The following is a 70,638-nucleotide window of genomic DNA, read 5'->3' as shown; positions in this document are numbered from 1 at the left end:
TCAGTGTCACTGAGGGAGCCTGTTGCCATGACTACTCAGTCTGGAACAGCTACCTCTGTTGATCAGGCTGAGGAAAATGGTCCTCTTATAGAAGTAAAGCGCTGCTTGCTGGTGAAAACAGATTCTCAGTTGTTTGAGACAGCAGGGGTGGACGTAGGAATACTTGACCGTCAGTATAGGGGGCTGCGGGACACGTGTTCCCAGGTAACCCTGTGCCATCCAGATATCATCCCTAGGGAGTTTATAATCCCAAATGAGAGCATGAAGGTGGCAGGAATTGAGGGGCAGGTAATCTCTCTGCCAGTAGCAGAGGTACCTGTCAACTTTCAAGGCTGGAGGGGAGCTTGGCGGCTAGCGATTTCATCGACACTGCCAGCAGCCGTGCTCGTGGGAAATGACCTGGCTGAACATGTGAAACGGGTGCTAGTGATTACACGCTCACAAGCCACCACGGGGACAGTTCAGGGGGGTAATGATGAGCCAGAGACGGAAGCAGAGGGGAGTTCAGAAGCTGTGGTGGAAACCTTAACCACAGACAGCAGATTTGGACAGGAGCAAAAGGCAGACGCCACTCTCCAAAAGTGTTTTGAACAGGTGACTGACGCCCAGCTAACACCTGAAACCCCAGTGAGATTTCTGGAGAAAAAGGGGATTTTATATAGAGAAACCCTGAGGAATATCTCAAAAGGGGGAGATGGGATCAGAAGTCAGCTGGTGGTGCCTGAAAAGTATCGCCCCATGATCTTACAAAGGGGTCACTCTGACATGTTTGCTGCACACTTAGGAGTGAACAAAACACAGCAGAGAATCACACAGAATTTCTACTGGCCTGACATAGGGAAGCAGATCAGGGAGTTCTGTAAGCAATGTGATGTGTGTCAAAGGCAGGGGAATAACCGCGACAGGACCAAAGCAAAGTTGTGCCCTTTGCCTGTGATTGACACTCCGTTCAAATGCATAGGGGTGGATATTGTGGGACCTTTGCCCAAGGCCACAAAGAGGGGGAACAGGTTCATTCTAACAATTGTGGACCATGCCACAAGGTATCCTGAAGCCATACCCTTGACTAACATTGAAACTAACACAGTGGCCGATGCTTTGGTGGGGTATATGTCCAGGATGGGATTTGCCTCAGAGATAATCACAGATTTGGGAGCATCGTTCACATCAAAGCTCATGAAACGCTTATGGCAGATCTGTGGAATTAAGCACAAGGAAACCACTGCTTATCATCCTGAAAGCAATGGGTTAACTGAGAAGTTCAATGGGACTCTAATGCGCATGATTAGGGCTTACTTGGCAGAGAATCCAAACAATTGGGACCAGAAGCTGCAATCCCTTTTGTTTGCTTATCGATCAGTGCCACAAGCCAGTACCGGGTTCAGTCCATTTGAACTTTTATTTGGGAGAAGGGTGAAAGGGCCTCTTGATTTGATCAAACAAAATTGGGAGCAGATCACCCAGGATGACCCACAAGACGTTGTGACTTACATAGACACCTTGATGAATGACCTAAGGAGAAATCTAGAGCTGGCAGCAGAAAACCTGCAAGCGCAGAAGGTCAGACAGAAAACATGGTATGACCACAAAGCTAGAGAGAGGCACTTTGACCCAGGGGAGGAAGTGCTTTGGCTTAGGCCCTGCAGAGAGAACAAACTGCAGCTCAAATGGGCAGGACCATATAGGGTCATTTCCAAGATGTCAGACCTGAACTACCTAATAGAGCAGGAGGAGAACCAAGCAAGGAGGGTGGTTCATGTGAATGCCCTAAAACCCTACTACAGAGGGGAACAGAGGGTTTTATTCGCGATAAAAGCAGCTGAGAGTGAGGAAGCTGAATTACCCTTCTGGGAGGGTAGAGGGGAAGTAAAATACAACCCAGAGGAGGTAAAGATCAGTCCTGCACTCACCCAAGACCAGCAGCAAGAACTAAAAATGCTGCTTAATAAATATCAACAGGTGTTTTCCAACAAGCCGGGGATAGTGAAGGGAGTGATGCATCGGATCCACACAGGGGATGCACCCCCGCAGGCAGTATCCCCATACCGAGTAACGGGACCCTATAGGGACAAGGTGCGGAAGGAGCTGGACGAGATGCTTAGGGAGAACATAATCGTCCCCTCTTCTAGTCCTTGGTCCTCTCCGATAGTCCTTGTGGACAAGCCTGATGGGAGCATTAGGTTTTGTGTTGATTACAGGAAATTAAACCGTGTAACCACTCCTGATGCCTACCCAATGCCCAGGCTAGACAACCTGATTGAAACCATAGGGGGTTGTCGGTTCATCTCATCATTGGACCTGGTAAAGGGATATTGGCAATTAAGAATTGATCCCAGGGATCAAGAAAAGACTGCCTTTTGCAGCCCTTTTGGTCTTTATGAGTTTCGAGTCCTGAGCTTTGGTCTCAGAAATGCACCAGCCACATTCCAAAGGCTGATGGACCAAACCTTGGCAGGGCTCAGTGACTTTACAGTGGCCTACATTGACGACATAGGGATCTTCAGTAATACCTGGGAAGATCACCTGTTACACCTGGAGTTAGTGCTGCAGAGGTTAAGTGCAGCAGGGCTAACAGTAAAGGCCAGCAAGTGTCAGCTGGGTAGCCCAGAAATAAAATACTTAGGTCACATGGTAGGGGGAGGAATGATAAAACCCCTGGAGGCCAAAATAGAAGCTGTTCGTGATTGGCCCAGACCCAACACCAAGAAAAAAGTCAAATCATTTCTTGGGTTGGTGGGCTACTACAGAAAGTTCATCCCGAGGTTTAGCGAGATTGCGGCTCCGCTGACCGATCTGACGAGGAAGACGGCTGATGACCGCATCCCGTGGACCAGCGACTGTGAGGCGGCGTTCCAGAGGTTGAAGGAGGCGTTAATCAACTATCCTGTCCTGCGTGCTCCAGACTTCGACCGGGAGTTCATCATCTACACCGATGCGTCTAACAGCGGGGTAGGAGCAGTTCTGTGCCAGGAGGATGAGAATGGTGACCAGCATCCAGTGTCCTACCTGAGTAGGAAACTTCAAAAAGGTGAGAGACATTTGGCAACCGTGGAGAAGGAGTGTTTGGCCATAGTCTACGCGATCCAGAAGGCCAAGCCTTACATCTGGGGAAGACATTTTATTCTGTGTACTGACCATTCACCATTGCAATGGTTAAGGACAATGAAAACCCACAATAGCAAACTTATGAGGTGGGCTTTAAACCTACAGGACTATGACTTTGAAGTGAAGGTGGTCAGAGGGTCAGTGAACTGTGTTGCTGACGCCTTATCAAGAAGACCTGAAGAATGAAGACGGCGAAAGAACATGGACTATGTGTATATAATGATGACAAAAAGTAAAATGTACCTGTTTTTTTTTGAATATGGTTTGTATGAATAAAGGTAAATTGATGTAATGTATATGGTAAATGTTTAAATGCCTAATTGCTATGGTTAACTTAGAGTGTAAGGATAAGTAAGTATTATATGGTATGTATAACTGTTTTTGTGTTTTATCAAGGTTGTTTTTTGGTGAAAAGCACCTTAGCTTTCCCCCTACAAAACAACTTATAAAGAGGGGAGGTGTTACATAACAGCACTGATGTTACCTGTCTGTCATGGGTTTGGAGGGAAAGTTCCATCCTATGGGGAGTGGAAGGCGGGACATCAGGAGGAGGGGCTGTACTGTATAAATATGTGATGCCTGTGTGGTGACAGGGAGATGCTGAGACAGACACTGTGAGACACTGGGTTGTGACGAAGCAGCAGCTGGGAAGAAGAAGCTGTTGTGGGAGTCTGTGTGTCAGACAGGGTACTTCTGTGTGTCAGAGTACCAACCTGATAGGTTCAGGTGTCTGTGGGTTAGCCAGAACTGATAGGTTCAGGGTCTGTGCTTTAAGTTAAGGGTTCTGGGTGAACCAAACTGTATGCTTGTATGAGTGAGAATAAGCCACGTTACTTTATCTTATTCACCTGATTGTTTATTTTTCCCTGTGTGTATTTAAATAAACCTTATTCTTTTTATTGTTTAAAAATCCATCCCTGGTCTGTGTGACTTCTTAAAGGGAATGGTTGGTGGCAGCTTAGTGTAACTGTGTGACATATCCCAGTAGGTCTGGGTTTGTCACAAGTGTCGGCTTCAGAAAAGGTCACTTCTGAGCGGAATTTGGAAGAGCAAACAGGCCAGCAGTGGCGAGATGAAGGGAGGCTCTGTGTAAGCAGGTGGGCACAAAGTAGGTTAACAGGCTGGCTTGGGTGAGGAGTTAACAAATCAGCCGATTTCGGGACTGTGCCGGTTTCACACGGACTGAATCTTGAGTCTGTCACACCCAATTGCTGCATGACTGCATTTTTTTAAAAGCATGAAAATTCACTTTGCTTGGAAATGGGCTTCCATAATTTGCATTTATTCTTCACGATTTATTGGAATGCATAGTCGTATTTCTGTGTACACGCTTAGTGGTATACATACATGTGTTTTGTTTTTGCATTTTTTTTGTATCCAACCTCCTCTAATATATGCACTTTGTACCCACCTTTCATCAATATATGAGTTTATTATGCCAATTCTGAGCTAAGAGCTGCAGCACACAAACCAGAAGGTGCACATCCCAGAGGTTACTGTATTAATCCACAATTTATTTCAGTGCCTGTGAACTGGGTTGCTTCATTTAAGAAAGTGAACCCAATGTTTAGTGTTTGTTTTTTTAAATCCTTAAGCCTCAGCTGCCCAGTTCTCTGTCCACCTCTACAGTGCTCTCCTTCGACCTTTCTAATGGCTGAAAGGACGGTTTCCCCTCAGTGTTTACAAAGGGCCACAGACTTACATTAAGCAGCTCTTTTATGGCGATTTTCAAACAGAGGAAACCTCTAGCAGAAAATATATGCCGTCCACTCAAGACCATAGGACCGTTTGCAGGAAGCCATCAGAGTTAAACCGGCATGAAGATTCTGAGACGGTGGTTTTGGAACCACATCCTTGTAACCTTGCCTACACAAGTCACACAAGGAATAAAGGCTGAAGTTTCACAAGTATCTTTAAAAAAACAAGAAAAAAATACCAACACACCATGACAAACCCAAATTTCATTTGACTGTGTCTACACTGCACAGTCATACCAGTTCAATTGCATTTCAGTTGTTGTGACACCACCCTATGGCAGTCTTTGAATCTGCAATTTGGTAGAGGGCTGAGAATTCTCTGCTAGGGGTCTCCAGAAGCCCACCAGCTCTGGATCTTCCTTGGGGTTTTGGGCATGAGGACCACCCACAGTAAATAGCCTAGCTGCACTTCAATTTTTTTTTTTACTGTATACTGCTGGACTGCCAGAAGCAGGCTTTGATTGATCAAGGGATGATATGCTCGCTGGTGATCAAATACATTCCAAAGAGTTCTGCTTGGTTGGACTCCCAAACCAAGGCAGAGCTTTTCAGTTTACTCACCTGTTCGTTTTCCTCTCCTCTTTTATGCCAGGGACCTCGCTCTTGGAAGGCTGACCTCTCTCTGGCTTGGGGGCTTTTTATGCCTGTGTGGAAGTGAAAGAGCAGGAACCTTGCTTTCCACGACCAGTCAAGATTTAGAGTCAAAACGCTACATGCAGCTGAGGAGGAAGGGGAAAGAGAAATCGTGAGGATGGGCAAAGGAGGAAACCAGAGATGGGCAGCGAGGAGAGAGCAAGACCGAACACTGAATTACACCCTGAAAAGTCCTGCTCTTCAGCATAGACAGGTATTCTGGGATGAAGCCAAGCCCTCTCCTTGCTAACGATGCAAATCCCTGTTGGTCTCAGCCTCACAGCTAAGGTCTACAACAACGGCACATGAGATGTTCTTCTTTGCCAGCAAAGATCATAAGGAATTTCCTGACACGCTCAGACGAGTCCATTCGGCATCAGCCAGAATGGAGTTTTGTATAAAATTCTCTCATTCTCTGGGTTCCAAGTTGATCTTTTTCTGCAAAACTTCACAGTTCACAGAGTGGCACGAATTTCCCCAAATTAGGAGGACTGCTGCTTTGCCAAAGAAGCTGATGCCCTGGATGGGTTGTTTCTATCTTTAAAACCACCTTCTGCTTGGAGTGTGCACACACTTTGCCTCTTGAAAGTAAAAGGTGCTGGAGACAAGTTGGCAAATTACAGCACAGCCATTAGGTTCCTGGTAACAAAATGGCACAGGGCCAAGGCCAATTAGGAAGCATTTTTTGCCTGCCCCTGGAGAATATCCATTGTGTACCTAATCAGCAAATGCCCAACTGTGTGTAGGAGTGTCTGTGGGGAAAGGTGAATGTGTGTGACTCAACTGAACAAGAAAGAACAGGAATCAAAAAGAAAGAAGCAACACTTTGTGAAAAGTCCTTTTTGCAAACAAAAAGCTGAGAATTAGAAATCTGTCATTTGAAATTTTTGGACTTCAAAAAATCCCAGAATTCTCCATCTGGGGTATTCTGCCTGAGTGACCCACACCTACATGCACCTCAATGTGTTTCACTCTCCCCTGGAGGAATGACGTATGAGAAGATTTACACCTTCTGCCCAAAAGCTGCATGGCCCAAAGTGCAGCAGATCCATCAAATGTTTGGAGGACGCTGGACGAATGGCCCTCCAGAACAGCAAGCGGAGGTGGACGTCCCTGTAGCTGTTTAGTTGTATTCTCTCTATTGAAGTCCTGGATGTCAAATGGGTGATTGGGAAGAGGCCATGCACAGCTGAGGAGTGCCCGCCTGGTGGGCTGCCAAGAAGAAGGAATGACAATGGAACTCGTTGGGGGAGGCGCTGGCCTCTTCTTTCTTAAGATGCTGGTTGACAGCAGGTTTTAAAAGCCTGACTCTCTCACCAACCCATGCTTGGTATCCCTCCTCCCATTTTGACAATCATGGCAGGAGGAAAGAGGAGGGATGGGAAAAGCTTTTGAAACTTCTCAGCAGCTGGCCAGTTTTAAGTGGGTCCCCTAAAGGGCAGGAGTAATTTTAGCTCCCCTGATTACAACTGGCAGAAAGCTGGGAAGTGCTCTTTCAAAAACGAGGTTCAATGGCCCAAGCCTATTTTGACTGATGTTTAATGAGATGTCCACTGGATCTTACAATAAGGGGCTAATTGTTAATTATAGACTTGCCGAGGCGATCTTTACTGTGCAAAGGTGAGGGTCTAAGAGGCTGGCTTAGCCGGCTGCAGGAATACCATGGAGGCTGAAAAGGCAATGGCAAGGGAGGAAAGAGACAGGGCCCTTCTGAATGGGCAACAGAGAAGGAAAGAGGGCCAGCCCTGCCCTGAGGGGGAGTGGGGCAGCTACCCTCGGTACCAGATTTGGGCTATCAGGAGAGGAGAATGTATGAAAATTGTTGCTGAGAGAAGGGCTTGAGAGGTTTTCTTCCCCAGGTATTTTGAGTTGTGCACCTGGATGTATGGTTCAGATGGGTAGCATCCTGCTCCCTGAGATATGAGGGCCAAGGAGTGCACCTGGAGAATGGACCTCCCAAAAGGGAGCCAGAGCTTCTGTCCCTGTTTGAACCTTCTGAACACGTCTTGGTGGTTATTGGGATGGCTGATGATGGAGGCCCCAATGGGCTTCCCCTTGGCAGGCAACGAAAGTCAAGCTGCTTAATTCACGATGGTCCTGTCCAACAAGGATGGCACTTTTTAAATACTTGAAAGGTAGTCCTATAGAGGAGGGGCAGGATCTGTTCTCAATCATTGCAGAGCGTAGGAGGCATAATAATGGGCTCAAGCTACAGGAAACCAGATTCAGGCTGAACAGCAGGAAAAACTTCTTAACTTGGTATAACAAGGGAACCCATTACCTTGGGAGATGGTGAGCATTCCAACTCTGGAGGCATTCAAGAGAAAATTGGACCACCGTCTGTCAGATATACTTTGATTAGGATTCCTGCATTGAGTAGGTGGGTTGGAGCCGATGGCCTTAGAGGCTCACTCCATCTAAGTTTATTCTATGATACTAAGGAGATGAATGATGAATCTACATTTATAGATGTCCCAGAGAAGAACTGGTCTTGCAGCCAAGTGGGACTAAGTCTTTTCCAAATCTTCTGGGAAAGAGAAAGAGCTTTTATCCTTGCATGGAGGGCTTTAATAGACAATCATCCTTCTCTTCTCCAACCTTCTTCCTACATTTATCTTTTCTTTTGTCTTCTGGCACTTCCACTGAATGGTTATTTTTTATGTCCAAATTTCCTGACTCTGCTTATCATAGTCATCCGGGTTTTCTCTACTCCCCCGGTCCTTCTCATGCTCATCTCCAAAGAAAACCACAAAATCTTTGAAAGTTTCCTGAAAAGGGCAAGAGAGGAAAAAAGAGTCCATGGTTTCCCCATCTGGAGGAGGACAGAGCGAGGCGAGTGAACTTGACTTCTGAGGTCTCTGTCATTGCCGGCTTGTGTGTATTTAGAATTTAATTTCTCATTATGGAAGTAAATGTTCAGTTAATTATTCATAGGATCACCTGGCCCTTTCTGCCTTACACAGAGCATTTCAACATCCTATCGGAGGCTCAAGGAGGCACCGAATCTCTTCAGCATCTTAATGCCATTACATTCACGATTCAGCAATAATTCCTTCTCAGGGTATTGTCCCCATGACTACTGGCAAGAGTGTGAGGAATTCTCTGGATTGCTTGAGAGGAGGAGAGGAGTCTCTGGTGCACAGTTATTTTTGAGCTTGGTGCCAGAATAAAGAACACACTGGTGCCAATAAGTTTCCCAAGGGGAGAGCGTTCAACAGATGAGATGGTACAGCTGAAAACACCCTTTTCTGTCTTCAGTGGTGGGACCCAGAGGATGCCCCCATCAACAGATGTTAATGAATGAGCAGGTTGAAATCTAGGGTGAGAATCAACCCACCCCCATTCCCCAATGTCCAGATCCTAAGCCTTTTAGGGCTATGTAAGTCGTCTTTTTATAGGCAGTGTTTTTTCTTTCAGACTTAAGGTGTTAAGTGGCAACCTTGCAAAAGGCGTAGGTTGTTTTTCATCCATGTTTACACCCAAATAAGATTATGATATAATGTACACAGATGTGCAAGAGGTTTCCTAATGATATGGTCAATATTTTCCAGTTCTGATCATCATCTTCAAGTTAGTTTATTCAACACAGATCTGCGGGTGACTGGAAGAATGCTCAAACCAACCACCGAACCCATCCAGAAACTGTTTAATCCATGACACCCTGTCCAAGGGTCTTCCGTGGATTCATTCCAGAGCTCTAGTGCAGCTCGTGAAGCCTCACTGGTGACCTCATTTCCTGTATTAACAGGAAGTGATGCAGAGCCCTTGGCGACGGTCTCTCTAGGTGGGCAGGTCTTCTGGGATGCATTTCAAAATCACGACAGCACCCAAATTTCTTAGCTGCATGTCTGAAACAAAGAACATTCTCTTAAAACTAAGGGACATCTGGCAATTTCTACTTGGCAGTAAAAATTGCCACACTGTGACAGCAAAGCATCAATCAGTGCTGACTGACTAATGATGTGATTATTCACATACAGTTATTGATAGGCATCCTTGGCGCACAGAAGGAACAAGGGCTGAGGAGAATGATAAACAGCCATGGAGGTGCCGGGAAGGCTCCCAAGCAGCCACGAGGAAGATGGGAGCTGAAGAGGCATGAAAATGGCCAACGGTAGTTTCCATAAAGGGTGGGGGACAGAACATCACTGGTCGGACGTACCTTTTGGAAATGAGACCAGGAGTTCTTATAGGCGCACAGTAGATGGACGGGTCGCCTCCTTCACCAAGTGAACTCTTCCTGATCCCCTGGTGGACTACAAATCCCACGATGGCCAGCCTGTTTGGGGAGGATGGGAGTCATAATCGACGCCCTTTGGAAAATGGCAAGTTGTGAAAACCAGCCCAAGGCTCCTAGATTGCCAACACTCTCCCTGCCGTACTATTTTGTGACTCTTGCTAGTGCTTAGAGGTTTCATTTTTCAGCGACAACTACCCAGATATCTCCAATACAAACCACCATTTCAAGTGTCAAAAGTGTGAACTGACAAAAACAAAAATGGTCCTTACCTTCAGTGCAATCTATTTTAATGCCACTACCCCTCCTGGAAGGCAGAACAAAGAGCTAATCCGCATCTCAAGGATTGCATGCCGTAGCCGTGTGCCAAAAAGATATGGGTCAGCTCTTAAAAGGGGATGGGTTGTTTTTAAGTAGAAACACAAGCGAGAGTGTTCTTTTGCCCCCCGCCAAACAGTGCTTTCAGGAAGCCATATATCAAAATGATATGCCAGTGTGGTCAGGCTCTGAGACACACTTTGTTCAGTTGTATCAGATATGCTAATTCAGTAGCAATAATAAAAGAATCAGTAAATATTCCATGCAGCCCTCAGGAAAGAAGCTTTGCTTTGACCAGCCTCAAAGACAAAAATAATTTATTTGTTCAAATCTGAAGATTCGTGATCTTTCTGCTTGAAAGTCCTTTGGGCCAGGCTTTGTAAGGCAGAACCTGGGAAAGCCATTCCCCGCCCCCACCCCCATGTGCCTGCCATGTTTAAGGCTGCAAAGAGAACGTTTTGTGTGACTCCAGAGCATCCTCCTTGAGATATGCAGAAAACAAGCAAACAAACAAACACATTAATTCTTTGAAGTGTTTCACATATCTCTCCAAACAAATTGGGTAGACAATGTAAGCACCTCCTTCCTTTCCCCTCCCCGTTAAGATTTACAAGCAATTAATTTAATTGGTTATGGCTGGTCTCATAGCTTCCATTATGCTTAAGCACCAGCCATCTCCAAAGGTCAAGAGTGGTTCAGCTGGATATTAGCTACAATCCTCTGATGTATAATTTAGTTATTTACATTGTGAGTTGATGCACTTTGAGATGCCTTCCCTACTGTTCTTTGCTCTCAACATTCAGAATTATGGGTGTATGTTGGAAAACATGATTCTCTACAATGATCCTTACTCCACAAAAATATTCTCAGAGTGGACCTGTTCGAATCAATTCACTTTTACATAGCTATGTGGCTAATCAATGTCGTTAATTTCAGTGGATCTGCTCCAAGGGTAGTGTAGGAGTGGACCCAACACAACCAAAGCAACTCTGAGGAAGACTAGAAAATGTGGCTCCAGGTTATGAATAGAGCAAACACCCAGGGTGCTCACGGAAATGGCCACGTGGCCCAGGGGCATTTCTGCTTTGCAATCTTTTGCATGGATCCATCAGTTTGTGTAATGTGTATTGTGGCATAGCTTTTCTTTTTAACATGATTTAGACAATGTGACAAAGAATAAACAATATAACAGTTGTCAAACGAGAGAATTCCCAGAGTAGAGGGCCATGCCACCACATCTGAATATATGTACCAGTTTCACTACATGACATTCAATAGCTAGTATGAAAATAGAATATAACTCCATCCCAGGTGTGTCAGAAACTACCGATGGGGCAACTCAGAACAACCTTAAGTGATTCTGTCTGGGACTGACCTCCTGGAGGCCTCCAGCTGTCTTTCCTCTCCCCCCCCCCATTGCATTGAATCTGTTTTAATATCCAAAGCTCATTCCGAAAGTGTTTTAATGCCCCAGTCTACTGTACCTTATACGTGTGAGAATGTTCTACATTTTAAGAGCTAAGCACCAAATGTCACTTCCTGATTCAAGTGCCAATAAGACATCACTGAGAGAGAGAGAGAGAGAGAGAGAGAGAGAGAGAGAGAGAGAGAGAGAGAGAGAGGAAAACGAAGCCCAGGGGCCGATATAGGGCCCAGCTGCTCTTGGGCCCCAAATCCATGCTTTAGGGGGAAGTGTTGTTGTATAGACTTTCTGGTGTTCAGAGGAATTGAATGGCTTATACACACTTTTCTGACGGCAGAGATGATAAAGGTAGTTTATCATCTCCAAATATCTGAAGACATGCGGAAGATGGAGCAAGCTTGCTTTCCGCTGTTCCGGAGAGTCGGGCTGAACTGATGGACATAAACAGCAAGAAAAGAGAATCTGGCTCAGCTTTAGGAGGGACTTCCAGTGGGGAAGCATCCTTTGGCTGTGGAATCGACAGCTCCAGAGGGTGGTGTGCTCTCCTTCATGGGAGGTTTTTAAAACAGGTACATAGTTGGCTGGCCATCTGTAACGGTTACTTTCCCTGCTGATTTCCTGCACTGGCAGGAGTTGGCTGCCTAGACCTTGGGGTTTCCTCTTATCCCACCATCCTAGGTTTCTCTTGGACGCCCTCCTGGGCGGAATAATGAAAAGAACAGGAAGTCTTGCTTCATGCAGATAAATGAGACACAAGAGTAGCAGAGTGTAGGTTTTATTCCTTTTCCCGGTCTTTACAAAATAAAAGATCCAGAGACTTCCTTCTTTTATTGAACAGGAAGTCTCTAAAAGTAAATGTTTTTCTGAGGAGACAGCCTCCTCCACAGGGTCCCCTTGAGTGAGATCATGTGCTAACCTGATTTCAAAAAAACACAGCAGTGGGGAAGAGTTTGAAACAAGTTGTGAGGAAAAACAAAGATCAGGACACATTAATTTTCTTCTGCTAAAGTACCAATTGTCACATGATTGGGTATTTGTGTATGTGTGTGTGTGTGTGGGGAGAAGATGGGAGAGATGCCAAATAATGCCTCCATAAACTGTAATTTAGAGAGATGCAAGCGGTGTCCTGCAATCAGCAAAATTATAGGCACATGATTATTGTGTTTCTTTATTAAAGTTTTGATTTTGATGTACTGTGGGAAAACTAATCATTTCATGTGAATGGCATCACCCATTTCACCCAAAATTATTTGTGTGGAATCAAAATTAAAATGCATGTTATTCTTTAGGCTTATGACTGTATAGTGGGAAAAATGATTTATGTATTTGTTTATTTTAAATTTTTTTTTAAGACATCTAACTCTCATTCCAGCAGGTTCAGAGCATTGTACGTGGTTTCCTCCTCCATTTAAAATCCTCTGAATGAGCCTCTGAGGTAGTTTTTAAAGTCAGGTTAAGAGGATAAAGTTAAGAGGAAAAGAAAGCAATGGGATACAAGCGACCGTGTGGAAAGAGGAATGACCTATGAAATGGTTCTGCTGCCTTGAATCAAACAAAACTGGCTTTGACCAGAAAGACCTTCAAGCCCCATCCGGGGGCTACGATGAGAAGGGCACAACACGGCTCAGTTGTGAGGGAGTTTGAGAGCCACAAGGGGCAAGGCTCTTTCACAAGTACACCTTGCCCTCAGTGATCTTAATGGCTTCGAGCCTCTGCTCGGCCTCGCTCGGCCCACGTTTCCTGTTCCTGCCCCAGTGCTAGCTGGGAGCTTTCTTTCCAGGAAGTAAGTTCGATGGAGCTAGGCCTAGGTAGGCCTCAAAGCCTTTGAGCTCAAGTCTTTCTTAGGCGCATCAGACTGAGAACGAACCTCAAAGTACAGTAAATCTTAGCATACAGGCAGGATTATATGCCTAAAGTTTTCCTCTTCTTCTTCTTACAGTCTGGTTCCAAGTCACCTCTCAGGCTTTACAGCATAAGTTCAGCACACTGAATCTCACTAGAGATTGTGGGTTTTTGTGGAATGTCTCTCCAGTACTCGGAAACTGTGCAACCCATCTGGAGAAAACAACAACAACAACTGCTACTGCAACTGTTACCACGGACACCCTTGTTCATTTATTCATCTGCAACTTCCCTTCAAAAATGTTCCTTTCCTTGTTGAAATGATTATGGCTTTTGCCACTGGTGTTCGAGCTTTAAATGGAATCGACATAGTGACAAAATAATTGGTGGTAATTGTAGTACCGCGTCAGTTTTAATAAACCATTCAAGTGGCAAAATATTGTACGGATCCAGCCACTCCTTGCATTGCCAGCTAAGCCTTCTATATCCCATAATACCTGCTGCTTAAAACCGTTCCTTGTATCCCACCACTGCCTGTGCATGTGTGCGTGTGTGTTTGTGCATGTTTCACCTTGTTAATAATAGAGCTGTCATTTCTAATAAAAGATGAAATAGCCATCCAGGGAAATAACACAAGTGATAGATAGCGGAGGCCTGAAGCATCCAACTGACTCCACACAAAGGCTCAGCCGCTCAATGTGGGATTCTTATCCTGAAATGAAGGGAAAGCTCAGGGCGAGATGCGCTTCCAGTGAACGGGCCTGATGTTTGGAGTCTGCGGGTGCATCTACATGGCCCAGTTATAGCAGTTTGACACCAATCCCTATGGGATCCTGAGATGAGTAGTTTGGCAATCTTGAAATCCATAGGGATCGGTTAGTGCCTTAATCATTCTTTCCTGGAGAGGATTCTAACTCCCTTCTCAACTTTCAGATCCCAAGATTCTGTTGGGTGAAGACAAGGCTGTTAACGTGGGACCCAACTGCCGTAACTATGCCCTGTTAAGGTTGCTTAGTCTCAGACGCCAGACAGCATCAGAGGGAACCATGAATGTCTTCCTTGGTCTCAAGGCAAGGAGACAGATCTCAGAGGGAATGTTGCAGAAAGAGGAAAATGTTTTGTTTCACTGCATGCCATACCTTTAGTATCTGTGTCGTCCCCAGTGCCAACGGAAGCCAGGGCTCATGGAGGACCATCCTGAAGTGTCAAAAGGGTGTTGAGCCAAATGGCACAAAGGCTCAGGCCAAAAGAGCTTGTATGTGAGCATGTTGTTTATGTAACATTTGTTGAGGAGGCAGTGGTGGAAATGCCTATTGCCTCTCTCTCTCTCTGTCTCTACACACACCTGAATACCGGTGTACATTCATTTTGCAGCTATGACACCATTGGAAAAAAATGGGCAGCTGACAAGCACCAGGCCTTTGGCCTCAGGTTTTGCCGAGTGGCATCTTCCAGTCTTGGCTGTCCATCTGTTGTTGACTGGTCTGGTCAGAACAGTCAACAGACACAAGGATTACAAATGGTCCAGGCGTTGCCAGGCCAGATGGCATCTTTACACATTAGATTAAAAAGAGTGCCTTTCTCTCTCTCTCTCTCTCTCTCTCTCTCTCTCTCTCTCTCTCTCTGTTGCTATCAGTAATGAAAGGTGCAGAGATTAAATGGGACGCTAGTCATTTTAGGATTTTTGACATTCATGTTAGAGAGCCACAAAAAACAAAGAGAAAAGGAAAAGCTCAAAGGAAATGGCTTCTTCCTCTGAGATGTCTTTCAGCAGGTTCATGTAGAAAACCCCCTCTTGGCTTGTGCAACCCAAGTGAGAAGTCAAGTATGTCTATAGGAAGCAAAGCAGAGTGCATTATATGCCATATTTGGAAAAATCCCGAATTATTGCTCAACTTAGTCTTGCTCAGACAAATTGCAGCAAGGACTAGATTGAGCTGCAATGGCCAGAGTCCTTTCCAGAATAAAGTGGATCACCAGTGAAGGCCACCTTCCCTCTAATTGCCCTCCCAATGGTTAGGAACAACACTGGAACATGACTCTGCTTTCGTGATGTTTAGTTGAGTTTTCTTGAGCTGACATTGTTTGTTTGTAATATCCACAATCACTAACATCACCTAGATTTTGAGACGAGTAACAGTGATGGTAAATGAACTTTATCGAAGTAGATCTTCACACTGTTGATCCCCAGCTCATGTACCTTGTGGCTCATTTCATCTGAATTCAGCCCAGTGTCTTGGAGCGGGCCCATGGGCAAAATGGAAACGTTACGTTCTCTGGTGTCTTCTGGGCATTTTTGGACATCAATATGCAGTGGTATTCAATTGTTTAGTGCTAGTTAGCTTGACTAATTTTTTGAGAGGGTCTTTTTTCCGTCGAACAGTGTCCCTCTTGGTTAATTACTGCAAGAATGGACCAAGGAGAGTAAATTAACACGGCCTGCCTGGAAAACAAATAAGAGCTGGAACCCCGTGTTTCCCTCCTCAAGGCTGGAATTTTCTTAGGAGACTAAAAAGACCAAGGGAGATAGTCCACGTTGGTTTGTTTATATGCAAATTGGTTCTCTTAATTGGCTCTGATTTTTCAAACTCACTTTTTTTTTCCTTCAGCCATTTGCTGATTAATTCATTTATTACATCAGAATAAGATACTTCAATGAAATCTGGATTATTTTCGATAAGGTACTTTTTAAACTTTCCTTTCTTGGTAGCTCCTCTCCCCCTTCGATCGTGGCCCTGCTTTGTTTCCTCACTTCTAATCAGCAAACGTTCGCTCTGCACGGTGGCCGGCGATAACGCCACTGTAAACATAGAAAAGTCCTTTATAAATATGATCTCAGAATTTAATTGCCTCCTTTGTAGTTTAATCTTATCTTCACACATGGAAGCAATGCTTATTGTATATTTCCAAACCCCAAAGGATGGCTTTTCGTGCGGTGCTGTGGAATAAGGTGTTATCGCTCGAAAGCTGACAGGCTTGTAATGCTCCCTGTCAGCTGAGGGATCAGGAAGTTTGTTCTTAATTATGAAGGAGGCGGACCCAAAAAAATAAATAAATTCCCCTGTTTGATTGTTTGGACAAGGTGGTTCTGAATCCTGCCGTATAATTAAGTGGGACTGGGAGATGAACCAAACATGAGGTTGGAGACTCAGGAAGCAGGATTCACAACCATCCTGGGTATGCTGTGTCATAGCCGAGAGTTCCTCAAGGATTCCTCACCCTACTTCTTTTTGTGGTCTTTTCCTGTCTCCCTTTGGGCCCTTTAATCCATGGGAGAAATAAGAGGGGAAACTAGGGCGTCCTCTTGCCCTTGTATTCATTGCCTCCCTTGGCCACCCCTGGAATGCCACTGAAACGCGGTGTCTTGCCAAGGCACAACACCAACCAAAAATGTCCAAGTTCTGAAGCAAACTGGGAAAGAGGAAGCAGGCAGGCCATGACCAAGGCGGGCCCGTTGAGACATTTTAGAGTGCTAGGAATAATGCTGTTGGTCGGGGCTGGTGCAAGAGTTTTTGTTGCCTGAGGCAAGAGACTGAACTCATCCATCGCAGCTCCCCCTACAGAAGCTATCTGGGACAGCACTCTTCAACCCAAGCAATGGGACTGGCCACCCTACCACACCTGAGGGTGCCTTTCGGGTGGGTGGGTCAGGCTGACTTTCCTGCTTCTGCCAGTATCTGCCAAATCATATGGGTTCCCTTGCTCTTCCTAAGGGTATAAGGCCCCCCCAATAGGGCACCTCCCAACTCATGTTTTTCTGGTGGCTGCAACCCCACCCGTTGGGTGTTGGCCATGGTGCTGGGAAGCAGGTGGATGTCGTTGCTCCTCCTTCCACTTTCCAGATGGATTTTCATTTTTTCCTACTGGGAAATCTGAGAACTTTTTATTGGTTGCTCCCAATAATAAACCAATCGAGAGCGTCTGCTGTGGCTCTTGCTTTCAGTGGAATTATTTTGACATTCCTCACGTGAACCTAGAAATGTCGCCCCATAAGGGAAAACAACGGCAAGAAGGAACAACATAATAAAGAAGACGGGAAGAAAGCTTTGTGAAACACCCAGTGATTCCAGAAACAGACAGGTGGAACATTTCTCATTGCCTCCTGTGCTATCTTAATATACTTTACCAACTGAACCGTGTTTTTGCCATCAGCTGCTGCTTCCAATGGCAGTGATTCTCTCTGATCAGTGATCCTTTTTTTCTGCCCTTTATTATGTCAGGCTTCAAAAACAGAGAGAGAGAGAGAGAGAGAAAGAAAGAAAGAGAGAGAGAGAAGGGTTTCCCCTTGGAAGGCAGCACTTCAGAATACTCTAAGATCAGAAATGGCTGATGGGGTAGGTGAAGATGATGACACCAGAGTTTTGGTGTAATTGCTTATAACTGATACAGTGATCTGAAACCAGTTACTTTTGGGATAATGAATCCTGTAACTAGTTACAAAACTATTTTTAAATGTAATAATAAATTATGTAGGACAGTTACTTTTACAGTTACTTTTTGAGGCATTTGGGGAGATGTTTTCAAAGGAATTTTTCACATTTTATGCTAAATCTTTAATCAGTTTTAAAGGGAAGCATTGTTTGTTGTTTTATCCAAGGTGTATCATCAGAACTGGTCACTAGATGAGAACAGAGAGAATTTGCCAACATTGTCATAAACTGGTTAATAATGTGTGACACAGTGAATTACTTGCACGCTCAAAGTAATGACTGGTGAGAGGCCGTATGAGTCATACAATGAGTTTCTCTTAAAAGGTATCTTTCTGAGCTCTTGAATTCAACCTTTCAGTCCTTGAATGATCTCTGCGTGTGCGCGCACACGCACACACTCAGCAGTATGTCTGGCTGCTAGAACGGGAACCCTACACTGTTCAGCAGCCAGACATATTTTTTCTTGTTCACGTAATATCCAAACGGTTAAAATCTGGAGATGGAATCAAGCTGTTTATTGTGGCTTTCTGCTTGCTGCATAAGAATGGAGATCCTTGCCCGGGAGACAAGATCTCAGATCATTCTAAGAGTGCAAATCTGAGAGTATGTGTTCATACACTCTATAAGCTGTTGGCGTGCATGATTCTGTATGTGTATGCATTTGCAGCATGTATGTGCAACCTTGTGTTCCAATTAGGAAGGACCAGATCTATCCGTTTTTCTTTTCCCCATGCTCAACATTTCCAGATTATGGTAAATCCTGAGTGGAATCCAACTGGAATGAAATTCTCACTCATCCTGAAGTCCGACACACTCAGAGAGTAACATGTTGGTGGAAGCTGATACAATGCCATCCTATCTGGAGTCAAGCTACATTGCAACACAGGTAAGCCTGCGATCCAGTCCAACCTTCAGCAAACTAAGGAGTGCTTTTTCTGTCCGAGAACATATGCCGGCTGCTGGATCGCAAGCTTTCTAAATGTACACGGTGTGTGGTTTGTTTGCTTCCTCCAGGGGAAAGCTTACCTATCAGTAATGCAGCGTGCAAGGTTGATGCTGCTATCAATTTGGCCCTGTCATACTCTGTTTGCAAAAAAGGCTAAGATGTGAGCCACTAAGGGACCAGAAGGGGATCTTATCCTTTAGATGAGTTGTCTGGATATCAGCTGGAGGTCATTCGGGAGACAGCTCAGGGGATCTGGCGTGCTGACTCGATGCACGCCACTGTTGACCTATTGATGGGCAGGAACTTTGGCATTCTTTCCGCTGCTTGTTTGCAGTCTGGGCACACGGAAGGACAAATATTTACACCAAAGTGGAAGCGAAAATGCCATCTGCGGTGGCGCCTAGGCTTTGTTTGTTTGTTTCCTTTGGGGACACAGCTCATCACGAAGAGAAAAATTGGGCGAGCGCTTCTCCTTCGTCAAAGATGTAAGCAACGGAGAGTAACTGGGGGAACCATCTGCTTCCTTTCTTCATTCATCATTAAGCATGACTGTGGATGCAATGCCAGTAGACAATGAGGCACGGAGGAGCCTGTTTGCCACAGCTAGTCGTCGGAAAGTGGCGGAAAGGCAATGTTCTGGTGGCATAAATCATCCTTCATTAACTTGAAGCCACCACGTCACGATCGGAGCTCTTTGGGGAGTTTTAGACCCTCCCCAGCTTTTACGAAAGAGGAAGTCGTGCAAATGATGAAGAATATATATCAGGCAATTCCTCCAAACTGCTGTGAAAGATCTGGAGTTTGGAAGGCTGTGGGTAGTGCTTGGAAACGTTATTTTTGCATATATTAAGTCCCAGAATCCTCCACCTAATATGGCCACTGGTCAAGACTAAAAAGTAACTGTCCGTGCTGCCTGGGAGAGTCTGGGAATTGTAGTTCCTGAAGAAGGAAATTTGCATAAACCTGGCTTTGAAGCTTCCTCCCATATTGTAGCTTTTTGCCATCATCACTGCTGTTTGCTCTTACTTTCCCTCTGGGCCAAACGCCATCTGTGGGGGCTGCTCCACCATGGATTCCAGCTTCAGTACGAGCTGGATTAGAGGGCCTTCCAGATTCCTTCCAACTGTACATATTCATTGACTGTATGACTCTTTCTCCATGCTCCACGCCCATGGTCCTGGAGGCAGTAGGCAAGCTGGCCGCCTCCAGTGTTCCTATACACCGGACTTCCCTTTTCCAGTCTTCTGTGTCCTTGACAGTTCTGCTCTACCAGTTCTGCAGGAGGACAAGGGCATCGAGGAGAAACACACAGAAGCTTGTATTTATTTTGCATGTGAACTTCCACCTCTCCCCATTTCCTTGCCTCCTCCTCGCAGCCGCTCCCGTGAACCAAGCTATAACTGATGACTCCAGAAAGCCGATAAACATATATAATTCATGGCCCTAAATGGTCTTTTTCAAGTTCAGGGTCTTGGAAAGAATTTTCCTCCTTGCTCTTTGCAATGATGTTGGGATGAAAACATGGCATTTATGCAGAAAAGGAGAATATTACCCAAATATTCCTTGGTGGCGCCAGCTGAATTTTCTGATGGATGTTTGCCCTATTAAACCCGAAGGTGATATATACTAAAACACTGGTATATCTCCTAGAGCTTTCCGGGAAGATATTTTAAATCTTATGTTCTAACTTGCCTCCTGCTCCACCATCCTGCGATGATCTTTCTCCATTAGATTAGCCACAAATTAATCCCAACCTATCAGGGATGCCACGGTTGAAGAAATGTCAGTGGTCGGGCTGGTGGTGTGGGAGCCGGGGGGGCGAATACTTCTGCCTTGGTCTGTCCAAAGCTGTCCAATTGTGGCATCTATCAGGTAGGCATGGCCTTTCATTAGGGCGTCAAGAGGCCACACTTTGTATCTCGGAAAAATCTGTGAATTCGAAAAGCCGGTAAGAGAGCAAGCATTTGCTTTGAGCACATTTTCTCACAGCCTTGTTAGGGTAGAAGCGGGAGAGAAATAATTCGAAGGCACCCCCTGGTCTGCATTCAGACCTTAAAGTGTCACTTCATGAAATTGCAGAACGGTGAAATTGGGAGAAGCCTGAAGACTGATTTAATCTGCCTCTCTGGTGACGCAGGAAATCCCAGGGAACACACCCTTGGTGAACCGCTGTCCAGCCAAAGCCTTAAACCCCTGCTGGGGAGGGACAGCAGAGGCCACCCCCTTTCCGAGGCAGTCTGCCAGAGAGTTCTAGCGAGAAGATTCTTGCAGTGTGGGGTGGCTACCTGGTTTGCCTCTTTGCCCACCCCCAGGGCAGGCCCACACTCGCACATGGTGGAGGATGCGCCGAGAGAATTCTACTGCATGCTTTTCTTTCTCTGAGGAGTGCATAAAAGAGAAAACCTCCGAAATTTTCTCAAGGGAAGAAACCCCTGCCCTCTAAAAATAAATTTCAGCTCTCTGTACCCTGCGAATGAGTCTTCCTTCATTGGTGGTTGAATAAACTGGTTTTCCTCATGCTGGACGTTTTGCAATTCTGTGGTGGCAATTAAATATATACAGTATATATCTATACTATTAGGTTTCTCAGCACTTTCTGTCCTGCTGCTTGGCTTGAAAGAACAAGGACAGCTTTTAGCTCGCTTGACTCTTGGGACAATGGGCACCTTCTGAGGGACATCCTGGCAGAAAAGCAGACTGGCTATTGTCAGTGTTAATTTCAAAGGTAACTCAAGTCCTTTTGGCTGCAGCTTAAAAAGTGGGCCAGTCCTGTATTGTCCAAAGCAGTCGGTGGCTGTATCTGTGGGGGGAAAAAAGGGGGGGGGGAGAAGATAAAAGGTGTATAGGAAATAAAGAAACAGAAAGCAAATGCTTGGAAAGTTACTGTAAAGAGTAACTAGTTTCACCTGCCATTCTTATACCCTCCAAGAGAGCAGTTACTCTCCTTCGTACTGTCTTTTAAAAAATACATTTCCTTTCTTGTTATTGAAAAATATTTAAAAGTATTACTTGTTAGATACCTAAAAATAAAATCGTACTTCTCCAAGCTTGTGGTATAAATGCATCCAAACCCTAAGAATGTGCATTGTGGAGCAGTAAAAGGAACTCAGATCATTAAAGGAACTTATTGAAGGATTGTTCGTACCTTCCTCACCCACGGCAGTCTGCCTCCCCAACCCTTTTTGTCGTGTGGAAAAATCTCCCTTCTGGTCTCTGTTGCCTGTATCATGTCAAGCTAGCCCCGTCTTTGTTCCTGAATTTGAAGAAGCGTGTAAGGGTTAGGGGTGGTGGTAGTGGTGAACCTCTCCCTGAATATCTAACGTACCCCCAGAATCCTACAAGGGTTGCCCTTCCTTGGAAGTTGTTCAATGGTATGTAAACCCTGCTACAATGCTGCATCATCTCCTCCCAAACATATTTCTAAGCTACAGCGCCCCATTTGGCCACTAGAGGAAAACAGAATGTATTTCCGGGATATTTTTCCCGGCCACCCTAAGTCACGATGCCACGAACCATTCTTATTTAAGCACAGAGGAAATCTGAATCCAGTGAGGCAGGAAAGGATGATGAACCCAGAGAACTTCACCAGAAGTGCCCTTTATGCACAACATTGTGGTGTAATGTTCGTTCACAATGGAACCAACTTAAGATGGAGAGAGGGTCTGAGCCCAACGTTTCCTTGGTATTGTTAGGATTAAATTAGGCAGCCATACGGTGCCATTATGCTTATCGTCTATTTTCTCTGGAGGAAGTGCGAAGGCGAATAAAATAAAATAAAATAAAACGGCAAACACAGTGTGCCCCCATTGATATTCTAATGCTGGTTGTCGTGGTATTGTAAACATCGGGAAGGATCTGAAAGGATTTCATTGACATCGTAAAAGTGCCAATATTTATTAAGGCCCATTTCAAATTGCCGCAGTGGGTCTGTTGACATTTTAATGCACCTCATGAAGAAACCATATGGGGGAGGTGGGGGGAGGAGGGGAAACGGGTGTGCACCCATGATCCACTGCCAGCAGAATTTGTAAGGTGATGTTGCAATGCTCTGTACTCCTGCTGAGGATTACAGCTCATTCATTCATTCATTCATTCATTCATTCATTCATTCATTCATTCATTCATTCGATTTATATGCCACTTCATTGGTGCACTCACTGCTCTGGGGGATTTACTCACCCACGCCTCTTCCCACGCCCCCCGGGGTGGGGGAAGCTCATTTTAAATAGGGATTCGGATTTTGGCCTTTGTGCTCAGGACTTGGAACCAAGACTCAGGCTTGGTCCCAAAGGCTTGGACTCAGACACAGACTTGGAACTTGGACCCAAAGTCTTGCCACCCTCCTTCCCCGCTGGCTATATGTACAGCAATAGGGTGATTTAAAAAGAAAACATAAAACAAGAGAAGAGAAATAAATATTGATAGTAACAGCATCTGAGAGACTCAGGCATTAAAGGCAGCTTTGAACAGTTCTGTTGTTAACCGTTTCCTGAATGTACATCCTTTGCTGGCAGCTTTCCATTCCACGCTCTCTTCTTATCAGAATTTCAGAGGCTCAGCAGGTTCGGGCTTGGTATGGAGACTACTAGGGAACCCCAGGGATCTTCAGGGTGGAGCAGGGAAGGGTCCGGCTTGATCCCCTTGCCGCTTTTGGCGCTGGCTCACCAGGGCAACAGGGACCCCTATGTAACGGACCGGGACTGTCCGGCTGGAAAAGGTTCTCCGCTCATGAAATCACAGCATGAAAGAACGATTCCATTTCCTATTGTTGTTTTTCTCTTTAAAAAAAATCAGCAGCTACAAACCATCCTCATCTACTGATCAAACACTATTCCGGCTGCTAGGTTAGAAACAGAATAAGCCACAATGAAGAGAAGGAGTTGTAACATGAGCGATTAGCTTCCTGATGATTGGGCAGTGTCCACTGAATGACTTAATTGCCTTTCTCCTGATTAGCCCCTGCTGTGCGTTATGAACTTGGGAGGAGATGATGGCAGGAAGGGTTTGACACTCATCTTCCCAGCTAATGAGGAAAGATTGCACCATTCCCTGGTTTTCTGGCCGGGCCGGCATGGCTGCATAGGAAACACAACTGGATTCTCGGCCTCCTGCTGTATGCCTGCAGGAAATACTGGAGGTTTACACCCAAGATGATGGCAGCATTATGTGTTTGCTTGTCCTCAAAGTACCACAGAGTTGTGATGATGTGTAGCTAAATTTAAATGCCTGCACCCACCATCTGATCAGATGGAAGCGGGTTGTGTTCTTTTGCTCCTCCTTTTGAAATGTTAATATTCTCGACAAACAAACCGCAGGAAGACTCTTCCATGATCAAGGAAACGCTACCGTCTCAGCTCAGGCTCTCTCTGCGCAGCACCTACCCACAGTGACAGGAGCTACAAACACAAAGAGAGTCCCCTACCTGCGTGTCAGCTAAATGTAGACAGGCCCAGAGATGATAGGGAGAGGTTGAAGTCAACACCCAGCCCATGTACAAGTAAACAAGACATTCTTCCAACAAGAGCAATACTTCAGACAGCAGCCAGAGGATTTGTTACAATCTCTCTCTCTCTCTCTCTCTCTTGCTCTCTCTCTCTCTCTCTGGAAAGTTCTAGCAGATTTAAGGGAAGGCCAGCAAACTTCTTCATTTTGAGCCGAGCAAGCAGCGCTTTCTCTTATTCACTGCATGCAATGGAAGGGCCAAGCTTTCCCATGGCTGCCACTTCTGTTACATGACACAGTCATTCAACAGATGCACTTGGCTCATACGTGATCCTGCTGTCATCGCAGGCTTTAGATAAAGATGTTTTAAATAAAGGAGTATCTTGCACCAGATGACTTGCTCACACTAATTTCTGTTATTTGGTTTTTTTTAAAACAGATGTGTCTGTAAACCTCTTGGTGGATCCCCTGCTCAGCCCCCACAAAAGCTCATGCAACATGCCTTTGTACTTATTTTATATGGTGCAGAAATGGAGATACATTCTGAGTGAAATCGTTCATTCTTTCATTTGTTTGTCCGTTCATTCGTTCCTTTGTTCGTTCATTCATTCCTTTGTTCATTCCTTCATTCGTTCCTTCCTTCCTTCGAATGCACCAGAATGGGATGCCCAGCCCTCGACACCACTTCACACATGGAAATCAAATGTTCTCATCTTCTGGCACCCTTTTCCCTGAGATTTGTCCCCATCTGGTGATTAGGGGAACCATAGAATTCCTGGAAACTTCACCCACCCAGAGGGATTCTCAGAGCTGGGATTTTTTTTAAAAAGCAGATTTTCCAAGATTTAATCAAGTATTTCATATTGCTAACCTAGGATGTTTGATGGTGGTGTTTAAAAAGTGACAGCTGATAGCATTTATTTAATTCTTCCACACATTTATAGGTCACATCTTTTTCCATAATATTAAATTCAAAGCATTGTTGACATTTTAGAGTTGACTATCGTATTTGGTGCTGGATGGACTGCTGTCATAAAGTCTAAATAAGAAGCTGCATAAGATCTTGATAATAGATAAGATAGAGTTTTCTCCAGAAAGTTATGACAAAAGAGCTGTAGAATAAATTTAGCCAATCAGTGAAGGAGTCACAGGAGAAAAGGCCATAAATATGAGGAAAGGTTGCTGATCTGCAATGCAGATTTTAGGCGAAATAAATAATGTGGAGTGATAGGCTACTAACCCGTTGTAAACTTCAAAGTGAACTGTAATTCTGAAGTAGAGGCAAATCAGTCTGCTTTAGTTTGTCCCACATTTGATAAACATGGGGGAAGGGAATAAACTGAAACAGTTTTTTTCCCCAGACTGAAGTGCAATTGCCTCCATGCTGTTTTGGTGGAGTGAAACCCAACACACTTGACATATCTTTTTAGCACTGCAGAAAAATAAGTTGTTGTTGTTGTTGTTGTTGTTGTTGTTGTTGTTGTTGTTGTTGTTTTGTTAGCATTGTGTTCAGTTATGACATCTCTGAGCCAAAACTGATTGGCTACGCCATGTTGCTCTTTGATTCCTAACTGGTTGAGACATGCCAATGTGATTGATACAGGAAAGTGGAAGAAGCAGCATGGTGGGGAGGGGAGAGAAAGAGTGTGTGTGTTCCTGAACAAATTTTTAAAAAGTGAATATCTGCATGGTCTAAGAAAACGGAGAGGGCAAATACGCATACAGAAAAGAAGATCACTGTTGTCAAAATCTTTCTTTCTTTGGAATTCTAAGGTGCTGTAAGATATATATATATATTTTAAAAAATTCATTGTTGAGCTGAGCCTTCATTAGGGTCAGCCAGTGGTGGAAGCATTCAAGTTCTGCAGAACGTTTCTCCTGGTTAGGGTGCTACAAAAGATCAAAAGTCCTCAAGAACCTGAAAGTTTGCACACTTTTGTGATAGTTTGGTTGGTCTTAATTAAAGTCTGGCCCGACTGTGCTTTTTTTGCTTCATTTCGTGGGACCAGCGTGGCTACCTATTTTTATTTTAAAGCCCAGATTTAAAGAAGGAAGTTAAGCCACAGCCTTTCTCTCAAAATCACGAAAATGCCCCGGCTATCTCTTCTCATTGTGTGGTGGGCAGAAAAATGCACTCATGCAAATATTGCAAGGGTTGTGAAGGGAAAGTGTGTGTCTGTGTCTGTGTGTCTTTGTGTCTGTGTGTGTGTGTCCGTCAGTCCTCTGATGGTCTCCCAGTTGTGCTGATTAGAAAGGAATGGACAAGCTTAGCTGAATCCCAGCTAGCTGTTTCTCCCCCTAACCACCACCACCTGTTCCATAGTGAGTGGTGGTAGAAGTACTCTGTGGTAGACTAAACTCATGCTAAGAATTGATCAATGGGATTTATATCCATTAATTGGATGCTGAAAGTGGCTTCCATAGCAACCAAATCAAGATTTATGGGAGAGTAAAAGAGAGATAAGGTGGGGAAAAAAAAAAGATCAAGGTGTAATGTGCAAGAGGACCATGGCTTCCTTTTTGAGAACAGTCGTGCTTGTTTGCTGCTCAAGTGGCATCATCTCCTCTCAAACATTGAGCCATTTCATTTTTCACACAGTCTTTTCAGGGTAAAATATATCATAATTTGTTATTACTGTTGAATAGGCAAAGATACTGAAGTTCGTAGATGTTAGTGCGTCAAGAGTTTTTCTACTTGTTGTTAATTAGTGAAATGGCATTCAGTAAATTATCCTTCCCCACCCTAGAAATAAAGCAATTATGCTGTTTTAAAAAGAATTCATTAGCCTTGCATTGAAATTGCCCTGTTGCAAAACCATTCAGATTCCCGTCTTTTCTGCTGGGAGCAGCCGCTCATAATGAGACGGTCTTGATCCGTGTGGCATGGGGATGAACAGGTCAAGCTATTTTCAGTTCCTATCAGCTTCTCATGTATTCATTCATAAGCCCGTTCCCGCCAGTTTTGCATCAATTTGCATTTTAAAAACACATAATGCACACACACACACATATATATTTGCATTTGATCTGAACATTTTGTGTGTGTATATATTTTGCTACGTGGTACTATCTGTGATAGCATGTTAGCCGCAGAGAAGTATAACAGTTTTCAGTTTATCTCAGTTTCATGTCACACTGTTCTCTCTTTGTGTGTGTTTTGTGTCATCAAGTCACCTCTGACTTATGACAACCCTATGAATTAAGAACTGGCCAAAGGTCTGATCCCTAACAGCCCTGATCAGGTCTTGCAGATTCAAGGGGATCCCTTGACGAAGTCAATCCCTCTCAGGTTCACTGCTCCTCATTTTCTGATGCCTTCCAATTTTCCTACCATTGTTGTCTTTTCCACTGAGCCTTGTTTTCTCTCAAAATGTCCCAAGTACCACAACCTCAGTGTTGTCACTTTAGCATCTAGTGTGGGTTCAGGCTTGATGTGAAGTTGCACCCACTTTTGTGTCTTTTGGGGGTTGGGATATGCCATCTGTTAAGCTGTTATTCAGCACCACATATTGAGTGGACTCATTCATTTTTCTGCTCTCTTCCTTCATTGTCCTGCCCCCATGTCGGTAATCAAGCATACGTTGAACGACCTTGATCTTGATTTCTAGAGACACGTCCTGAGCTTTTCTCATTCATTCCTGGCTGTCTTTCCATGTTTCAGTTTCTTTTTAATCTCTTGCTCACAATCTCCATTTTGGGCAATGCTTGAAAATCTTCAACAGTTTTGAATGTCCTCTCGTCTCTGTCCAGAATTTGGCCAGTTAACGATGAGGAATATATTTCCTGGGTCTGAATTTTGAAACGAGCTGCAAACTCACCAAGAAAATTCAAGAAACAAATGCTTTGTAGGGCACAGGGGTCACCCAGCAAGGGACAGGCTTCCTGCCAATATAGCATATTTCTGAAGCGGAATCATACAACTTTTCTTCTTCTTTTTTTCAGCTAAAAGGAAGGAGCAACTGTGTCATCTTTTGAAGTGAGAGAATCATGAAGAAAGATAAAAATGACCCAGGTGGGTTACTCTTGATACAGGTTAAAAGCAGAGGAGTGCACGCTTTAATTTCCCACATGCCATTATGAAAACCAACAATCTTATAGATTGTCGTTAAGAAGCTGCATTCAGCAACGAGTGGATTTATCATGAAGGCCAGCCAGATGTGTTTGCATCACAAGGAGGTAAGATCGAGACATAGAACAAAGAGCACGCTTGAGTACTAACGGAAGCAGGAATCCTTTGGTCTGGCTAGTCCAAATAATTAGGAGGCCATTTTAGATTAGAAGGGGGGGGGGAAAGAGCCTAACAAGCAAGAGGACAGACTTCTCTGCCCCTGTCCTTTTGTCTGACTGGGAGATCAGCACAGAGGGGCGGAGCAGAGAAGCCTGGGCTGCTGCCAGGACTGGAAGATCAGTTAGGGAGGTGCAGGAGGCTGGCGCGCTGGGCCTGGCGAGCAGCTGATTGAGCCAGAGGAGGTGGGGGAGGGGAGCAGTAATACCCATGCTGCCACCTTTACGAACCAGGACAAACCAAAACGAATCAGTTCGTGCCCATCTCTGTGAGCCATCCCCAAACTACTTTGCATTATATAGCAGGGACACAGAGCTTGGAAAAGGTGTGATTTTTCTTAAATATTGTTTGAGGGGTAAGCAATTTGTTTCTATGCTGGCTCAAGGATTCTGGGAACTGTAGTCCTACACATGTCCCATTTCTAGGCTCTGCAGAATGGTGCTGTGAAAAAAATAAATACACATGGGGTGTGCGAGAGCTTTGTCTGCTTTGGCCAACCAGCCCCACCCCTCCGTAGGCTCTTCCGATGCCATCAAGGGCCAGGCTTTATTGGGAGAAGCAGGAAGCACCAAATTCTGCAGAAGGCACACCAGTGAGGTGGCCAGAAAGTCTGGCTCACAAATAATGCAGCGAACCGAAATCAGTTTGCCTGCGCCGTTTTTCTCCGCCAACTCATACAGAGAGATGTCAAACTCGGGGCTATTCTCCATTTGGTAATACGCCTTGATTGCTCATTAAGGCAAACAGCTTGTTGTCTACAGTAATACACCATTTCAAATAACCCATCCAAGAGCCAAAAAAGAGAGAGTTCCATCAAGAAAATGCTTGCGGGCATGAAAAGGACTGAGCAATTTTACAGAATGATATATTGCCCTCTGGCAAATGGCATCGGGCTCGAAATTTGCTAATGGTCAACCATCTGAAACAAATACAGTGCCCAGAAGCTGATGGGGTGTGTGGGCCAGGAATATATTGAGAGGAAGATGGGCAAGAGATGCTCATTCACGATTTCCACCAGGCCCATCACCCATACAATTGTAGATGACATGGTCGGCTTTGGGAGAAAGATCAATGGGTAGAATTAGGATGCCAGCTTTTAAAATGTCTCGAAGACTGACGTAAACAGCTTTCCTAAAATTGACTTAGAATGGCCAGTACAGAATTAGAGAAGAGGCAGAACATTAAGAGAAAATGCCAGCATGGTTAATGAGTAGCGTCAAGAAAGCCATTAGCAAAACCAGAAAGCTGGGGCCCAAATGAGGTAAATAGAAAACAGAACTCAATGTCTGGTTGAACAAATTTGAGGAGGTATAAAGCAAACGTGAATCAAAATAGCTTAAACATATTGCTAAAAAAAGAGAAGAAACTACTATTTTGGGCTATTTCCAAGTGTTAGTCCCACCTGGAGTGGATCCATTGAATTAAATGAGGTTTTGCAAAGTCAACACTTAGGAAAGATCCATTGAGTCAATGGTGTCCCATAGCTGGGAACTTTGTGGAAGACTGTTTGGCCTCCTGTTTCTTGCAGCCATTTCTGCTGGAGGGGGGGGGGAGATATTTGCCGGTGGTGACTCTTTATTAAAAACAAAAACAGCCGCAGGCCAATCACCTCCCTAAGATCCCAGCTGGCTGGTCTGCACACTTGCTTTTCTGATGACGATGATTCTGATTAAGTTACATCGAGAAATGACTGGATTTCCCTTAGGAGAACTTTTGGGAACCCTCACTGTTTGAGGAGCTTTTCTGATGGCTTGGTTGATGTCCAAAGCCAAGCATTAAGGAAATATTTTCTGACATTTCACCTCCTGCCTTTCTTGAGATGGAAGGAGTCGCTTCACTTTCGGAAAAGAAGAGCAGAACGCACGTTCAGGCTGCTGATGGGAGGAAATGATGCTTCGGTCAAGGTAGGGTGCTTCCTGCCGCCCCCCCCCCGAGCTTGTGCTTAGTTTGCTTTCACCCCTCCTGAAGACCTCGTACCAACCCATAGGTTTAAAAAGAGAAATTGGCCAGAGCTTGTGAATCCGTAAGCGCTCCCATTGTGTTGTGAGTGAGAATGCTAATTATCTTCCCGGAGAGGGAGATGGATCCCTGGAGGCCAAACATTTCAGAAATGGCTTCCCTGCAACGTAAGCATCGGCAAATGGCCTTTTAAAAGGCCTGATTCATGTTCAACATGTACACGCCGCATTGCCACCAGCTCTGAATTCAAGCTTTCGTTCCTTTAAAAGCTCTGGAAATCAAGCTGACGGTTGGGGGATGGGGGAGAGACCGCAGACCAAAGGAGGGGTGGGCCTTTCCATCTATTGTAAGGAAGTCACATTTCAAAATTAAGCCAACAGGTAATTGCTAATTTGCTTTTTGACCTCACCCTTCCACTTGCTTACAGAAGTCTCCCCCCACCCCCCAGTGCATTTTTAAAAGACTTTTCACAGGACCATTTTCTGTTGTACCCCAGCTTCTGATAAATCCTGAGTGGCAAAGAATGTACTGATTTACTTCATCTTCCGTGTCATTGATCTTGTTATCTTTGCTGTTGTTTGTATTTTCAAGATGCAATATCAAGACTGGCCAGAAGAGAGACCCTGGGAAGGGCTCATCTACACCCTCTCGTCTTGAGTCTTCACTGGTTCCTTTGTTGTAGACATGATTCTCTCTTTTGCTGGGTCTAATTTGAGCTTTCAAAGTGACACTCTATTAGACACTCAGATGGCAGCAACTCAAGAGGATGGAGGACACCTGAATGTTATCACTGCCCTTGACATAAGAGGATCTCCCTGTGCCAGGAAATGTCAGATAACAAAGAGAGTCAGTCCCCTTTGGAATAATCTCTCTCAACAAACCGTTTCTTCCTTTAGAGATGAAGCTTGGAGGAAGAACAACCTTCTTGCTCTCCCCTCGCTCCCAAGGTTGCTCACTGGCAAAAGGGGGAAAGAGTGCGATTTTCATGAGCTATGCAACCAGATGATCAGGGAAGTGGAAGGATTCCTCTAAGGCAAGGTTGGGAGAATGAATATCACTGGAAGGAAGGCTTCCTCTTCCTGCCTCCTAAACCATGATCACAATATGGACAAAGACTGGAAAGCACACATTTCTCGCTGCATCTTCTTTGCCATATTCATGGCTGGTTTTGTGTACTCCTGTCCTTCCATCTAGATTTGCATTTGCTATGTGCCAATGTGGGAAGACCCTCATAGGGTTTTCAAGGTATGAGAGATGTTCAAGGAGAAGCTTACCATCGCTGCCACCATCTCCACCACCGTGCATTTCCATGGCCAAGTGAAAACAAAAACAAAAACAGAGAAATAAAAATGTACTAATGGAAGCTTCTTAATTCATCAGTTCTGCTTGCAAACTAGATCAGGTAGAAATAATTTAAAACCCAGAGAGAAATGTGAATGAAGAGGAAATCCTTAATTCAGACACATATTACCATATATATTACCTAAAAATATGATTGTGGTGATATCATTAATACTGTCCTGATTGTGATCCTGGCTGCCTAGGGAACTGCCTTGAGCATGATACATACTGTGCTGGAACACGTTCCAAGCCTATTTTATGAACAGCTAAAATAATTCCTCCAAGGGGAGGGGAGAGAGAGAGAGAGAGAGAGAGAGAGAGAGAGGAGCTAATGGGAATTTGACTCTGTCAAAGATTCTAGACATCTCCCTAAAGCATCAGCTGAGATGACATGACGTCTTGTGTGACGGGAGTCACAGAGTTCTGGCCATGTCAAAGAAACAAGTCAAGGAGAACATCAGAAGTTTTCTGTAACATTTTGTACTAAGAACTCTTCAGTTTTAGAAACAGACTCTCAAATGCATCAGCCGTGATCCAGCAAGGGAGAGCCGTCCAGAGAAGCAGATCCCTGCAGATCCGTGGGTGACCTGTTTCTAGGAGTCATCTATTGGCTCCAGTGGGAGAAAGGGGTTCTCCCTCTTTGTGCATGTATAATCCTCACAATGAGCTTGCAAGGTAGAGACAGGAGTTGGAATGAAGATGAATGCATGAAGAATAAGGGGCTCACACACAGAATCGGTTGCCAGGATTCACAGATTCAAAGCACCAGAGTGTTGGGATCCTCTGGGACAACATGATCGGCTCCTCCTCTGATAGGGTCCCGCTGAGCTGAGCTGAGCTGAGCTGAGCGCTATTCCTTGCCAAAGGTGGGAACAAAGCAAAGGCTTTCCCCCAACAGATATAGATTGTTGCAACTTATCCCTGTTGTAGTGAGTGTTTTGAGGGGGCTTGATTTGGAACAGGGCAATTAACTTTGGAAAAGATCTGTCTTGGGTGGGAATGAGAACAGCTAGAGCTTTTTTTTTGGTTTTGTTTTGTTTTTTTGATATGGCCGTAAGGACTCATCATAAGTACCACCTGTACTTTTTCCAGGAACATCCATTCAGTACTTAGCTCAGACAGTACAGGGTCCTGATACCATGTTAAAATCTGGTATTATATCACAAAGGCTAAGTTGATCTCATCTCACTGCATTGTCTGCAAGTATAATAAGATTGCGAACATTTACTTTTTAAATGTCTCCTGCCTTCATTCCAGCCGGAGGGCGGCCGATCAGTTGCTCTTAATTTCAAAACATCATCCATCCAAATGCAAGCCACTGATTGTGGAATCAGCGACACCCTCCACTCGCTAGAAAAACCAATGCACCCACACAAGCATCTCAGAGGGCAACATCCTGCCATGTTGATTGTACTTATTTTGAGCTCACATATTTAATTTTGAAGGAGAGAGGGTGTGTCGCTTCAGAGACCTTCTTTCCTTGAAATCTCTTAAGTATCTGTGAAAGAAGTCTTACATTAATCACACTGTTAGTGAAGAAGAGATTTAAATTTTAATCCACCACTATTACATAAATCAAGAAACAGCCTTAGAACTCAAATCTGCTAAGTAGATTATAGAACAAAATGTACAGGGAGGGAGGGAAGGAGGGAGGAGTGGGTGAGCTCTATGCCCTGTGAGCATTCATATCCTCCTGATCTCTTTACAAAATAATAATCTAGAGCAACCCTATTTTAGGCAGAAATGAGGGTCCCCATTCATGCATGCATGCCCTCTATGCTTCGTGCTCATGGCCCTTGCACACCTGAAGAGCCCTCTATAAGGTGTAGGATTTTGGATTATAGGTCATGAACCATGTCTGCACGATGGCCAAAGGGTGTTTCCACCTGGCATAGCAGCTACAACTGGGGCCAACCTGTGCTGTGGCATTAATGGATCAGCGTTGCTTGCAGGCTTTGCCCCACAATAGCCAGAAACCTGATTTCAGTCTATAATTTAGCTCCCTCTTGAAAAGCTTGCTTCCACCAATGAAGGTCTGTACAGACTAGCTCAAGGTTGCCAGGTCAGCCACGTTTTTTCAGGGCCAAAATCCAGTGCCAGGAGAGGAGGTCCTTGTGATGCCACAGGGCAGAGCAGGCAAGGCTTGGTGAGAGAACCGCTCTAGACTCTGTTGTTTGAGGAAATGCCACATAAGGTACTCGGCTCCTTGACTTCCTCCAAATGGCCCATCGCGGTCAAGGACGCACACTTCTCCACTATGCCATCCTTGTGCTGTGGGCTTGTTGGTATCCAGACATTATGTTAGTGCCATACCCAGTTCAAAGGCTTTTGTACCACACCATTGAGAGCCAGGTTGCCAACAGGCAGACCTTAAAACCACCCCAGAGAAAATATTCCAGATTTTTGTTCCTCACTCGCCATCCCCAGAGACCCAAGAAACCTAGACCTTGAGTCTTCAGCTGGCCCCTTCAAGCCTGGGACCCCTCAAGAACAACAATGCCGCCTCCAATGCCATTTCGGCCCTGATCAAGGATGACGTTGCCTGGTGATGATGTTTTCTGCTTCTCTGCAGAGGGTTTGGTGGGCTTTGTCCCCTCTCTGTCATCTTGGTTTCCTCTGTGTTTGCCAACTGGGTTGTGAGAAAAAGCAGCGTTAGCTTTGTGGCAGGAGCCGGCTGGTGTGACACACGGGCGGGATCTCCCCCCCTTCACCTTGAGACACCTCGCAGTTAGGAAGAGGACAAAGCCTGTGTCTCCCTCTAAAGCAATTACTGTCTGGGAAGGCACAACATCTGATAAGAGAAGATTATTCGCAATCTAAACATTGGAGGTCAAATACTGTATTGATGAGGCTTTATTTCCTTAAGTCGTTATTTCACCAGGATGTTCAACATCCTCCATATATGGTGATGCTCCCTTAGAGTAGATGCTCCCTTAGGGCCAACGTTGCTTAGAAAACCGTGTGGCTAATTTCATGTCTACCTTGTGGATCAGGAAACAGCATAGAGTGAATCTGCAGGTGAAATAATATCATCCCACATTTCTTGTAGCAATTCATTAGACTGGCTGGTGTCCTTTTTGTTAATGCCGCTTACTTGCTCTCTCACTCCTTTGCACAAAATTAGCCTATTCTGAGTTTTTTTTTTAAAAAAAGTTGTTGATATTGATGGATGCCGTCCTATATCATGTAATAATTGCCATTCTGATCCTGTAAAGAAACACCAGATATTTTGAGAGGATTGCTTAATGACATCACGCCAAGGCAATTATAAATTACTGTCTATTGAAAATAAGATAGTTTTGCATTACATTAATTTATTGTATTTGGTAATGCATTCCTTTCTTTGCTGCCTCTGCAGGCATAGATCACATTCTAGTTATTTCCTGCAAGGGGTTCATTATCCTGTGCTTAATAACTCAAGAAACCAAGGCATATTAGGAGCAAATATTTGTAATTCGGCAGCATAGCAAATCAGCATATTTCCTTTCTGATAAACACATGGCCTTGGAGAAGACCGAGTAAAAAACATCAATATGCCCATGAATTCACAGCTGGAATATTTGTGTGTGTGTGTGTGTACATTGTCTTCTCCCCTTTACATCAGGAAATGATAGAGCACATTGGGGCCCAAGTGGACCATAGGCTGGCTGGGATACTTCCCGTGATATTGACCTCAATGGGCCAGACCTACTTCCCCTTCTTGTCCCCTGCTAAACATGTTTTGGGGGAAAAACTCACACAAAACCCGCATATTTTGTTTCCTCTGGGGAAGTGGTTTGGCTGGAATTTCACCCAAGTACTTTTGTTTTGATTTTGGAGGTGTTGGGGGTGGTGGGACTCCGTGGTTGGGTCCTTCAGGAAGCTCCACGTGGTCCACAGGCCCCATTTTGCTCATCCCGTCATCCATTTGGGGACATGATTCTCCCCACGGCAGCTTCACTGCTGAACTAGAGGAGGCACTTGCTTGATGTGAGTTTCTTTGAAAAGGGGGACCCTGGGGTCCCAAGTCAAAGGATTTACTGTAGACCAGATGTGCTGGCATAGGCATCCTTCAGTCTCGAGAGACCATGGTAACGTGCTCTGTATCGAGGAGTGTCCTCTCCAGAGCATGAAGCCTGGGTAAAGTAATATGAAGGATAGGCTGTTACCCAAGCAGCAAATCCCCCCTCTCCACGCTGCTGAAATGGTCCAATGGAAAGGCAAGAGCCAATACGACTGGTTCCAGCATCGTCGCAGGAGTTGGCAGAACGACACGGACTGCCTTCGGGACTCCAGCTCTGGATTTTGCTCTAGGTTAACTCCTGAAGCCTTATCCATGAGTGGATATAGCCACAAGGCAGTGGAGGTTTGAAATCGGAGTTTTCCTTCTCCTAGATGGGCTGCCTTCCATGGCTGACCAGCCCCACCTACCCGGCCTGTCTCTAATAGTGCAGATGTGCTACGTGATTGTGTTGTGGGTAGATCTTTCCTTCTGTATCAATGCTCAAGTATTAGTATTAGCTACTCCCAGGACCGGAAGGAGAAATGATCGAGAATGAGTGGCGAAAGCATCTTGCTTCTTAGGGAGACAATGGAGGGTTACCTGGCAAAATGCAGGGCTTTGCTGACATTGGGAGGGAGTTGGTCCGCATGACCCTTACGGTGCCAAAGCAAAGAAGAACGTGCATTTCCTTTATATTCGGGATGCCAACCATTCCTGCTTAGAGCTTTTCTAAGGAGAATGAGAGATGGCAAATTAATTCCGAAACCAAAAGAGCTTCAGGCGATTTCTTTACATTAAAAGAACTCAAAGCTAGTGTTGTCACAATGGCTCCCTGCCAAAGGAGGAGGATGTAGGCAAGCAGTTGAGGAGAAGAGGAAGCTGCAAACGAATGGAAAGTTAATATTGCAAGAGAAACCCCACGGTTGGCAGCATTTGCATAGATACGTAGGGCAGAGAAATGAGTGGGAGGTTATGCATGAATCAGGACTGCTCCGTTCTAGAGTCCTATGGAGACGCTTGGATTCTTGGACACCTAGCAAGAACATAGAGCTGGAAGGGGTTCCTAAGGATCATTTAGCCCACCCCACCAACAAGTCAAGAACCTGAGCATCAACCCATTAGACATACCCAGGGATGAAGATGTTTAAGAGCGGAAAAATGTTGGATCTGAACGAATGAATCTGGCAGTTTGGTTTCTTGTGCTTAAAAAAAAAAAAAAAAGCCAAAACCTCACATTCTTTTCATTGAGAACATGAAGAAATTTGCCAAGTTTCATAAACTGTTGTTGAAAAGGAACTAAAACAAAATTCTTATCCGTTGTCTACTTTTATCACACACATTTCTCAAACGCACAAATAAGGCTTAGGTCATATTTCACTCTTTCTCTCTCCCCCCCTTTTCCATTAAAAAAATGGCTTGAAATTACTCATAACATGATGCCAGGCGTTGGAGGCCCCATCAAACACACTGCAACCCGTGCTGGAATCCAGACGCTTCCACGGCACAAGATTTATGAATCCAAAGCTCTTCAACTGTGCAGTGAAACAGGAAGCCTCGTTCCTGCGCGCAGCAACATGACAGATGGGCTTCTGTTGCCTTCTCAACGATGATTTGAGCTTGTTTAAATGCCGCCAGCAAATGAGCTGTGAAAGCAGAAGCTTTGGGACGCCATTTCTGTGATTGAGATGCCTGCCCGGCGTGTGGCGGTGGTGGAGACTTTCGGAGTCCAAAATTTGCAAATAGCTTCCTTGACCTGGGTTAGAAAACCAGGGGGTGTGTTTTGTAAAGTGAACGGATCATAATGGCCCATTAAAGAACAAGCCACCTCTAAAGGACTTGGCACCCCAGCGGAAGGTGCTAATAATCAACCCCTTGCAAAGGACAGACTAACAGGAGTTGCCCTACAGATGTTTCCTGGGATGGCTGTTTTCCCAGTCCTGCGACTGGCACATGGGCTGGGACTGGAATCTTTTGCTAAAGCAGCTTCCCAACAGTTTTCTTCACCAGCCATGCATGGCAGAAGGATGAAGACGAAGAAGCAGCATCCAGGTTTTGCAATTTACGACGTAGTAATCCTCCCAAGGTACTTTGAGAGATTCTTCAAGGTCTCTGCATGTTTTTAAATTTCCTTTTCATGATTACCATGTTGTTATTTTTTGTTTGTTAGTTGCTTTTGTATTCTGTCTTGGGTCTCAGGAACTGAAGCCAGCCCACTTGGCTGCCGTCGTCATTATATCCTCAAAACAACCCTGTGAGGTCGGCGAAGCCACGTAGACAGGCGATAGGCCTTTGGTAACTCTGTGAGTTCTGTGGTTGAGCAGAGATGTGAACGTGGATCTTCCAAGTCTCAGACCAACCCTCCAATCAGGACGCCACATTAGATCTCTGCAATGTTTTCTTCGCATATGTTAGTGTTTTATAGCACAATCTATTTGTTATATGCATTTCCCTATTTTTACCACTTGAATCTAGTGCTCAAAGGCATGGTATGTAAATATTGTAAGTAAATGTAAACCAATGGCCTGATGAGCCAACGTCTTCCATGAGCACACTAGATCTTGGGTCAAATGAAACAGCAGCCTGTGGTTTTCATGCACAAGTTAAGATTAAGAGAAAGGTAGAGAGACAGCGTGCTGAGTGGCCATGAATGAATGCAGCCAGAGAGGCACCCCTTCTCTCCTCCCTGTCTCCTAGCTTTGATGGAAGACCTCACCTTGGGATGAAATCAGGGGAGCACAGATGATGACAACAGACGCTGGTGATTCAGTCCATAATGGTTAAAAAGAAGAAGAAGAAGAAGAGAGAGAGATTTGAAAGTTCCCTGTTGCCTATGGAACAGAAACATTTATAACCCAGGCATTGTTTAAGTGTGAGATGGAGTCATTAAGCTTTTACTGTTAACTCGCTTTAATAGGGTGCACCTGAAGGGCACGGTTGCAGTGACTCAGAGGAGGAACATGATGCTCCAGTGAGACAGCTCGTTTTTTCTCTCCTTCCTCCTAGGTAGGGGCCATTGCTCAGGGGTAGGAAGATTCCCCCTGTTTTGGAGGCAGATGCTTACAGGTTCAACCCCCAGAACCCCCGCATAAGACAAGAGAAAGTGCCTGCCTGAATCCCTGGGGAACCACGGCTGGCCGTCGGCATTGACAACGTTGGAGTCTGATGCGGTACAAACGAGGTAGCTTCTTCTGTTTGAATTATTTTGACATTTTTCTAAAATCCCCCTTTCCAGGTGGTCAGTGCACCAGGAGGCCTTCTGAGGCCACCCAGACCTTTCAGAGCCCCACCCCCCCATTGGCCATGCTGGCTAAGACTCATGGGGGTTGTAGTCCAGGGCAAACGGAGGGCATGAAGTGGACGACCCTTGCAATACAACATCCATGAAATAAAGAAAACAAGTTGGAGTATAACCAGTGTTCAGATAGTGCCACACATTGATATGTTGCAGTGTGTTCAAGCATAGGAAAGGGGTGGCTCAGCCTTGATCCCATTTGTTTCGTCTAATGTACAGTAAACACACAAACAAGGGAGCCTGCTAGCGAACAGGTGAACTTTCCTTTCAAAAAAAGAGCCTTTGCTTAACTTAGGAAGAAGTTCAGTGAAAACAACAAGACTTCCTTCCTTCCGGTCCAGATCATTAGGACCAGGCTACCAAAACATAGCCAGGTCATGCTGTTGTGTTTATCTGGGGCAGAAGTTAAGGTAGAAGAAATGTGCCAAATTGTGCCTGTATATTTTGGAGTAAAGCTTCAACAACATTTGTGTGTGTGTTGTAAATGGTTTTCCCCCCTCTCTTTTGGGAACTCTCTCTCTCTCTCTCTCTCTAAGAAAAGTGAGAAGCTTCCCACCCATTCTCAGTGGAAGGCCAGAGGTATTTGGTCAAATTTCATATTATTTCCTCTACTCTGCAGGTAGGAACAAGTGTGCATGTCTTTTTAAGAAGGAAAAGAAATCCGTTTCTAAACTTTCACTTGAAAAGTGCACTGTCTGCAGGGAAAAATGATATTGTGATGGTGCCATTGAGACATCTTAATTGCCTAATTATATTACAACATTTCTGGAAAATGTATCCTTTCACAGATAGTAATTAACACGGACAGCCGAGTCACTACATGCCTTGGCAAACACAGAATCTCCTATATTCATTTTATCTAATTTTAATGGTTCTGGGATGACTCAAACTCCACCGAGAGGCCTTAAGAATCATCTTCTTAAATCTGTCCTTTGCAGGACCGCTCTGCGCAGTATAATCCTGATTATTTTACACGTTCAGGCACCACTTGAATCGATCAAATAATCCAGGTGTCAGCTCAGAAAATGGATGTCATATAAACATCTGGTGCCCTGGAGTCAGTATGTTTATGAAATGGCGCAGCTGCAGTCATGCTGCAGATCGCTAATATTGACTCGCCTTTGAAATGGAAGTTTGCTGCTGGGAGTGCCAAAAATATCACCTTTCCCATAAGCTAAGCCATCTGAAGCTTCTGGCCCCTTTGTACCAGAGAGAGGAAGGAAAGCATCCAGGCCTTGCCTTCTGCGGATTTATAGTAGAGAGGAGCTCTTCCTGCTAGTCAATTCCTGTAAATTAAGGCTGAGAAGGAAACCCCATGCGTGGACCCTTCTTTCCCGCATAACTTTGGTTAGAAGGACTTGCATGTCAACAAAGGTTCAGGCTGCACAGAGAGAAACCAGTGTGTAGGGGGTGGCTCTTGAAAGAGATCCACATCAAGAAGAAGAAGAAGAAGAAGAAGAAGAAGAAGAAGAAGAAGAAGAAGAAGAAGAAGAAGAAGAAGAAGACAACTCCCCCGCCCCCACCCCCATCACTAAACTGTTGCTAGTGGCTGTGAAGTGGAACACCTTCCATGCCAGGTGAGTGCTCAGGGAGGGCTCTGCTCCCTCCATGGTCCCATGGAGTCGGGTGGAAGCATGCAGCTAGCTCTGCCGATGCGCCAGGCCCTAGAAAGCCCCACAGCACCACTGCCAGCTGGAGGCCTCTTTCCTTTGGGTTTGGGTCTCTCCAACCCAACGTAGCTATTCTGACAAGGCCTTTTGCTCCACCAGTATTATGCTGGATCTTCTCCAGTTAGTCCAAACCAGAGGCATGCTATGTTTATGGAATCACAAATGGCGTTCCGTGGCCCTTTCAAGAGGAAAATGCCATGTCGTGCTTTATAACTGAAGGAGCGGTTGTGAGGCATTGCGCGTCGGCTTAAGCGTAATCCGCAATTGAGTATTCAAGGCACAAAGGGCTTCCTCCCAAGAAAGTGACTTGTCGATTGCAGGATACGACTCCTTCAGCTGACTGATGGCCCAACACTTTCAAGGGTTTTTTTTTTTACTACCCTACTTCCATGAGGATCACATTAAAAGTTTATCTACTTGCACAAAACTTTAATTACTTAGCATTTGAATGAATTATCATTGGTGAGTGTCAAGCATGCCTGGCTTAAGGAAATGTAATCAATCACATCAGCATGTTACTTTCTCTGCCACATGCACAACAATACTTTGTTCTTAATTACATCCAGATCTGCAGCATGGAAAATTAATGACTGAGGGATTAGAGCCACTATAAATACACAGAAGATCTGATTGGCATACAGGGTTGACGATCTTCCTACTTGAACATAATTTAAGATTTATTATAGCGATGTCATGATAATGTGTTTAACATTAATTCATGTCATTGGTAATGCTAATTGTAAACAGAGGGATGAAGCAGCGATTTGGGGAAAGAGCTAATGAAACTCCTTGAGAAAGACTGGTCCTCTCGTGGCCACCGAGACTCATGGAGTTGGACAGCAGTGGTCAACCATCCCTTGAAAAGCTCATGTACCTTGAAATCCTACCACGGTCAACTAAAATACAGCTATGGTTCTCTTTATCTTTATAAATTCTTCACTCACGTTATCAGAAGCATTCTTCTACTTTACTTTTTTTAAAAAAAATCAGTTTAATCTAATCATGATGAGGCCTCAGTATAAGGCACAATGTTGTGTCTTGCTCACTGCGGCTCTTTTTTCTACTTTTCCCTGTCACTGTGCTCCCTCTGTGTCCCTTGTGAGCAGAGAACAAAGCAGGCAGTCTTTCAAAAAACAAAACAAAACAAAAGACCCCAAGATTTCTTTGAAAATTGGGACCGGGGAAACAAAAACAGGTGCCCTGGAAGATATGGATATCGACTCCTTCCATGTCAGCAAGCGAAGCACGTCTCTTGATATTCATGGCTAGATGGCGGTTGAGACAGTAGCATCGCAATCTTGCCATTCATATCCTTGCTTATTTCGGAAGCACCCAAAATAAAGAGGGAGTAGGAAATTAATTTTTACTGGCTTAAGGCAATCAGTTGTAAATGTGGCGGCAGGGGACGGAAAGGTTACAAGTGCCGAGGAGGAGAATAAATATAATCTTAGAAGGATTTCATACCCAAACAAAATGGAGTGTGTCACATTAACAGATCTTGGCTTGTATGTTTTATTTCTAAATAGATTTTGGACCAGAAACAGTGCTGATTCACCATGTATGACAATAAGTCACCATACAATGCTAAGAATATTGGGAATTTCGCAGTGCTGGGGGCCAGATTCATCCAGCCCATGAAAGAATTCCTTGGGACTAAGGGCCCACCACCATCTACCCAGGTACTTACCTTAAGGTGTCATGAGTCCCCGCACCATTCTGGTGTATGTGCTGGTCAGCTCACTGATGTCAGTGGTCCCCAGCCTTGGGTAACCCAGATGTTCTTGGACTTCAACTCCCAGAAACTCCAGCCAGCCCATGTGGCAGTGAAGGCTTCTGGGAACTGCAGCCCAAGAACACCCGGGTGACCCAAGGATGAGCATCACTGACTTACAGTGATGCCAAAACTGGGCTTGTCAGATCATCAGCTTCTCAGTCCTGCAGAATCTGGGGCCAAAGTCTGCGACTGGGTGTACTAAGATAAGCCAAGTGGCTATCACTATAGAAGAAAACAGCCACATTGCAAATGAGATAAAAAGCGAAAGCGAATCCCCAGGTACTGGGAATCGTTTCCATTCCTGCCCTTCTTTCACCTTTCTCTCCAACTCATGGGGCTCCTTCTTCCCTTGATTGATGGATCAACTGTTGATCTGCCCCAGGTTGCTTTCCGACAACACCCCTGTTTGTTCCTAGTCTGTGTATCTGACCCAGAGGGCCTTGGTTAGAGAAATGACCATGATTTGAGCTCTGATGTTCCTTTGGCTTGCTCCCGGGACACTAGCTAGCGTCTCTTCTGTGTATCTGCTTGGCGCAGCTCTGGATCTCTTCCTCTGAGCTGGCCGGCCCTTCCTGCTCGAAACAGGATATTTAACAGCTTTCGTCATGAAGGGCTTTGCTTGAGCTCTTGAACTGTTGAAGAACTCTGGAGGAAGTCATAGCTTGGGTGGAAAGAGACCTTGAGCGGGGAGGGGGGTCTTCTCCCAGGCGGTTTCTGCTCTATGCTTTTGCTGCAGCTTCCATTTCATCAAAGTGTTATTATTCTTAGCCATCACCCCCAACCACAACGCAGAGATCAATACTTGATCAAGCCACGTGTGTTATATGGAGCTGCTCCAGACTTGCCCGCTGGAGAAACATGATTGAAGAATTGCTGCCTTTTTTTCTCTTTTTTTGCAATTGAGCTTACACTTTGCAGAAGCATATGGCACAGCAGGTAGCCATTCCTTTCACACAAAATAAAAATTCAATGGAATGAAAAGCACAGCTGTAAACAACTCATGGCTGGCTGGAGTGGGGAGGGGAGGGGATATGTCAGGATTACTGTGGACCTTATCAGGGAAGAACATGGCAATGGCTGGTCCATGGAGAGCTGAGGTGGAACTGATGTGGCTGGCAGGCCACACATACATGGCCCACAACTTTTGTGGCCTTGTGGATTTCCCTGGGTTGATGGCTACATTCTGATCCCCCCCTTTTTGTGATGGAGGAGTCTCAGAAACTCTGTATATCCTAACTGGGGCTTCTGGGAACTGAAGTCCACAGCACCAGGAGGTCAAAGATTGAGAACGGTTAATGTAAAGGATTGTGAGGGGGCTTGTCCTTATTGAGGCTGTTGCAGGAATTTTGAGAAACCACACATTCAGAATTGGGCCTCTGTCTCAGATCTGCCCCATCCCAATCACCTGTCCAGCCCCCAAAGCTGGCTAGGAAGATGGAAGGAATGAGCTATGAAAAAAGAAAAAGAAAATGCTAGTAAAACAATGATTCATTTTTTCTGTTCGGAGAGGTAGGGATGCATTACATTAAGTATCTAAGTTCCTAAGCAACAACTTCACTTCTTTTGCAGTTTAACATTACATTGTTAGAATTACTTCTCCAGTTACTGTTGTGGCTTTTATTAAATAGTGAAGGAGGAAAATCATCTGGTTCAAGCGCTGGCTCATGCTGCTCCTTCATCCTCTTTTGAGAGCATTGAGGCAGCAACAATATGGGGAAGAAGAGAGCTTTTGGCATCATGGGGGCAGTGGCTTGTGGTATCCAGGTAGGTCTCCCATCCCGACTCTTACTTCAGGTAATTCAGATTCTGTTTAGAGCTGTTCTGGGGAAATCTCCTTTGGGGATACAATTCAGCACCACAGACAGCTCCTTCACAATTGAAATGAAAACCCAGAGTAGCTCCACAATATATTCAGAGTCAGCAGCTCCCATTGACCCGGTCCAGACCTGTTTAGGTCCAGTAAGGTGGCTGCATCATAAATCCTTCCCTAAGCCTTTACCTGGTTGTCTTTCCCTACTCGGGTTGGGGGTGTTTTGTTTCCAGAGCATTCCTGCGCTGTTAATTGTATTGGCAGAAATCCTACTCAAATTGTCTCTTATTTATAACCTCATCTTGCTAAATGCACTTCCTTTGGCTGCCCTGTGCAACACCTAAACCAGCAGCAAGTTACCACCTTTGAAGCTCCATGTGTGTGCAGAACTTTGCATGAGATATTGGAAGGAGATGGTGTGGTTTTTCCACCCTGTAGGAAGGACCAAGTGCAACAGATTATTATATTTCCTCTTCTGCGATGTAGAGCCATGATAGACCTGTTGCCAGTGATGGAACACCAAGGAAAGGGTTGCCAACACTTCTAAGGCAACATATGTGCCTTTTCCATCCAGAAAGTTGGTATTAGCTCATTAGCAGTCCTTCACAGCTGAAAGAACACAGGGAACCTGAGTGAAGCATGTCATCCCAGGGGGCTAATTTCCCTCCCACTAATTGGTGATGGAAACAAACAGGAAGAGGGTCGGCCCATTTTAAATTAGGAATGCAGCCCCACTGAGGAGAAAAAGACACTGAGGAGCAAATCAGCATCACTTGTGCCCAATCAGTAAAGCTTTGAAGCATGGGGCTAAAACTTCAGAGATTTCCAGAGAAGATCACCACAACTCTGGCAAGCTTTCCACGGGCCTTGTTAACACAGGCCACCACAGCAAGGGGCGTCATGCATTTTTGCCTCTCCAAATTCTTCTTAGGGTGTTCAAGACAGTTTTACGGAAAAGAGAAGCTTGACTTCTCTTTGTTGATGTTGGTTGCCATTTGCCCAGCTGGCTGAACTGCACATTCAACATCGCCACCTTTCAGAAGTATACTTTTTCTAAGCAGGGGGTGTGAATGAGTTTCAGTTGATGGACACAACTCATCGAAAACTCTGTCCATGAAAGTTAGCTCCACAATATTCAAAGAGCTTCTCTCCAAAGGAACTGCTATTTAAATCATGCCTTAAATGCAACATGGTTCAAATTAGAAACCTGCTTTGTAATTTTGCACCTGTATGCAATGTGGATGGGGAAGTTGTTGTTGGTCTTTCCTTCCAGTGATGTCATTCAGACGGTGCTAGTGGCCATTCTAATGAGGTGGATTCTAAATAAAAAACAAAACTATTGTTCTTGTATCAATGCTTTCTTCTTTCAATACAGCTAGAGGCTTCAAAACGTCCTGAGTACAAATACAGCCCTGATAGAGTGGCTGAGATGGACGAAAGGTCCTCTCCATCAAGCAGGTGCACTGATGAGTATCGAGATGAAGACCACGGAGGCTTGGAAGTGGATTCCACTTGCCATCCCTCCCTCCTACCTTTTCATCTCTTGGGTGGGAGGTTGTTTTTATGATCTGCACCTGCGGCCTGCAGACCGTCAGCTGAAGGGCATTGTGGGGAAACGGCCTTTTGAGATTAAAGCTGAGGCCGATAGTTGTGGTTTCTCTTTGTTCTCTCCTGTGAACTCTCTGCGATGTTGTTTTCTTTTCTTCCACTCCTCGGAACATTGCCTCGGCATGTTCATTGGCTTAGATTATTGGTTATCTGCAACATCCCTTTGATGCTTCGTTCTGAGGCGTGTTACTCATGGAAAAGAGAGAGAACCTATTTTTTTTTAAAAAAACACCACTTTTCTTCCATCCTAGAGGATCAAACTCTACAACAGCTGGACTTGTGCACAAAAGCATTCTGACTCACCTCTCCTTCTCTCCGTCAGGTCTGTCCTGAAGGACATTGCAAGACGGTTCGAGAAATAAAAATAAAAGAGATGGATGCCAAAGAGAGGAGAAATAGAGGTTGTGAAAAGGTGCCACATGGAAACCAAGCATTTGATGTGTTTGGTTCCTCTCTATAATAGGAAAGCCTTGCAAATGTGGAGAAAAGCAGGTTTGTGAAGTGCCTAATTTCCACATGGTCATTTTAGAAGTCAGAAAAGTTACTTTTTGGACTGCAGCCCACAAAATCTCACAGCCAGCATGATTATTTTCCCCAAAACACACACACACACCAAAAAAACTAACCCCCAAATACAAAAAACCCAAGAAACCAAAACAACAACTTTAAGAAGCTCCAGATTGTTTCATTTTCCTGTCCCAACTCTCTCCTGCTTTTCTTAATTCCCATGATTTAGCATTTTTCTTGATATTTTCTTTCAAGTGAGACAATGCCTGCACTTGATCAGGTCACCTCCCTGCCTCCAACTGACATAACATAGGACATGTTTTTGTCTAGCCTCTGAGAATTTAAGGGAAAGTCAACAGCCCGGTAGGAACATCGTGTCCCATGAGCCCAGCTTTGATCTAGATTCAATGCCTCAGAGGCAGAGGAGTTACTGGAGGAGTCCTCTACCCTAGATCCCACCCCAGACCCTGCAAAACCTGATAGTAAGAGAGGCTCGATTCTCCACCGCTGGCCAGCTTATTCAGCAGGAATCGCACTGGGTCCAGTGCAAGGACAGTCACCAAAGGGGTGTACCAAGGAAAAATTTAGCAGCCCTGCTGGGTTTTTCACCGACCCTCACCATCCTTGTTCCAACATGTTTCCATAGTCAGCTACATGATCCACCCCACTCTAAAACGTAGTGTGTATTTTGGGATACCTTTTTTAAAAAAAAATCCAAAATTTTTGCACATTTTTCCAAAATGTAGACCTTTTTGCACAGGTTTTTCCCCCCAACTGCACGTACTTTTGCACTGACTGAATCATCTACTCAGGTTTACCTTTCCCCCCCAGTTCTGTATATTGATGAAAACTCTGTGTTTCTTTCCCTCCTGAAACGCAAGACAAGTCTTGAATTACAATGGCTTTTGAGATTGTTCCACCAGCAGCCGTGGAAGATGTGGAGCAAGCATCTGGGGTAAAGTAAGACTAGCAAAGGTTTTCCCTGTTCCTCGGTGGAGGGGAAGCACCTCCACTGATAGATTAATAGGGAAAAGCTTGAACTGATTGAGACATGAAAAGCCATTTTAATTGATTGGGCTCCACATTCACAATATGCTTGATTACCTTTTTTTTTTTTTTTTTTTGAAAGTAATCATTTTTTGGCTTGGTGCTTCTGCAGTTTGCAGAATGGAAGAAGGAAATGTTATGTCTGGACCTTCCTTTTAACATCCAGCAGTAGCTTTGTTTATGAAATTGTTTTCCTGCAATATTTCAAAGGGAAGTCTATCTGGCAGCCTCAGTAATATGCAAAATTATTTAAATTGAATTCATTAATCAGTTCAAAGGCAGGTGCTTGATAAACTAAACATTCTTTAGTGTGTTTGCAACCCTATTATTTCATTTGTTCTTGGCATAAGGTATTACAAAAAATAAATTAGTCATACAAGTTGAAAGCAGACAAAATGCATATTATTAGCACCAGCCTGAACAGAAAACACAAGAAATGCTTTATATAACACAGTCAACAGATTGTCAAATATTCTTTGATTTTGCAAAAAAAAAAATTAAAACTGACGAAAATGTCATTTTTTTCACATGCTATCTTAGAAACGTATATATATTTTCCCTCTTCTCAGCAAGCTTGTGGAACTTTAAAAATTCATCTGTGCAAAAGGGAATAAGAGTTATATTTTTCAGAAAGTCACTCAGAATTGCAGGTTGCCTTTCAAGCCTGACTTTCAAGGTACCTTAAACTATTATGTTTGTCATGAAGGTGAAATCTCTCTTTACCTATGAAGAAGATGAGGAGGGAACCTTTTCAAATAAGGATACTTCTAAGGGCTGAATCCTAGTGTGTAGGTGAAATCTGGAAAGAGTGATGGCATCATAGGCAGTGGGTTAGTGGGTGATTTTCAAAACTTCCTACTTCTGTCCTGTGGCTTTTCTGACTTTCACATACTGTCTTCCGTTGTGTGGGAGCTGTGGGAGGGAGGGAGAAAGTCTTTAAATGTTGAACATCACTGCCAACGGACATTACTGTCAAGAGGAGATTTTATATAATTAAAGGCTTCCTCCTTCTCTTTCATACATTGGGTAATCCCATACTTGTTGACTCTGACAAGAAATCAAGCCTTCTTGGTCATGGCACCTTCCCTGTGGCATGGGGGTCCCATCAGAGCTTTGCCAAGCCTCCTCCCTCCCAACTCTCAAGAGAACGTTGAAGACTTTACTTTTTAAAGAGTCTTTCAAGGACACCCCTGAATTTTCTATGTATCTAAGTTGCCTGGTTTTGCCATCTTTTAGGTTTTAGGTGAGAAAGATCTTGATTGTTGGTTAATTCACAGTTAATTTTGTAATGCTTTCCCTGTGGTGCTGGGTTGTTGGGCTTTGTTTCCCTATTGTCAACCGCCCAGAGTAGAGCTTGTCACTATATGAGAAATCTGATGTAGCCATTCTGATCCTTTCTTTCCTTTCCTTTCCTCTCTCCCTCCCTCCCTTTTTGTTGCAGGCTATGCTGAGACGCACAACGGGGCACTTTGCTGTTCATAATAAGATGAGGCGAGAGGTTAAAATAAATGAGTTTTCTCGTCGGGAAAGATGAACAGACATTCAGAGAATCAGAACCAAACACGACACTCAGGATGGCTTGGAGGTGGGATGGAGTTATCTACAATCAAAGAATGACTTTGCTGCCAACGGTGGATGCCGTGGGAGAATAATGAATTATATGCTTCTCAGCAATCTTTAAGGGGCGGGGAAAAAAGGCTTGGGCCAATACTTTCCACTGTCTCCCTCACAACTCCCGTGACACTTTCATCCTTCATTGCCTACCTCATGGCTCGCTCTATCAGCCGTACAACCAATATGGGGGAAAGATTGCTTTCACCTTTGAAAGGTGCAGAGGCAAAGTTTTGTTCGTGGCAACAGGTTCCACCTCCTCCTCCTCCCTCCTCCAATCTTCAACTGTTTCTGTTCCCCATCCCTGCCAATCTGTTCAATTCAAATTCAATGTCTTATTTCAGAATGCACAGATGGCAAAGGAATATGGCAGCCTCACCTGTTTATCTAAAATTAAACAAACACGTTTGAGAAATTCATTTGCCCGAAGTAATAGAATATAATCCCAAGAAGATAAATATTATTCTGCTTAGATAACCAAGCTGGGCATGCTATGTTTCCAAACTAGTTTATCAATGCAGAATTCATCAACCTTTGCCATGTCCCCCGCTGTTGGCATGCCAAGCCAAATGGAAAGCTGTATATTGACGCACATCTTGTCCTACTTAATCATATTAGTTTATTTTTTTAAAAAAACCTGATCTATCTATCATCAAACCCATACCAATGTTTAGTCATTTAAAATGTGTTCTTCATTAATACGAGATTCTGGTAGCATGACATAATTATATTTGCAGCTGTACTGGTATATATTTCTTTTGTGCTGGGGGAGGAAGTCATTATGCATGTCAGTGATGGAATTGATTGCATTGTCAGCTGAAGCTGCTTCTGCTTTGCATCATTTACAAGAAAGGCAGGGGGCTTTTAATCAGTCTACGTAGCTGTCGCTTGTAGAATAATATTCAGTTAATTGCAATTTTACTCCTTAGTTACATTGATATTAAAAAAAAGGGAGTGTGATGCAAAAAACCCATCCACTGCAACAGTGAGCAAGCGCTAATTGGAAACAAGCCCATTTGCTCTGTTGTAGCCTTGCAGACTCTCAAGGAGTAAAGGTGGCCGAAGGTGTTGAGAACTGAAGAAGGGACATCTAAAGGCACTAACAAGCTACTAAAAATGGTAGAAGCAGCTAGTATCGGAAGCATGGGTGAGGGAGGCAAATTCCATTTAGGTTATGACTCAGAAACACACGAGAAGGTTATGCTTGTCTGGTGAGCCTCCCCCTCACTGTTCTATGAGAGGACTTGCTCAGGGACTTTTGAGATGTTATCAAAGGTGAAGCCCAAGCTGGGCTTTGTTGGCCATTGAGCCTCAGGAACGGAGGTCCTGGAGGGGGTCTCTCTCAGGCACTATATTAAAGCAAAGAGTAATAACCTCAAGGCCTTCTCGCCCAAGCGCTCACCGCATCCGTCATGTCTCTTTATTATCTTATTGGTCTTACAGAAGAAGAACTCTCAATCAAGAGGCTGACAAGGCACTTCTCTTGACAGCATTGATCCAAAACAATTCCTGGAGCGGCAAGTCCCACAAATTGGAGAAGAAGAGACAAAAGAGCACCAGGGGGATTGAGTTTTGGTGGTGCAAGTGTGTGTGTGTGTGTGTGTGTGTGTGTGTGTGTGTGTGTGTGTGTGTGTGTGTGAGTGAGTGAGAGAGAGAGAGAGAGAGAGAGAGAGAGAGAGAGAAAGAGAGAGACTGTTGTTGATTTGCATTCACATTTTTCTTGGTTGTATTATTATGGCTGTGAGGTGCTTTACTCAATTATAACAGTGCTAGCTGCTTGAAGCACTTGGCTCTTTTTTTTAAAAAAAAGTGAGACTAATCAGAAATAATAATAATAATGTGACATCAAGTTAGATTTGACTTACCCCGACCCTTTCCAGAGTTTTCTAGGTAGAGAGTAATCAGCCGTGGTTTCCCACTCCTTTCTTTTCGGAGGGTGCTCTGGAACCACCCTACGGCTTGCCTGAGGCCATCAAGACTGGCTGTCATCCATGGAGGCCGAAGGAGGACCCAAACTCCCAGTCTCTGGCTCCAGAGCCTTGATACCTCTTTCATTGAGCTGAATAAATATACTGTACTGTCCAGGCTCCACCAAGGCAGTATATCAGTCGAACAGTCTTATTTGTTCACTTGCATTTCAGATGGCCACAGACGGGTCCTTAATGCATAAACCCTTGGCCCGATCCCATGAATTTTAGGGCCCGCGTGGGTCATAACTGTCGGTGACACCAGAAATCAACTTTGAAAAATAAGGAAGCAAAAACTGAGCAAGGAGGAAAGTATAGTTCCTAATTTTGCTCAGTGGGACACAGCTGCCCGTCTGTTGAGGTCTTTGAAGTCCCAAGCTTGCCATAGAGGGCCCCTGATTTATTCCTGGAGTGAATGGCAAAGCATTGCAGGCGGTGTCTAGCGGAGGCACAGTATAAACCTTTTCCTCACAGCAGTTCTCGTGTGCTTAGACTACAAAGTAAGCAAAAAAAAAAGCAATGCCAGGCCCTGGAAGGAAAGAAAACCATCTCTCTGAAGAGAAGCCTCCAAAGACATTTCTCAGATGGATTCTCAGTTCTTCATGGTCTTTACTTTGTGAGCCCAAAGAGCAATATTTTCAAAACTAATCTGGTATTTGAAGAAAAGATTTAAAAAATTGTGACCGGAGGAATGTAACCGTAAGGTGCATGGAGAAATGGGCAAGCAATATTTTCACTTTCTCTCTTTGTCAGAAAGCGAGGGAAAGGGACAGGAAAGGGCAGCTTCCCTGGGCGAGCTGAAATGGCTTAAAACCCTGGGGTGCCATTGATTCTGAAACCAATATCCCGATGGAGCCCAGAGCGCAGAAATTACTGCCACAAGACAAACGCTCCCTGTGTAAAATTGGGAAGTCAAGAGAAGTCTCTCGCTGGTGAATTGTGGGTGGAAGAGTCAGAGGGGAGCGATTCTGAAGACTTCCTTCTAGAAAAGAAGCCTGCAGTTCTTTCAGAGTCATGGGGGTGTAAACTTTGCAGGGGCTGCTCAAAGAAGTAACACACAAGAAAACCTAAAGGGTGTAGCTGTCAGGGAGCATCTACCTGGGGGATGAAGGAAGAGGTTCTATCCTGTGTCAAGGTGGGTCTCTCTTCTATGGTCCCATGAAGATGGTTCTCTACTACACAACGTGGCACATAGTCCACAATAACTGAGTGTACAGGTCATGTTGTACTTGGGTTGTATTGTACATTGTTCTGCAGATGTGTCCAGATAGCTGGTGCAAAGACCATTCTTGTAAAACCATCCCCACAAGAGAACACGTGTGAACTTGGCAACTAAGACATTGGAATGGAAGAACCCAGCAGTTTCTCTTCTGATTTTGTTGTCTACAGAGAAGCTGTTTGAGCTGAAGTCTGGGAGGAACAGACAGATGTCCTTGAGGTTCTTTGGACACAGTGACCTCGAGATGACTCTGAGAAGTTCTGCTTGGAGTAGGGGTTCCCAGCTTTGGGTCTCCAGATGTTCTAGGACAGCAACTCCCAGAAATCCTGGCCAGCACAGAGCTAGTGAGGAAGGCTTCTGGGAATTTTAGAAAATCAGATCAACTTCACAAGGACTGCATGATCTGACGCATCCCTGTGTTTACCCAGATTTAATGCCATTTAGTTCAACTTCCTATAATTTAGACTTCAATCCTACCCTGCTCATAATACATGTAGATGGGCACAATTCCCTCATCTCGGAGTTAATACTGAATGCTCCATTGATCTTTTAGGCATAATCGTTATTGTGTCTTATAAAGCAGTCCATCTCCGTGTTCATTTGAATTTATGATTATAAGATGAAAGCGTATTTGGTGGCAGAATTCCCAGAACAAGGGCATCTTGGATAATAGAATTCCGCAGCCAATGTGAGCAGCACTGACAAATTTGCTGTTTTTCATGTAAATATTCATAAGAATATTCTCTGTTTACATCATTATGCAGTATATATGCAGCGTATATTGTATTTCATCCCCACAGGCCTTTTGGAACAAATACGGATGAAATGCATGATGATGGTTTATTGTGGCTGAAATGAGTGAAATGCCCACATCTTTTCAGTTTTCCACAGACCGACAGCGGGAAGGACTTTGATAACGTATCTTTTATCCGATTTACAGACTTCTGTGGAAGTGTGTTTAACCATCCAATTAAGTGACAAATTGCTGGGTGCTGGTTACAAAGTCTCTTTCTTTGAGAGGGAAAACCCACCTGGCTGCTGTAGGACCCCCCCCCCCACATCTGTTGGTCACCCTGCCTGTTGCAATACTTTTTATGGGGGGGGGCAGGTGGAGAAGGATTGCCATAACATAAAATGTGGAGTTATTTTATTTATTTACAAGATTTTTAGCCACACCAATGGTCTCTGATATGATCAGCACCATGACAGCTGCTTTGAGTCCCTCTATTGGGAGAAAGGTGGCCTATAAATCAAATCAAATTAAATTAATCAATAGAAAATGATCATAAAGGAATGAAGCATGAAGTAAAAGACTGAACTGGAACCACAGTTTATTTAATTAACAGAACAGATCAAAACAAGGAGGTCTGTATGGCCCACTTCATGGTCTACTAGGAAAACTACCTGATGGTTCTTCAAACATAACAGGGGGAAAGGCCGATAGGTAGTCCATCCCTTCTCCTAAAAGACACAACTTTCCAGGTGAGGAAACCAACTTTCTTAACCAACCATCTCTGAGCTCCACAACAAGAGACAAATTAGCCCCAAAGACCATTTCCCCAGAGGGTCCCATTGTCTCCAGGTGTGGACTGCAAAGCATCCCGTCCCTCTTTCAAGGTGCTCAAATGGTCTCATAAGAGGACCAGTGATGGGAAAGTTACTTATCTGGATGGGAACTCTCTCAGAGTTCTCCGAAGGGTGGGTTGTTGTTTTTTTGTCAGAGTAGTGGTCCAGAATTATAAAAATGGAACATTCCTCAGGCCTAGAGAGGAGACCATAAAAGGGTGAGACCAAAGGCTGGGGGCTACGCTATGAACCTTTCCCCCCCCCTTCTAATCTACTTCGTAATTCCCTCTGGGAGCAAAACTCCAGCAGATCACTCCACAACATGACTCAACACTTGAACTGTGTGTTATTCCTCCGGTGCCATTTTCAGGGGTCACCTCTTTGCAACCATAAAAGTAGCTAACACCGTCCCTTGCTAACCCTAATGCCACGTGCTGGTTGTCCCCTAGTGGTTCTTGTCATTTTCCTCCTTGTTCCTCCTTGACACCACCGTGGATACCATCTTTGCATTCATATTCTCCCCTGACCAGTATTCAGAGGTACGGTGAATGAATCTGAAAGCCTCGGTAAATTGCTTTCAAGCTATAATTAATATTCTTAATTTTCATAAATGTCAACCCAAACTCAGGGGAAGCAGAGAAGAAGAAGCCCACAGCACTGTCAAGAGAAAGAACAAGCGGATGGAGACTCTCTGATGGATACAGGGAGGAGAGACCACGAGACAAGCACTGGTATCTCCAGGAAAAAGTCTTGCCCAGAACGCTGGAGGCCCGTGGGTGCCTGAGCCTAGACAAGACAGGACAAGACAAACAAAGGGTCGGATGCACAACAAGGAAGCCTCCCGCATGCTAAGTCATAGATTCTGCCCATCAGAGAGGACAGCATTGAGCCCAGCGGACCCATGAGTTGACTCAGTCTGAGGCAGCTTTCTACGTTCCTCAAGGGAAAAAGATGCAGGGGTAGGAAGCATGCGGCCGGTCTCTGCAGAAATCTCACAAAAACGTTTTAGCAAAGCAATGGGACTAACGGACCTGTTTGCAGACTGTTTGTTGCCATAACTGGTCATCAAACACTTGGCTGCCAGTTCATTATCACAATAGCAAGATAAGCAAGCACAGTAAATCAATGCAAGTTTGCTTTTTAATATGGAGGTGGGGGGGGAGAGAGAACCACCCTGCACCATCTCTCCATTTCTGCAGTGTCACTCTGTCTCTTGTTTCAGTTAAGTCGGCTCTGGCTGTGCTAAGCGTTCATTTGGTAGATGTGTCAGCTGGCAGCCGGTGGAGGCTTTCAAAGGTCAGGCTGGGAAGAGCCGGCCTAAACAGCGTTGTTGTTGCTGTTGTTGTTGTTGTTGTTGTTGCTGCTGCTGCTGCTGCTGCTTAATAAGCCAAACAGGGTGTTTGTTGTTACCCGAGGGGTGTCCTCAAGGAAGTCATGGGCCATGGCAGCAGTTGGCTGCCTGCGAGGCTTTTCCGAGCTGCAAAGAGAAAGTGGAGGCGCTCCCCAGAAGCAGCTATTTGATTATCCTTCTTATTGTCACCAACAACCTCCCCCACCTTCCGATGCCTCCTTCCAAAGGACTGGTCAGCTCCCTGTAGAGAGGGTGAGGATTTAATTTCAGTTTGCTTTAACAAGGCTTTGCCAGAATGCAGAACAACAAGCTCAAGGAACGGATGCTTGCCTTTCCGTGGGAAAATCCCACCACCCCCTGTTGTGTTGTGGTGGCTTGGTGGTACTTTCCCTTTGGGAGAGGGCTGTCCCTACTGCAGGGGCCGGGGGCATTAGAGGTGGTCTGGGGAGCCTTGGGGGCTGAGGCTGCCGGGAGTGCACGAGGTCCAGAGGTGATGCTTTGCACACCCCTGGCTCACAAGGCGGTCCAGCTGCGGAAAGCAAGCAGCAAGGCTGCTTGACCCAGTGGGTGCCACCTCCATCTGGCAGCAGCATGAAAATGAGTCTTGGGAAGAAGGAAAGGCACCGTGGGAAGTTCACCTCCCAAAATGTACTCAGAGATGGACTTCCTCATCCAGGAACGCAGGAATCTCTCCCTCCGTTTCCTGTGGTTCCCAGAACGGGCCACAGAGGATGTCTCCCCGGAGAAGCACGAGCAAAGTGGAGACCCCTCTACGGACCCAGCTCTCCGCTTCCTGATCCCATCAGAAAGGGAGTGACAAAATGCACAACCATGAAGGGAGTTGAGGCCACCGGCTGCCATATGGCTGCAGGGAAGGTCAAAGTCCTGCATGGCTAGGTCCGGTCACGCGTCTTGGTAAAACAGTTTGCCATCTCTATCAGCTAGTGGTTGACTTCTTTCCATCTCAGGATGGAAGACAACTAACGGTGCTAAACAAGTAAGGTTGTGAAGAACGGCACCAGCAGAGTCACAAACTGGCCCCTCCGATTATGGCATCAGAGCAGACCTGTGGGCTGCAGAGAAGAAGCAACTTTTGGGGGAATCACTTTTTGTCCCCTCTGCTTGTTATGGAAACCTTATTGTTGTTTGCTGTTACCATCATTCTTCCTTTGTGGAGGGTCTCTGGTCTGCCCCCAAGGGCTGGCCCTGTAGTCACACGGTGCAAATGATGGAGTTACAGAGAACAGCCCAAGAGCAAGCATAACCACGGGGCAACCATCACTGCCAGTGCGCCCAAATGGGAAGGAGGAACTCACTGGCCCCTCATCTTCATCACCATTGAAGACTCAAGTCAAGTAAGACCTCAAGGAAGGATGATCAGCCACTGTCCAGTTCCCAGTGGCATCTCTCCCCCCCCCATCTCCAGAGAAGTCTTGGGACAAGCACTTTGTCCACTGGGTTGCCATATCTTTCACTCTTCCGTTTGTTACAGAAGCGTTAGTCTTGTTTAATCTTTTGATAATTCTTTGTGCACCTCTCTTTGTGAGGTCTGCTGTAAAACCCTGACATAAACACATAGATTCCTGAGCTCCTGTCCCTTTCAGATTGTCTCACACACTTTCTGAATCTCTGGGCATTCTGACCCATCACTCTGAAGAGAACAAACTACTAGGTACACTCCACAATTGACCCAAAGTAGCATGCTACAGCAAAAGAAAATAGCAGCATATCTATAACTATCATTTTTGCTCTTCCAGACCTTGAAAATTAGGAATAATGGTGGACCTGCAAAGTATACTTTCCTCTTTTTTTTGCCTTTCAGGGTGTGGATGTACAGTGCCATTGACACACATCTGGCATCACTCCATCAAAGGAGCTTTCTGTCTTTTAGGCTCACAGCCATAATGGCTTTGCCAAACAGAACATCTCGGTTGGTGTTTTGTCATTGCTAAAGGCGGTTGTTTGCTAGTGGACCCAATTGCCTTTCCGGATGATGCTGATGGAGTTGTAGCTGTTGAGTAGCAGGACCCAACAGACTCCAGGATCAAATGCGGTATTCCTCCATGGTGGCCATCCCTGACATCATCAACGTCTCAGTTCTAAAAGGCTGCATAATATATAAAGAGCAACCGACCAGCTTAGGAAAAAGAAATGAAAGTAGCTCTATTAGGAAAGTTACTTAAAATGGTTTGTAGTACCAAGTGCATGTGAGAAAGTTTAAGGCAATATAAAAAACCATAAAACCACAGGGTTGGAAGGAACCTCATCAGCCACCTAGTCTAGCTTTGGCTGCTGGTGGAGGGAGTCCACAGCATTCCCGAGAGCTGACCATTCAGTGTCCATTTAAAAATTCCCAATGAAGGACAGGCTGCCACCTTCTAGGGAAGTTCATTCCACTTCAGGCAGCTCTTACCATCCAGAAATTCTTCCTAAAGTTTAGTCACTATCTCCTTTTTGTGTGTGTGTGATTTGAATCCATTGGTCTGGGTCTTACCCTCTGGAGCTGCAGAAAGCAAGCTTGCTCCATATCCCATGTGACAGCCTTTGAAATACATGAAATCATATTTCAGGTTTCTCCAGGCAGGGAGACCGACCTCCAGAAAAGCCAGAAAAGTCTGCCCTTGTTGAGGCTGTCCAGTCATTGGAAATCCTTCTCCTTTCGATGGTGAACACTTGAAGCCCCAGAACGTAGCATATTCTCTGTGCATATCTGACCTGAGCAAGCCAGGCTTCAAGGTTTCTCTGACCAGTTGTGTTCTCATCTCCCACACGTTAAACCACAAGCCGAGTGAGATCATGTTGTAAAGTGCTCTTCCCTTGTTTTGACTTTGCCCTTAGCTAACACTGGACCATTTTTCATTTTCTCTGTGTGTCTTTTCTTTCAAAGAAAAAAGCATGTCAAATACAGACTTTGCAGGTACAGAGATGGCAAAGTCAGCTTGGTTCATCTACATGGAGAATTGCATGCTCTTTTGTAGAAGGCAGGGCCATTTCGACAATCTCTCACCGTGGCTTGTTCTGTTGAGGAAAGGGCTCACCCTGCCTCCATTTCCTGGAACGCTACATTCTAAGGAGGGTGAACCACAGTTTCTCTGACCACAAAGCCATTTTCTCAAATGGAAAAGCTTCAAATTGAAGCGGCTGCTTCTTTTCTTCTTTTTTAGAAAAAGGGAGGAATGACCGGTGTCATCTTCTTAACTGCAAAACTTTTTGAATAAGCCTTTTTTTTTTTAACACAGAGAGACAGAGAATCTTCCACACCTCAGGATGTAAGTGAATAGTTTAAAACTGCACCAGATCAGTTTGGATAAGTAGAAAAGAAATACAATACGAGAGGATATAACTTTCCTTCTGGAATTTTCTGGAAAACCAGTGTTTCATCAGAATATGCTTTACCTTAAATGACCTGAAGTTTGTTCCTGATGCAAGATGGTTAGTTGGGAAGTTCAGGGTTTGGATGCCATTGACTAGGAGATGCTACTTAGGACTGGTGAAAAAAGGGTAACGAACCTAAATCCTTGCCATCCCTTTAAAAATGGCCTTTAAAAGAAGAAAAAAAGAACTAGAAATTGGTCACACGCACAGACAGACAGACAATGAATGTCTTTCCAACTCATGGCATGACTTTTTTAATGAAACTTCCTTGTACTCTTGCTCTCCTTGCTCCCTAAAGTAATTAGTTACAGGTAACTCAGTAACCTGTGATAGCTTCTCTCTGAGGGCAGAAAATGCAAATCTCATCACTGAAGACAACAGCAAGCACCCTTCCATAAGATCAGAGGTTGGGTGACTTTTACTGCCCCAGGGAAGTAGGACTACATCTCCCATTATGCCATGCTGTTGGCTGAAAGGAGTTGCAGTCTGGCTACCTCTGCAGTGCTGCAAGTCGCTCGTCCTTGCATTACATCACCCTTCCCCTCTTGTGGGGCCAGCTAACAACAAGAGTGACATGTCTTCCTTGGGTATCTTGAAACCGGGGAAAAGATTTTACTCTTTTCATATTGTTCTCAATTCCGGAGACCTTATCCTGCTTCCTTCTCTGACTGGTTATTGGCTCCTATTTTACTGAAAACTTTGCTTTATGCCCTTTGATTTCTTCTCATGCTTGGTTCTCAAGAGTAGTGATAGACTGCGCCAGGGAGTCACTGGGCCAAGCCACTTGCCTCATAATAAGGCGGATGTAACAAACCCACACAATTTGTCCCCTCGCAACATCATTGGGAGAACAATAAATGGAATGGGATTGACTGGATTTGGAAGGGCTGGGATGAATGTCCTGGATTTTGAAGACACCAAATTTGGGGTCAGCGCACTGTGAGTCAATTCCATTTTCTTACATGGAGGAGAAATAAATGTACGACATTCAGTATTTATTTGAAGTTCACACTAATTCTGAATTTCCTGATCAGAAAACACATATAAAGTTTTGTAGACTGGAGAAATCTGCATTTTAAAAAGTGGTGTAAGAGTAAAGAGAATGTTTTAAAAATGAATTGGATTTGGAAACTTGCTTGCAAACTATGACACATGGGGTGCAAAAACAGCTTACCAGACTAGAAAAATCCTCCAAGTTCAGGTTCAGCCAAACTAGACCATGGGAAAAGGAAACATGGAGACAAATGGAAATTAGTGGATTTGTCCGTATATGTGAATGCACCATCAGATGTTCCTGCAGGAAATTGACCGTTCCAGCATGAAAGAAGCAGTGCGCTGGCCTGTATATTTTTCCCACCCTGATTTTGATAAGTTGCTGTGTCCTTCTCTTTTTCTCAGTCTTAATAAATTATCTTCACTGGGTTCTTATCTGCTCCCACCAGGTTGTACAAAGAGGAGGGTTGGCCATTCCCTCTCTTTGAAATCCCGTATGAGCCAGAGCCTGCCTCTCACCTATAAATCTGTTGATAAAAAGGACCGAACTGCTACTGGCTCTGGAGACTATAAATGTCACTCTGTATGTCAAGCGGAAGCAATAACTCAGACATATTTCCAAAGGGTCCAACTCTGGCTGGTTTTCACCTCTGCTTTGGTCTCCCACCCAGATGGAAAAATCGATGTAATGAAGCCATCCAAACAGAGGGCCAAAGCATGGAATGCAAAATGTTCCCTACAGGGTTCTGGACTTCCCTGATTACTACATGGTCAATCCATCTCTCATGGTTTTGAGCATCTTTTCACAGTTGAGTTTCTGCATGGATCTGGGCGCTTGACATTCCCAAAGGTCCATAGATCAATGGTAGACCACATGGTGTGCCAATGTCTCAGGTTCAGATGCCTTCTGTTATTTCCTCCCATCGTGGCTGGGGAGTCCTTCCAGAACAGGCTCAGATCTCGATTCGAGGACTCACAAGAAGCCCTGCATGTAATAAGCTTCAGATACAGTATATGCACCACGTCTGTGATTTCTTATCTACATGGACCTACTTCTCATTTGGATATAGAAAACCCAGATGGCAGGCAGTCACATGGGTTCAGAGGTCAAGAAGCCAGTTTTGGCAGCTCTAGAAATTGTCTTTCTGGAGATCAGGGTGTCAGTCCAAAAGCATGCATTAAAAAAAACACCACATGAGCTTTCTTCCTAATACCATGAAAAAAACAGTAAGCATAGAATCAAAGAATGATAGAACTGGAAGGGGCCTATAAGGCCATTGAGTCCAAACCCCAGTTATATCCCCCTGCTTATTTTATCACCTGTGAAACAATCAAAGTGTATGCAGTGGTATATAAATAACTTGAAAATGCACATGCATAAATGCAGAAAACTTTCAGTTCCCATCTTGGCAGATTTGGAATTTTTTAGGGGCCTTAAGGCTGTTTTGACTTTTTTCCTCTTTGGCTTTTGTCTATAATTCAGTGTGACGACCCATTCTGTGGTTGTGTATCTTTAAAAATTATATTACTCTTCGATGTATGGATTTTTCCGGTGGGAGGAGTGCAATCACATCCATCTGTGGAAGGTGTTGCTTCCAATGTTGTGAGACTCCACTCCAGATTTTAACCCAAATTTGACAACCCCGAAATGGTTCCCCCAAATGGATCCAGCCCCTTGGACCGTCCCTTTCAAGTTTGCACTAAAACCTTCCCTTCCACAGAGGAGCTCACCTGCATGGCTCTCTGCTAGGAGCAGAGCAAGAGCGCTGTTGGATTCCACGGTGCCTCCTCACTTGGGTTGTTGGCAGACAGAGAGCCGCCTCGGGGTGTTCTCAGAAGAGAAAAGAGATGCAGAAAAAGGGTTGAATCCATAAATATGGATGATGCCTCATTTGCACAGGTTTTAAGTTCCTACAGCTGTTCGCTTCCCTGCGCACTGACCACGTCGGCCACTGTTTCCACAGGAGCTGGTTTGCAGTCTGGTGGCATGCACTCTTCTCTTGGCAGGCTGGTGTGGGCTTTGCTGTTTCTCGTCCTTGGCTGCTGGCTAATGCCTCCAATACTGGGGAATTATTAATGGGGAGCCAGTTCCTGCAAGCTGTTATCTCATCGCTGATGAATCGCCTCGGATCCCAGCAGAATATTTTAGTGTACCTTCCTTTCACATGAGTAGGAGGTGGAATAGAATGAAATAGCCAGGGAGGGAGGGCAGCAAGCCTGTCTGACTGCATGGACTGTGAACAGGAACAGCCTTTCTGTTGAAGGCATGGCTTAAGACGTTGAATTCTAATTAATTGCTGGGGACTCTACTGGGAGAAATGCCTCTGACCCTTTCTCTCATGTCCAAATAAGTCTCAAGGTTTTCTTTCACCTTCTACTAGAAACCAATCATGAGGCATGATCCAGAGGAAGCCAGCAATGATGGCAATGGGGCTGGAAATCCCTGGAGGAAAAAACCGAGGATGTTTGGAGATGATAAGACCGCCATCTTGGCAAGACCACCATCTTGAAGATGGTAAGACCACCATCTAGAAGATGGTAAAACCGCCATCTTGAAATATCTGAAGGACTTTCATGTTGAAGAAGCAGTAAGGTTGTTTCCTGCTACTCCACAGGGTTGGGCCTGAATGAATGGGTTCAAGTGACAAGAAAGGAAATTTTGACTAAACACTGAAAAGAAGTATCTGATGGCAAAAGTGGCTCAAAAGTTGAACCGATTATCACAGGAAGTGATGGGGTCCCCTTTATCAACAGAGGCTTGACGGCCATCTCATAGGGATGCTTCACCTGTGGATTCTTGCATTGCTTGTGGGCCACACAAGGCTGGCCAGATAGTCTGCCTTTCCTGCTTCGTGATTCTACGATGTTGCAGGCACATGTTCTCTCGTCTGCGGCGGGGCATGGTTCAGTTTAGGAAGACATCACCTGGGGACAGCTCAAATGCTCTTTCTTCCCCGTGTGTTTGATCCACTCAAATTTGGAATACTCTGCCGACACTTTCAAGTGAAGCAGAGGCGGGGCGGGGGAAGAAAGCATCCTCAGCTCACAAGTGAGAGGTACAATTATGGATCTTTTTATCATGTGAGGTTTGGTCTTCCGGGATATTACCATGTACGTATACTCAGGAGAGCTCTAAGGCTCAGTAGTTCTGAAGACGTTGCAGGAACGAGAGAGCGTCATTAGCATTCTGTTCTTCCACAGGAGAGAGAGGCTAGTCATAAATTATGCCAGCACAGCTTTAATAGCCCTTTATGAGCTGAATTCAATTGAGGCCTTGAAATTTCTCACTGCTAAACTTGTAAACAAGGATATCAGAACCAATTAGAGGAAGTGTCACCCATCGCCACTACAAATCTCTGATGAGATGGGCCCAATCGATGCCACCAGATTTTCCTGTAAAAGGTAATCAAATTATTTTCCCCCTTTATTTTCCCTCCTACTGTCTGACTTTTCAGATACTCTTTGGAAAATTGACTCCTGGCTATAAGGGAAATAAATTAAAGGAACTTCGTTTGTTTGTATTTTGTATTTTTTTAAAAAAAATGGCAATTTTTTCCTAGTTTCTCTTTGGGAAACAGCACGGCTGCCAATAAATCCCTGATTCAAAATGCACTTCAGCCACGAATTGACCAGAGAAGCCATGATTTTTCTGCCTCAACTTTCCCATCTGTAATATGGGCATAACGAAATGGGCCTGTTCACTGACATTGTTTTTTTTTTTAAATCAGGTATTCCTGAGGCAAAGGTTTGGAGAGGAGAACTTGAGTTTTCAGGGTGCCGGCTGGTCCGAGGGGACATTGGACTCTTACGACTCTTTGTTTGGCTTGGTTTTAGCCCGTTTATTATTGCTATTATTTTGGGGACTTTATGGCGTTGCTTTGAGTTGTGTTCCTGGAAACGTTTATTTGGGGAGAACGGATATACATTTCCAGAATTACTTCTAATGGTGAAACTTCTGAAAAGCAGTAATTCAAGAATGAGAAGGAGCATTAAGAAAATGTGCTATAACAACAACAACAACAATGGTCATCCAACAAAGAGATATGAAATGATGAAGAGGATGATGATGAGGATTTAGAAAAAGTGCTGTGATGGGAACAATTCGACACAGAGGAATGAGTTGCTATTGCAATAATATTTTCATCCATCTTTCATTCTTTGCTTGATTAGTGCATTTATAATTCAAAGGTAGGGTGATGGTGGGTGGCTTTGTGGGAGAAACGTGAATGCCAGTTCAGTCGGTCTGGCTTAAATATGAAGGGTTGTCTCCCCTTCTTCCCCCCCAAAGAAGTTAAGGATTAAAGCTTCCTCCTCCTTTTTAATTTTATTGATGCTGCTGAGATTCTCACCCGTATATTTTACTGCGGGGCTTGAGAAAGCCTTGCAGATAGTGAGCTGTGAAGTTGTAAAAATCAAGCTTTTTGAAAGCTGGAGAAAATTGAAATGTCACTCTCGACAAGGAGTTTTAAGGGGGAAAGTAAACATCCCTACCCGCTCGGCTCCCACCCTAGCTCAGTTTGCCCAACCTAAAATTCAAGGTAGCAGCTCGGAAAACCAATTTTTAACTTCCTTCTAGCGTGACCTTCATGCCTCTTCATCGCATACGTGGAAAGTGGTTATTGGTCTTCTGAAGGAAAAAATTTTTGGCAGTGGACAATATGGAGAAAAAAAAGGTTCAGAGATGGTCATTTGCAGAAAGACAAGATCCCAAGTCCAGCTCTTAGAGTCTCCATCAAGGCCCTAATGCTTGGGTGGGATTGGGCTGCAGTTGAAAACACTTGGTGTGGAATATGTAATGTCCCTTCCCTAACCATGGAGAGGGCCAAATTAGACATCTGTATCATCATCATCATCATCATCATCATCATCATCATCATCATCATCATCATCATCATCATCATCGAACTGCAGAGCTGGAAGGCATCCTATGGATCATGGAGTCCCGTCCTTGTCAAGGAGGCATACTGGAAGCCTGAGTTCTACCGCCTGCCTTTAAGGCACACCCCTGCATGTACCGTTCTACTTTGGTTTTGGTTTGGCTTCATGGTAGCAAAGGGTGAAGCCCAGCATTCCTATTGGGGTGAGCAAGAAGACTGATCAGCGACATTCGAATTCTTTGTGGGCCTGTTCCTCTTGCCAAAAGATTGTCCTACAAATGCATCCAATCTACGAGGTGGAAGCCAAAGTTGGTTTTTCCGGTGACTGCTTCTTCTTCTTCTTTTGATGGATTCATCAGGCAGATGCTGTTCGTCAATCACTGAGCCCCTAATGGCCATCCAGGGCCAAATTAGATTTATGTGGAAGAGCTGCTTGGCCAGAGGCCGGCGTTCACAAGCGATCCCAGCTGTAGACAGACCCACCTCCGCAGAAAAGAGGGGAGAGGCAGGCCTGCTTCCTACGTCCGTGGTGGAAATCGAATTTAGAGAAATCCCATTAGGTTGCCGAAGAGGCTGGTTTCCTTGCTGACCCCACTTTCGACAGGCCAGGCGGCACAGCAGCTGAGCTAATATTTCATTAGTCTAATGTGTTCTCCAGTTAACAAGTCCAGAGTGCCATCAAGCACCCGTACGCACATGCCGGCAAGCATCTTCCTGCAGACTAACCCTAACAACGCAACAAGGCCATCCTTCAAAATTACACAGAGCTCCTTCCCTGTTTATGTTCCCCTCTGTCACGTCCTGTATAATTCACCTGTGATGAAGCCGCCGGTAAAGCACATGGCGCCTCAGCCATGTTTCGGTGGCGACTGGGCAGATCTGATTTAGCGGCCTCTTTTCATGGCTGCGCTAATGAGATAGGCAGGAAGACAAATGCTCTTAAATGCTTTCGAACTCGTTATGCTCCAGGCGTTGTTTGCTGCAGTGGTGGCGGCTTCTCCCCCTGCCCCCACTTCCACGCTGGAAACGACGCCGACGACGTTTGTTCATTTCCTAGCCTTATAATCCTTCATGTAATTCAGCTAGGTAGCATGAAACCAATAAGCTTTAGGGAGCTTAAAGTAAGATTATTTTATTACAACGGCCAGGGAAGGAATAAAAAGAGAATTTAGAAACATGTATATAGATTTGCCATAGAAAGGGATACTCTCTCTCCCTCTCTCTCTCTCTCTCTCTTTATTTATTTATTTATTTTTTAAGGAAAAAAGAAGGGAGGGAGGGAAGGAACATTGCTCCCGGTTGTATCTTTGCAAACACAGGGTCATTAAACTGAGTGTGATGGGTGAGTCTTGACATTTAAGCTGCATATTTAACCAGGCCTTGGCACAGCAATGTTCCAACAGGGAGCAGGGAATAATTCGCTCTTCAAAACCCAGATCACCATTGTTTTAAATATTAAAGGTAAATGTAATTTATTTTTTCCCTCCAAAACTGCAACCACATTATCCCCCCAAATATGCCCAAAGGGACAAATCCAAAGGCCTTAAATATTTTACCGAGCTAAATTTTAATTAAGGAGCACGGGGCATTAATCCTCCGCTCGTTCTGCCAGTCTGTTCCCTTTTGTCCGCGAAATCTTTGCGCAAGGGCTGTGTTTTATGTGAGACAATGAGCGGCGTCATTAAGGAGTCCGAGAAATTATCCCGGTCTTCGGAGGATCTGACCTGTGCAGGCTGCATGGTGAACAAGCCCTCGTTCTGCAAAATTTTTATCAATTTGGGGGGGGGGAGAATGACATGTACATATATTGGAGCATCACGTCATCATCCCCCGCACCACCCCCACAGTGCATTACGCTTCTGCTCTTAAATTAGGTTCATTTCCTGCACACCGGCTAATCATCATTTACATTTTTAATTGGAGAAAGAGCCATTTTAGTGCATGAGCAGGTGTTCGTCAGGAAAGGGGGCGCAACCCACCTGCACCTGAGAGGCAAAGGCTGCAATAGGTTTGCAGGTGGGGGGGCAGACTTTTGCATCATGGCCAGCGAAGGACTGGAGGCCATCTTGGCCTCTCCCAGGCCAGCTCTGTGGACATCCTTCGATGCTCGTGGGGCTCATCACCGCTTCCAAAGGACTGGGACAGGTTGATCAGGCAGGCTACAGGGAGAGCTTCGGTGTCGGCGCATTTGGGGTAGACTCCACTCAAGAGAAAGAGAAGGGGATGTTGCTGGGCCACCGTTGGCACCCTCGGGGCACCCTCCGAAAGCTCTCTGGGTCTTCGTGCAGAGAGACCAATCTCAGGAGGCGCCAATGCTGGAGGAGGAGAAAAGGCACACAAGCCCTGGAAGGAAAAACAGCAAGCGCAGGGGCTGTTGGGTGGGTGCCATAGAGCCTCCAAAACCGGACCGACCCTCCTTTTTGTCCCTCGGGCTCCGGGTTGGCCTCATGGCAGCTGGCGAAGGCTTACTCTGGATTCCGGGTCGGTTTACTCCGATCCCCTTCGTGCTCCTTTCCTTAATCAGCTGGCTCATGAGCGCTCCTGCCTCTGCTCCCAAACCATGTCTGTAAATACTGTAATTTTGAATTTTTGTTGTTGTTGTTGTTTTTGTTGTTGTTTCAGACATCATAAAATGCCTCCCCCCCCCCTTTTCACAGAATACATCACAATCTCATTTCCTGCTGCAAATTGCATCCAATTCCATTTTCTGCATGGAAGGCATGGAACGGGTCAAAATCATTTTAAAGAAAAACTTCATGGAGCAAATTATTCACACATCCCTTCACAAAAGTAATTCGTTGAGTTTGGCCTTCTGCGACGGTTGCATTGCCATTGCCAGCACACCTGGAAAATGCAGGGAGCCGTTCTCTAGGGGCCGGTCCCGATCCTGGTCTTGAAAGAGCAGGCGGGAGGTGGCTGTGCAGGTCTGGTGATTTTTGCCAGGCTGAACTGCTTAGAGGTTAATTGTATCTTACTTGACTCAGACTGGGGACTCCTTCAAGCTTAATCTTGCAGCTTGGCTAATAATGTACCACAGGAGAGATAGATGATGTTAATGGAGGAATGAAAGATCTTATCAATTCAGGAGACCTTTCTTTCTTTCTTTCTTTCTTTCTTTCTTTCTTTCTTTCTTTCTTTCTTTCTTTCTTTCTTTCTTTCTTTCTTTCTTTCTTTCTTTCTTTCTTTCTTTCTTTCTTTCTTTCTTTCTTTCTTTGGAAGCAGTTCTGAGCAGCTGGATTAGACCTGATGTCAAATGTGATTTTGAATTTTGTGCACAAGGTTTGAAAAAAAATATACCTCTCCTCTCACTTTCCAGGTGCTCATATTCCAAAAGAACCTTCCTTCCCTCCACTTGGGAAGCTGGAAAAGTATTTGCATTAATCACCTGTCTTTTATTTTCTTTTTCGTTTCTCATTGCATTTTTAAAATAAGAATATTTTTTAAAACTCCTTTCCCCTCCATTGACTGAGGTGTCTCTCAGCAAAAATGTCCACAAAGTGGAAATGTGCAGAAATGTCTTTGCATCTTGTTCCTTGTGCGGGCTTTCTGCCTGAGCCCCTTTTTGGACCTCTCCTTAGTTGACCCTCAGTGTGGGGATCCCCGCGTGCAAACATCCTCCAACCCCACGGACAGTCCAGGAAGCGCAGACCTGGTGCCATAGACCGCCCCCCAAAAATCCACCTAATCAGATTCCTCTCTCATTGCTAGTAACAATCTATATCTAATCTCCGTTTTGAAAGGAATAATGGAATTCAACTCACAACATGGAACAGAACCCTAAAGACAGATTATACAGTCACAATGATGAAAATTGATTGCCAAGCACTCCCTGAGTCATCTGTTTCAGGAAGTAACTACTCCAATCTATTAGTCAATGGCCTGTTGGGTCAAGCAGGACGAGGAAGGGAATTTGCATGACATTGATCCGAGAGTTTTCCTTGCTGAAATAGGATCACTCGGTCATGGGAAATGGTCGGAAAGAGCTGGGCAGAGGCCCTCTGGTTCGTTTCTGAATGGAAAAGCACTGCCAGGGAATAGTCGAAAGCCGCACATCTGGCAGAATCCCATGATCCTGGCTTAGTTCGACTGTCCTGAACACAAACTGCAAGACAAGAGAGGGTTTTTCACTTCAACATTTCTAAGGGACACTCCCCTGCTGGTGGTCATGAGCCACCAACAGACATTTATATCCTACGAGGTTACACAGAATTAATAAAGATATATCAGATAAATAATGCTGGAGGAACTGTGGACGAAAAGGAACTTTGGAACACATGTGGATTTCTTGCCCCAAAACAGAAGCGTTCTGGTGTAAAGTAATTAGATGAATAGAGACGCTGACTAATCAAAGATTAGACATGAATGAAACGTTATTGTTATTTTCAATATTTACAGTGGGGAATGAGGAACTTGAAAATAAAGAATCAGTAGCAAGTTTTATAGGCACAAGGTCTGAGATCGCTAGAAATCGGGAAAATGCCCAAGATCTCTCATTGCACGCATTTACGAATAAGATATCGCATACAATGTTGATGGGGAAAATGACTAATAAAATTAGATTATGTAGAGGAGAAATAAGGCATAGTCAATTCACCGAAAGCTGGAAGCCTTTATTACAATATGCCAATAAAAGAAATGTCGAGACACGTGGTTCAGAAAACAATTTGGAGCATTTAGATTGTTGGTCGATATTTCTTTAAGATGAAATGGGGAATGGTATAAATGTGACTTTGTGAAATGTGGGGAATAGCAGGTGGTCAACAGTGAAATTACGTAATAAGTAAGGTGATAGATTACTGTGTTAAGCCTTGTATTTATTACTTGTAACATGATGGATTGTCAGGATTTTTTTTTAAAAAAGAAACACCCACAGATGCTACATGCATGTTACATGCATTTTACATACATTCAAAAGTGATCTGTATAATAATTAGAATATCGAACAATTTTTTTCTTTGCAGCTGGAAAATGTTTAATTTTCTTTCCAACTGAAATTGGGCATGGATGTTTTACCCTACAAAAGCAGTGTTTGGGTAGTACTAAGCAGGCCTTGAAAAATTGGCTTTTAAGGCCAGATCAAGCTCGTGGGCTGTTATACCTTTGCTAATGTTAGAATTATGGGTACACACAATCAGCAGCTCTTTCTCCGCTTCATCCTGAGAATCAAACCAGCCAAGACAATCAGCTCCCCGTTGACTGTGAGAAAAGATGTCTGTTTGACGTAGAATAAATCCCTTACCTATCAAATGTCTGTATCTATCAAATGAGTTTGCTTTGCTTTGTGAGTGGTCATTCGGCATAAAACTGGGCTTCATTTGCAAGTCTAATCAGTCAGACATGTGGCTGTCAAGGAATCACATCACTGGAAGACCAGCATTTCACTATTATATGCTAGCTTGAGACCATTGTCATAGTTCCATCCTACAAAACCATGGGATTTGAAGAGGGACTCAAAATTCTGTGCCATGATTTAGAGAAGTGGACTGCAGGTTTCTAGCAGAGAAGTCTAGGCACTTTTATAACCCTAATCATGGGCCACCAAGTCAATTCTAATATGGTGATCCTTTTCAGGGTTTTAAAGGCAGAGGATACTCAGAGGTGGTTTCCCATTCTCTTCTTTCTGAGGACATTATGGAACTGTACAGCTTGCCCAAGGCCACCCAGGCTGGCTCTTCTCCCTGTGGAAACATAGAGGGTAATTGAACTCCCAACCTCTGGCTCCACAGCCAGATAACTAACTCACTTAACTATCTAGAACCTTATGAAAATACAAGGAAGTGTGGGCCTTGGGGGGGGGCACCCAGAGATGCTATCCTTATGAAGTCTTGGCCTCTACCTTCTTTTAACCTGTACAAGGCCACCTGACTCCCTTCTCCAATCTCCAGAGGAAGAATGGGATAAAAGTCAAGATGTCCTATCACTTGATATGTCATGTTTGAAATCTTCAGTACCATCTTCAGTCACTTGGTGGCGCATTTCCTCAAGCACTGCATACATTTGCTGTGTATAGAGTCCAAGGTGGAGAGATAGTCAAAGGCGCAAAATTATGCAGCAGGTGTTCCGGTGTGCTAACAGATACAGCAACTGTGCACTCCGGTGGAATTGGTATAATTTGTCTAAATAATGGGACAGTCATATAACTTTGCTTGAAGATTTCAGTGTATCAAATAAGGACAAATTTAACCTATGCGAAATTGGTTAATATTCTCACCAATAGCCTATTTTTGTATTCCACTTCTATGTGTATACTTCTGATTTGTGCTTTTGAAAG

At 44.6% G+C, this 70,638-nt stretch overlaps 1 long non-coding RNA gene across 1 annotated transcript; it reads right to left on the bottom strand.

The window, feature by feature from the left end:
* Positions 1-10,353: 10,353 nt before the first annotated feature.
* On the bottom strand, positions 10,354-55,319 carry LOC144584610 (uncharacterized). Its single transcript, XR_013538984.1, has 2 exons — positions 50,885-55,319; positions 10,354-21,491 (listed from the first exon to the last, which is right to left on the bottom strand). It is a non-coding gene; the product is annotated as an uncharacterized LOC144584610 (long non-coding RNA).
* Between the last annotated feature and the right edge of the window lie 15,319 nt (positions 55,320-70,638).

The sequence above is a fragment of the Pogona vitticeps genome, chromosome 12 (assembly GCF_051106095.1).
Source record: "Pogona vitticeps strain Pit_001003342236 chromosome 12, PviZW2.1, whole genome shotgun sequence".
Classification (NCBI taxonomy): domain Eukaryota; kingdom Metazoa; phylum Chordata; class Lepidosauria; order Squamata; family Agamidae; genus Pogona; species Pogona vitticeps.
The sequence above is the reverse complement of the archived record's forward strand: the minus strand, read 5'-3'. Positions and strand labels throughout refer to the sequence as shown.